General features: G+C 48.6%; 5 protein-coding genes across 10 annotated transcripts in view; 1 reads left to right on the top strand and 4 right to left on the bottom strand.

Annotated features, from left to right (window-relative positions):
- Positions 1–23,022, top strand: part of PSKH1 (protein serine kinase H1) — a 27,099-nt gene extending 4,077 nt beyond the window's left edge. Inside the window, exons 2-3 of the mRNA XM_006860236.1 lie at positions 7,172–8,198; positions 22,681–23,022. Of these exons, the coding sequence (XP_006860298.1) occupies positions 7,242–8,198; positions 22,681–22,998 (1,275 nt within the window). The 5' untranslated portion in view covers positions 7,172–7,241 and the 3' untranslated portion in view covers positions 22,999–23,022. The remainder of the gene's footprint in view (positions 1–7,171; positions 8,199–22,680) is intronic.
- Positions 23,023–24,973: 1,951 nt separating this feature from the next.
- Positions 24,974–26,893, bottom strand: CTRL (chymotrypsin-like). The gene is made up of 7 exons (XM_006860235.1): positions 26,842–26,893; positions 26,186–26,289; positions 26,018–26,097; positions 25,856–25,937; positions 25,511–25,691; positions 25,292–25,425; positions 24,974–25,185 (listed from the first exon to the last, which is right to left on the bottom strand). The coding sequence occupies exons 1-7, from the start codon at positions 26,891–26,893 to the stop codon at positions 25,024–25,026; spliced, it is 795 nt and encodes a 264-aa protein (XP_006860297.1). The 3' UTR covers positions 24,974–25,023.
- A 2,188-nt stretch (positions 26,894–29,081) lies between these two features.
- On the bottom strand, positions 29,082–31,422 carry PSMB10 (proteasome (prosome, macropain) subunit, beta type, 10). Its single transcript, XM_006860234.1, has 8 exons — positions 31,367–31,422; positions 31,073–31,160; positions 30,888–30,985; positions 30,619–30,759; positions 30,281–30,396; positions 30,106–30,164; positions 29,304–29,455; positions 29,082–29,193 (listed from the first exon to the last, which is right to left on the bottom strand). The coding sequence occupies exons 1-8, from the start codon at positions 31,420–31,422 to the stop codon at positions 29,082–29,084; spliced, it is 822 nt and encodes a 273-aa protein (XP_006860296.1).
- Positions 31,423–32,825: 1,403 nt separating this feature from the next.
- Positions 32,826–35,978, bottom strand: LCAT (lecithin-cholesterol acyltransferase). The gene is made up of 6 exons (XM_006860227.1): positions 35,566–35,978; positions 34,791–34,947; positions 34,597–34,712; positions 34,425–34,520; positions 34,119–34,343; positions 32,826–33,412 (listed from the first exon to the last, which is right to left on the bottom strand). The coding sequence occupies exons 1-6, from the start codon at positions 35,714–35,716 to the stop codon at positions 32,838–32,840; spliced, it is 1,320 nt and encodes a 439-aa protein (XP_006860289.1). The 5' UTR covers positions 35,717–35,978; the 3' UTR covers positions 32,826–32,837.
- SLC12A4 (solute carrier family 12 (potassium/chloride transporter), member 4) lies at positions 35,512–58,068 on the bottom strand. Of its 6 annotated transcripts, none has more exons than XM_006860229.1 (24): positions 57,842–58,068; positions 51,562–51,656; positions 50,105–50,236; positions 46,608–46,754; positions 46,458–46,512; positions 44,752–44,882; positions 43,314–43,555; positions 43,009–43,223; positions 42,294–42,458; positions 42,116–42,214; positions 41,843–41,900; positions 41,329–41,503; positions 40,856–40,974; positions 39,504–39,602; positions 39,124–39,243; positions 38,867–38,971; positions 38,447–38,615; positions 38,015–38,210; positions 37,732–37,901; positions 37,535–37,648; positions 37,327–37,434; positions 36,957–37,144; positions 36,671–36,804; positions 35,512–36,511 (listed from the first exon to the last, which is right to left on the bottom strand). In XM_006860229.1, exons 1-24 carry the CDS (start codon positions 58,026–58,028, stop codon positions 36,420–36,422), a joined length of 3,315 nt encoding a protein of 1,104 aa, XP_006860291.1. In that variant the 5' UTR covers positions 58,029–58,068; the 3' UTR covers positions 35,512–36,419. The 6 variants fall into 6 exon arrangements, with proteins under 6 accessions (XP_006860291.1, XP_006860292.1, XP_006860294.1 ...); XM_006860230.1 differs by having other exon boundaries at positions 37,517–37,648; positions 57,836–57,956; XM_006860232.1 differs by lacking the exon at positions 57,842–58,068 and adding an exon at positions 56,441–56,470 and having other exon boundaries at positions 37,517–37,648.
- Between the last annotated feature and the right edge of the window lie 10,802 nt (positions 58,069–68,870).

The following is a 68,870-nucleotide window of genomic DNA, read 5'->3' as shown; positions in this document are numbered from 1 at the left end:
CTCTCCTAAAAAGAAGGCATAACAGTGTTGGTTATAAATAATATTCTTAAAAATTAAAGCGTCACATGAGTGAGTGAGTAACGTAAAAGTGCTTTTAGACACAATCACCATAATAGTTTGGTGTACAAGGGGGCTTCAAAAGGTTCATGAAAAAAATGAATTTAAAAGATAGTGAATTTTTCTCAAACTGTTTGAAGGCTCCTCATATTTCTCTAGCTTTTTTTTCTTATGCATATCCAAGTATACACATTTCTAATATATCTATTGCAGTAACTTTCAAAGCCGTAATATATGGTGATGGCTTTAAAAATGTAGCAACAGTTTAGAAAGTGAGACGTATGAGTCTTCATTCCTTCCACTGCCCCCCTCACATTCCTACACCCCATAAGCAATAACTGTTGATAGTTTCTCTTGTACCCTTTCAAGATTTTTTTTTCTTTCATAAGCATTTCTATAGCTTTTTACCTTTTTTATTGTTTTTTCATCCCTCATTGGCATGCTTTTTTTTAAACTTTGTTTTTATTGTGAATTAAGTGAAGGTTTACAGAGCAGATTATCAGTTTTATATCAGCAAACCATACACTTTATTGCATCTCAAATGATTGCATTTCTGTCTATGTAATATTACCTATCTACTTCCTTCCTGTATTTCCCATGTCCATTACTCTTCCTTTCCCAACCCTTCTGAATTTTGTTCTTAGGTAAATGCTGCCCTTCTGATGGTGAGTGGATGACCATCACATGGGTGTCCCCCATATATACCTATTTATTGCTTGGCTGAAAATTGAGCCATGGGGGTTCATTACATATTCTTTTAAACTAGTTAACAGTACATCAGGGTCATAGATTCTGGCACATAGGCATGCAATATAGTTTGCTCAGTGAATGATGTCTTGCTTTCCTTGCCATTATATATGGATTTACTGCATTCAGCAGCTGCAGAGTACTCTGTTATATAAATGCTTGCTTATTTATTTAATTCTCTTATGATGGGCTTTTGGGTTGTTGTCAGTTGTTCATTATTTTTATTGTTGATTCATTTGTTTTGTTTTTGTTTTTCAGCTTTTTATTGTGAATTGAGTGAAGGTTTACAGAGCAGATCATCAGCTTTACATACAGCAAATCATATACTTTGCTTCATTACAATGATTGCAGTCCCTTCCATGTACCAGCAGTGTTTACCTCTATTCACTTTAACGTTACATTCCTCCCTGTGTCTCCTGCTGCCTTCATCTTTCCTCTCCTAACCTCCCTTTTATTGTATATTGCCTGCTCTATCACCCAAGTTGGAGTCCTGGTATGGCGCTGCAGGTTAATGCCCTGGACTGCAAGGTCAGTTTGAACCTCAAGTTCGGTGATTCAAGCTCATCAGCCACTCCTCAAAAACCCTATACAGGGTTGCTATGAGTCAGAACTGACTCGATGGCATTTAATAAAAACAACATCACCCATGTTAACATGTGTCTACCCTCAAATTCAAGGGTCCTAGTGTGGAGCTGTAGGACAAGCACTGGACTGCTAACCACAAGGTTGGTGGCCCAAACCCAACAGCCGCTTCTTGGAAACCCTATGACGGGTCTCATGAGTCATACTGACTCCATGACACTTAACAACAACCTTCTTGTCTGTGTATAATCCCCCGCACCTCCCGTAGCCATCACAGATTGTTTCTTTTGTCAAGGAAATCTTTTCTTAAATTTTTACAACATTGGTCTTATGATTCACTAATCATAAGTGATTCACTAATTTCACTTAACATAATGTCCTCCAGGTTCATCCATGTGTGAGGTGTTTTGCAGATTCATCATTATTCTTTAATATTGCATAGATTACATTGTGTGTATGTACCAAAGTTTGTTTAACCAATGTTCTGTTGATGGGCTGTCTCCATCTTTTTAATGTGTCTCTTGTAGACAGCATATTAAAGGATTCTGTTTTCTTATCCATTCTGCTCTCTCTCTTTTTTTATGATTGGTGCATTCAATCCATTTACATTCAATGTAATTATCAATAGGTATGATAATTATACTGAATATAAGTGGATTTTACAGTGTTTAGTTCTGCTGTGGATAGAGTCGCTATGATTTGGTACCAACTCAATGGCACCTAACTACAATAACATGAGTTGATTGCTGTCTTTTTGCTGTGTGTGGTTTTTTGTTGTTGTTTTTGTGTGTGTGGTATGATGCTGTAAAATAGGCACTGAACTGCAAGGTAGGGGGTTCAAACTCACTAGCTACTCCTTGGAAACCCTAACTGAGTCCACAGCTGGATTCTTTGTTCCATATAATTTTCTGCAGTAAGTTCATTTAGTTTGGGAGTTTTCTTCGCATTTTCAGTTCTTTTGTGTTAATGCTTACTAAGTCGTTCTGATTTTCATCTTTTTACTTTTATGCGCAGGTGTATTCATTTTCTTTGAGGTTACTCTGCAATTTAATAATATTTTTTCCCTGTTTAAAACAATCTGTATTATCTTGAAATCTACTTGACTTTCTTGCCTGTTTGAAATTCTTTATCTACACTATTCTCTCTTTGTGCTTTGTAGTTGACTTCATTAAAAATTGGTGTCTCTGGTTCCCTATTTTCAGTCTTGTAGGTTTGTTTTACTTTTAATACTTGTATATGATAAGCACTGGACTGCGAACTACAAGGTCTGTGGTTCGAGCCTGCCAGTTACTCTGTAGGAGAAAAATGAGACTTTTTGCTCCCTCCAAGATGTAAAGCCTTGGAAAGCCTTTAAAGAGTCACTATGAGTCAAAACCTACTTGGTGATAAGTACCAATAGCAACATATCTGGATGGAGTTCTGGGTGGTGTTGTCATGTATGGTAATCTCAGGTTATTGTCTACTATTGTTTCTCAGTCCAAAGAACACTCTTTAGCATTTTTTGTAAAGTGCATCTTGTTATTACACATTCCTTTCATTTATCTTTATCAGGAAATATCCTAATTTTATCACTGTATTTTAGGAACAGCTTTGCTGGGATATGATTCTTGGTGGGCAATGTCATCCCATTGTCTTCTTTTTCTTTTTTTTTTGATTTTGCAAGATCAGATTTATTTGTATTCAGAAGTTATTTGCCTTTTTAACTTTCATTCTGCCATAGTGTACCATGGAGTTTTTGAAAAGCTACATGTTTGATATGACAACAGGTTGAAAGCAGAAATAGAGAACCCAACTGTCTTTTATTAAGCTAGACTTTAAAAAAGATTTGCTTGAATGTAAAACAGTGCCATTCTTTTCTCTAAAAATTGTGGAAAATACAGTTATTTTTCACGAAAAACTACTATTAATTTTAACATATAATGGATATGTTACTGCTACAAAATGAATAAGTAGTATTTTTAAATGTCAGTTTTAATTTCTAGTATGGTAAATATTAGTATAAATAAGACATAGTTATGGAATGTCCTCAGTGATTTGCTTAGGAGTATGATGGGATCCTAAAACCAAACATCTGTGAACTTCTGAAAAAGATAGTAAAATGATCTTAAGAGGAGGCATCTAACTAACCATCAGTGAAATCGGGCTGAACACCACTGGAGGATGAAACACCCAGGGTGTGGGTGATGACCAGAATTGGTTTAGTGCTCCGTCCTGCCATCTCTTAGTCAGTGATCCAGGACTGGGGTACTAGCACAAACCAAGTATCAGAACAAGTGTTGCTCTGTCCAGTGCATCCATGTGAATGAATACAGTAGGCTTTGAGTGAGAGGCATTGCGCATATCCCTGTAAACTACAGAGCCTCTTTTTTTTTCTAAGATCCTTCATTCAAAGAGCATCATTATTTGACTCTTATTCTTTGTGGAAGATGACTTTAATAGGACATACTGCTTTAGTGAAGTAACTGTTGGTTGGGAAATGAATGAAATAAGTACATTTGAACACCAGTTCTTTCTTTAGTCTCTTTGCAGATGTCCTGCTTTAGCTTACTCTCTGCAGTTACGTAGTACCATGCCAAGAAGCAGTGAAGTCAGTGTTTGTTAAGTGACTGATTGATGGATTCTTATGTAAAGTTCAGGAGAAAGTATTACTTTATTCTTGGTGGGGACAGCCTATTAACCTTGCATAAAATTCCTTTTTTTCTTTTAAAGTTTTTATTGTGAATTGAGTGGTAGTTTACATAGGAGAACATTGCCATTACCTTCTTTGTCTGCATGATTTCTGCTGAAAAATTAGAACTTAGTCTTATTGGTTCTCCTGTGTAGATAGCAGTTTGTTTTTTCCCAAGCTGCTCTCAGAATTCTTGTCATTAGTTTTGGAGAGTTTGATTTTGGTATGTCTTGGTGATTTTCTTTTGGAATCTATTCTGTTGGGAGTTTGTTCAGTTTCTTGAAAGATTATCTTCTTGTCTTTGATGATGATAGGGAAGTTTTCTTCCAACAATTCTCTGACAGTTTTCCCTATGCTTTTTATTGTCTTTCTGTTCTGGAATTCCAGTCATCTGTAAGTTGTTCCTCTCCATGGTGTCCTATACAACTCTTAGACTTCCTTCAGATTTTTTCATTCTTTTTTCTGATTGTTCTTCTAGTATACTAGTATTGAGAGATTTATCTTCAAGCTCACTAATTTGGGCTTCCATTGCTTCGAATCTTCTCTTTTGCTCTTTCAGTGTAATTGAAAAGAGTTCTTAGTATTAATCTTCTGGATTTTTAATTTCAGGTTTTATATTATTTCAGAATTTGCGTTTATTTTGTCTGTTAGTTCTTGTAGTGTTTTCCTGAATTCTTCTAAAGTTTTTACTGTGTTCTTGTTTTCCTCAATCTTTCTATCCATGCTTTGACGGTACCTAATTATTCTTCTTTTGTATTCTTTTTCAGTTAGTTCCATAATCTTTTTTTCCTCAGAAATGTTTTCTGGCGCTGCATCTTGGTCATTTGCTTGAGCCATTCTCTCTTGTTTTTTTCCTGTGAGCTAAAATTGTCTGTTGTTTCTGGGGCATTGCGGTGTTGGCATATTTGTATTTAATTAATTATATGTTGGTGTGTTCTCAGGTTTTCACTGTCTCCTCTGAGTGTAGTTAGAGAATGAAAGCATGTACACCATTCTCGTTAGCTGTTTGTGCATCTCAGTTTAGGCAAGCTTTAGCTGGTGTTGGCTGCTTTCTGTCATTGATTGGGTAGCGTAGGAGCTGGTACTGGCTCTTGCCCCGTGGATGCAGCTACAGAGAGTTAGGTTGTGGCTGGAATTTATGGGTAAGGTTTCTGTGTCCTGCTGGATGGAAATGCAACCCCCTCCCCCCCCACACACAGAATACAAAAAGGAATAAATGAACAAGGAACCAACAATGAAAAGAGAAAATAATAAAGAGAAAAAAAAAAAGTGAAAATAGGTATGAACCGGAGAAAAATAATATAATAACTATAAAGACATAAGCGGGATAGAGAAATGGAGTCAAGATAAAATAAAATTTTAAAAAACATACAACATTTAAAAATAACTAAAAAAGAGAAGAGGGACAAGAAAGTGTAACTACAGAAGAGAAAAATAAGAGAGGAAATAAAAGTAAGAAAAAGAAACACTTCGAAAAACCAGGTAGAAGGCAGATGAAAACAGAAAGACAGTAGAGAATAGGTAAGAAAGGTCAAAATGGGGGAGGAAGTGGGGGAAATGAGAAACAAGAAAAAACAGACAACAGTGGAGATTCCAAAGTTCATAGTTCTAATCGTTGGCTTCCATGGAAAAAGAACCTTGGTTCTAAATAACTTTTTTTGAGCATTATTTACTAAGTCATTATGTAGGGCCATGTGGAAACTCCTAGGAGTGAGAACTGTAGCAACCCTGAAGAGCCTTGTGTTGGAAGAATCCCTCCTGTGAGGAAAGAGAAATTCCCTCATTATATTGAGAGTCATAACGCCAGAGCCCTTCATCTGTCATCTCCAAATTCTTCTCCTTTATCTGTATCTGAAATCAAGGACTTGGATATAGCATTTCAGTGATAAGCTTGTTCCTTCAAAGAGTTGGCCACATTAATCATTGTGCCTCATCACTTCAAACTCAGGCCTTGACTAACTGTAAACTGATGGCTTCTGTAGGTTCTCTATGACCCCAAAGGTGTCACAGCAAAATTTGCCTGAGTTTACCACCACAGCCTTTGGTGGGATCACTTGCTGAGGATAAGGTAGGGTATAGATGTTGTCCCTTTGGCCCTAAGCACCACACTTGGACAGCCATGGAATCGCTGACCTTGACTTCATAAGTCAGATTTTACATCCAGCACCCATAGTAAATGTCTCTTGGATGGTCCACATGCACTGTGACCACATCCTAGACCTGTCTTTCCTACTGTACTGCAGACCCTTTAACCTAGGAACTCAAGCCAGGGACTGGAGTGCCACCCTCAGACCTGGCTTCCAGCCGCTATGAAAGTTCAGAGATGTGAAAATATGGCATGTGTAAGTGGGAGTGCTGGGTTTGAGGGGACTGAGGGGTGAATGAGGGGGCAGTAGGAAGTACTAAAAAGGGAGAAAACCACTAGAACTAGATTGAGAAGTCTTGGCTGTCCCACCAAAGAATTAGAACTTCACCCTGTGCACAGTGAACAGTCTGTGACATACTCAGATTTCTACATTTAACGGCTCTGGGAATTGTCAGGTGGATTGTTAAGGGAGAATAGGAGGGGAAGACTATTTCAGAGATTCCCTGGTGGGAGATGAAGCACCTGAACTGCAGTGTCGCAGTGCGGGCGAGGAGGAAGGGCAGAATGAAAGCTATACTGAGTCCAGGTATTTGGCAGGAGGATGACACCACTGATAGTGGTAAAGTGCCGTTGAGTTAATTCCAACTCATAGTTCCCTGTATAGGGTTTTCAAGGTGTAGCTGGTGGGTTTGAACTGCTGACCTCACGGTTAGCAGTCCAGTGCTTATCCTACAGTGCGCTACACCAGGGCTGATAGATGCATGGTGTGGTCCAGGTGAAGGTGAGGAGAAGACAGGACTGGCCACATTGTTTTAGGAACTAACCATACAGTTCTGACTGAGACCATAAATGCGCCTGGACTAGGGAGGAGGGCTGTGATTAGTCTCTGGGGTCCCTGAGGAAAGCAGGGCTGGTGAAAGGGACCTGGCAGGCACCTGGTGTGCAGAGGTCATGTGGGGAGGGAGATGGATGGCTACTGCCCTTTCGGTGGTATTTGGCCCTGCTGACTTCTCCTCTCTTTTGCTGTGTAGGTTTAGACGGGGCACTGCCTGCACTGCAGGTCTTGCCAGCCTTGCTGGAGAGGATGCTCCCGTGTCCGTGATGGGCTGTGGGACAAGTAAGGTCCTTCCCGAGCCGCCCAAAGATGTCCAGCTGGATTTGGTCAAGAAGGTGGAACCCTTCAGTGGCACCAAGAGTGATGTGTACAAGCACTTCATCACGGAGATGGACAGTGTTGGCCCTCTCAAAGCTGGGTCTCCAGCAGTCAGTCAGCACGCACATCCCTGTCCCAGTGTTCCCACTACTGGTCATACAGAACCTCCCTCAGAACCCCCTCGTAGGACCAGGGTGGCCAAATACAGGGCCAAGTTTGACCCACGTGTAACGGCCAAGTATGACATCAAGGCCCTCATTGGTCGAGGCAGCTTCAGTCGGGTGGTACGCGTGGAGCACCGGGCAACCCGGCAGCCATATGCCATCAAGATGATTGAAACCAAGTATAGGGAGGGGCGGGAGGTGTGTGAGTCAGAGCTTCGTGTGCTTCGGCGAGTGCGTCATGCTAACATCATCCAGCTGGTGGAGGTGTTTGAGACACAGGAGCGTGTGTACATGGTGATGGAGCTGGCCACTGGTGGAGAGCTCTTCGACCGCATTATTGCCAAGGGTTCCTTCACTGAGCGTGATGCCACACGGGTGCTGCAGATGGTGCTGGATGGTGTCCGGTATCTGCATGCACTGGGCATCACACATCGAGACCTCAAGCCTGAGAATCTGCTCTACTACCACCCAGGTACAGACTCCAAGATCATCATTACTGACTTCGGCCTGGCCAGCGCCCGCAAGAAGGGCGATGACTGTCTGATGAAGACAACGTGTGGTACACCTGAGTACATCGCCCCTGAGATCCTGGTTCGTAAGCCCTATACCAACTCAGTAGACATGTGGGCACTGGGTGTCATTGCCTACATCCTGCTCAGTGGCACAATGCCTTTTGAGGATGACAACCGCACCAGGCTGTACCGGCAGATCCTCAAGGGCAAATACAGTTACTCAGGGGAGGTGAGTTTGCCCTGCCCAAGCCCTGGGTATGTCGGGAAGGCCCCTGGGTGGGTGAGGATGGGGAGGAATGTATCCTGCAGCTCTTAGTCCAAGGGACATTGCTCACAGGGGCCAGGCAGGTGATGTCAAAATGTCCTCGCAGAGATTTGGAGGAGTTACCATCTAACTGTGTTTCTGAGGAGGCCTTCTGGCTGTGAAGTGAGTAGGTGGTTGAGTGATGCTAGGTAGGTCCTGTTCTAATCGTATCTGCTCTCACATCTGGGCAGAACAGTGAAAAGACAGCAGGGCTTGATATCACGGTGTAGCAGAGGCCCACATGTCTCAGACTTTAATGTTCATACAGATCTTCTGGGGATGGTGTTAAAATGCAGATTTGGAGTCAGTAGAGCTGGTTGGGGCCTGAGATTCTGTACTACTAATAAGCACCCAGGTGATGATGCTACTGTCCTGCAGACTTCACTTGAAGAAGCAAGGGTTTAGGCAAAGTCAATGGGCTGGGTAGTCTGGGCCTTGAAGAAGGTAAGACTTGGGCTTTAGGGGATCAGACTACAAGAAGGGGAATGGCACAGAACTGAGAAAGCTGGAGGTTGGCTTGGGGTGGTGGCCTGAACAGCAGGTTCACATATAACTGATACCAGACCAAGAATCATAAGGGACACCTGGGAAGTTCACTTTAAAAATAGACTCTGGAAAAAGATACATTTTTGAGTGCCTAAAGTTGAAGGAGTATGGTGACTCTGTAGGATAAACACTGGACTGCAAACCACAAAGTCAGTGGTTTGAGCCCACGAGTCACTCCATAGATGAAAGATAAGACTTTCTACTTCCACAAAGAATTACAGTCTTGGAAACCCTATACAGTATGAATCGACTCAATAGCACTTAACAACAACAACGAAGTTGGAAGATTGGCTCCTGGAGCAAGTAGGAATCATGTATCCATGTGTTTATTTTGAGCAACAAGGTCTGGAATTAAGTCCTGGCTGTAGGATGGGGACAAAAGGCACAAAGGCTTGGCTTGCTTAAAAGAGGCTTGTCAGGTATGTCCGGATGCTTTACTGGATGGAGTGGTTCAAAGGAGCCATCCCCTTTGGGGAATGAGGGATTCCGAGTTTCTCTCCTCCTCCTGCCTGCAGGGTTTGGAAAGATACATGGTTCCCATGTAAGTGACTCTTCCACCAGCTTTTCTTGTGATGCTGCAGGAGGAAAGCTTAGCCAGGGTAGCCAAGTGTCTACTAGGTGGTGTTTCTGTGGAAAGAGTTCTGGTTGTACCTCCCAAACTCTTGGCGGCTTGGTCATGGTAGAGGTGTGGTTGCTGGCCACAGATGTGATAACTGGTCTCACGTGTTTTCCTTATTCCAAACAAAGAACTTCTTGCTGTTGGCACTCTGGCCATGTTTGATTGCAGGCCAGAAGACCCAGACTCCACCTCACAGAGGCAGTGCTGTCAAAGTTGTGCCTGGTTTGCTCTGAGAGCCTGGCCCCTAGAGCTCTGTGTGACAGGGGGCAGAGGGCATGAGTCTTGCTGTGGGGAGAAGGAGATTTCCCTAGAGGTGCTGATGGAAGAAAGACTTTACAAAAGTCTGTAGTTTGCCCAGGAGTTTCTGATTCTGACAGTTGTTGATCAGGCAGTTTGTCTAATTGGAGCTTGTAGAGTCTTGTTAACTGGCTATTGATTATTTGAGGATGGGAGAAAGACTAATGTATGGGGTGAGGCATAGATTTGGACTCCTACTTTAGCCAAAAGACTGAGTCCTAAGAGTCTTCTTCCCACATTGGGGGTGAGGAGTTACTACCTAGCCTTCAGCACCCACTACCCTTCAGCTCGAGCTGAAAACACTAAGTCAAACCACTGGCTAGCTGTGGCAGAACTAGTCTGTTACAGGAATTTGGCGGACTCTGATAACAGATTCCTCCATTGCTATGGAGGGCTCTGAATAGGGTGGGATTTGTCTGGGGTATTTCTTGAGTGTGGAATCCTCGTTACTAAATTAGGTTTTCTTAGCTGAGGACCAAGCATCTTTCTTTCTATTCAGCTGGTGATTCTGCCCATTCCCAAGTGTACCTGGGGAAAATGCAGAGACCTGCCTGTTTCCTATGCCCATGGAGCTAATAATCACCTGAGGAGAAAATAGGAATAGGAAGTGGTCATAGGCTGAACTTCTCCATTGGCAGGAACATGGCACAGAGCCATAGGTCTGGTCAATCTGTAGCCTGAGCTGTAGGACTCAGGCCCTGCCCTGCCCTCCATCTAGCCATCTACCTTATACTGTCTGATGGTTGTGTGTCCTTGTGAAGGCCATCTCTGCTAGCAAGGCCCTGTCAGAACACATGTCTGAGAGTATGTCCTAGTGAGGGAGGGTGTTGCTGCAGATGAGGGACTGACAAGGTTTAGACGAGTGCATTTCCTTACCAGATGGTAAGTCCTATAACAGTAGGTGCCCTTCTAGGGTCACCATGTCTGTCTGCTTTCCCTTACAGTGGTGTCTTGTGTACACAGGCCCTGTGCAGAATACATGTGTGTGTGTTCCCCGAGGACTCCACCCTGGAGCCCTGTCAGACTTAGTGGTGTTTGTGGACTTGAATCTAGGGCTTCCTGTAGCAGGGGGATTCAGAGAAAAGGACTTTGTTGGCTCTGCTCCGAAGTAAACAGGTTGTGTGGTGCTGTAGGGAGTAAAGGGGTTTAAGTGAAGCTAGAGGCAAGCCTGCCGCTCCTGGGTGGGAGGAGCTGGGGACTATTGTGTGTGCTGGAGCCTGTTTGAGGAATTGCCATGTTACATGGGAGGGAGTCCTTTGGGTTCCCCATATTTGAAAGGATGTTACAGAAAGTGCTGTAAGAGATTAGATGAAGGAAGACATGCTGAGGGTGTTAGAAATACCTTAGTATTGGGTGGGGATGCCTGGCCATCTGGGGGTCCTCAGGGAAGAGCAGGATTCAGGTAAATGGACTTGGCATAGTACTGTGGAGCTTACAGTTTAGGAGGAGGAGTGGGGGTCTGCAGCTCTGCCGGAGAAGCAATAAATGTGAGGGCACATTGGGAGAGCGCTGCAGGCTTCCTGTGTGGCTCAGAGTCGCAGGACACGGTTTTGATATCCCCAGGTGGGCCCAGCAGTGGGGAAGCATGTCAGGCTGCTCTTCCTTCAGCACCCTGCCCACAATGCTGGCCCTGTAGCCTACAGTACAGGCCCCAGCGGTCTGCTCTTGTTACTTCTCCCTAGGCTTCCCAGTGTTGGCCTCAGAAACGTCTTGATCAGCTCTAAAGATCTACTTCAAAGGTTACTTCCTCCAGAACTATACTGACCACTGCTATATCCAGTGCTTCTGAGTGCCAGGTTTCTGGGGAACACGCAGCATCTATAGTCTCCACAGTAAGCCTACTAGGTAGGTGTTATCCCTATTTTACAGACAAGCAAACTGAGGCCAGTGAAGTTAAATAACTTGTCCAGGGTCTCACAACTAGAGGATGGCAGGCCTGAGATTTGAATCCAGACTGTCTCTCCTCTCCGACACTCAAGCCTCTGCATGTGTGTTGAAACCTGGTTTCAGCGCTGTCTTATCCTGTGGTCTGTGGATCCATCTTTCCTCTCTAGCCTGTCAGGTCCCTGAGGACAGTGTCTGAATAGCTCTCTGCTGTTGGGTCTCAGGTTTGGTGCACATTAGGTGTTTGTAGGAATATTTGAATTGGAGTATTTACAAGTGATGATTATAGGGAAGGTTTTATCTGGCTTCTCCTGAGGGGAGGCATCAGTGGTTGTTGAAGCTTGTTAGGCAGGGACCAAAGAGTGACTGTGGGAAGACAAGACGGGCATCCCAGGCCGGCTGGTAGTGTTCTCTTCTGGAGGCTGGACCCCAGGCTCTAGGGACACATTTAATAGGCTGCTGGCTTAGGCCTGTCTAGGGGCACAGGCAGGAAAGGAAGGGGTTTGAAGGCCCCAGGGGTTAATGTGCTCTTCAGTTAGAGGCAAATGCAGGAATCTTGGAAGAGGAGATAGTGCTGGGAAGGAGAAGCTGGTGATAGGCTTTCTTAAGGAGAAATCTGAATTTTTGCCCTGTAACAGAAAGAGTGGAGAGGGCCAAGCTGGGGTCACATTGGAAGTGACAGGAGGCAGATATCAGTCAGGTCTGGAGAAGGCCTTTGTGATCTTGAGAACAATTGAAGACAAAAGAGCCACCTGGAGAGAGGAAGCTTTGTGTCCCAGGCCCCCAGGAGTGCTGGAGATGCCATTTCTAGGGGGAAGTGAGTCATCATCTGTGGACTCATACTAGGGGACTGTCATAGCTCCTCTAGCTCAGAGGCTTTGTGATTCATTTAACATGAAATATGGTGTCCCTGACCTGATGTCATTGTTTTTGTCAAGAGTTCTATTCCTGGGTCAGGATGTATGGAGCAGCTCTGAGAGGACTGATGGCAGAGTGATGGATGCACCAGCTGCTTTGCCATCTGCTCCATTGTGCAACCATAATTGTTGTCCTCCATTTGTTCGGTCTCTAGCTGTGGGCACACTCAGGCAACTGCATGGGAACAGGTGGGCCCGGTCCAGGTGTAGGTGAGTGAGTGCTGTCATGGGGCCGGAGCACTGGTGGGAGTGGAAACCCACTCGAAAGGCTAATCTGCTACTCCCTGGAGAGGGGTGTTAGTGAGTGTTGGCTTCCCAAGGGTAGGTCCCTAGGCTGCAAGGTAACCAACTTGGGGTCCACTTGGGGCCATGGGGTGCTCACTAAGAGACAGTGGATTGGGTCACCTTACAGCTCTGATAGCACTGCAGTGGGAGGGTGCCCAGGACCAGCTTTGACATTTACATTCCTGTTTCAACTCTTCCCTTCGCCACTCCCTACCACAGCCATCCCACGTCATGAGGAGCTTGTTAGCTGCCGTTGAGGTCTGTTCCATAGTGTTGTCAAGGCTGTGACCTTTTGGAAGCAATACCCGACAGACCTGCCTTCTGAGGTGCCTCTGGGAAGGTTTGAACCTCCCAGCCTTTTGGCTAGTAGTTGAGTGCTTAACTATTTGTGCTACTCAGAACCTCTCCAAAGTGACTATAAACATTTCCATTCTGCTGTGGGATGCTGAAAATAAATAGATGTGGTGTGTCTCAGTGTTCTCTTGGTGAAGGGGGTCGGTACCTATGGGGCATGGTCATGCAGAAAACTGAAGAAAACTCTTCAGTTTTCTGCCTCATTTGCCACAGGGAGCAGCAGTATGAGCAGTGATGGTTCTAGATCCCATGACCCAGAGCCATGGGGAGGACTACCCCTGGGTACAGGAGAATCAGGGCAGGATGTGTATGCAGACAGCGGAGTGGAATGCTGAAAGGCATGCAGTATGCTTCCTGGTTCATGCTTGTATTCTTCTAGATGGCTTTAATAACCTCAGCTGTCCCACCAAGAGTCTGGATGGGCTGTATCAGACTCAGCTCAGCACTCTTCTTTTGCTCCCCCTGTTCCCAGGGTGAGCAGTAGCTTTCCCATGTCTGTCTTAATAGCTGACAGCAGAAGAAAACACAAATTGACTTAGCCTTTTTCTTTGCTGTGAAGCAGCCTCAAGCCTGTCTTGTCAGGTGGCAGCTGCCTTTCAGGTACTGGATGATGACAGATGCTGCCCCCATACCTGTGTGGACAGGATGCCCACATCACCAGAACTTCTGGTACATAGTTGTTCAGGAGATGATCTCTGTTTCACTGCAGAAACCCTCATACTGAGTCAGACTGGGAGGTAACTCGTTGGTCTGCTGGGTGTGGACAGTGGGCTGTCATTGGTTACTGTGGTTGGAGACCTCTTGGAAGAAGGCAGGGGATTCCCTGGATAGTAGCTCAGGAAACTGGGATAGCCAGACAACAAACACAGTCTGGTGGCTGGTGGCAAGAAAGGAGACAGCAACAATTCCCACACAACCCAGACACAACCATACCTCCTACAGCTCCACCTACTGGTCAAGGGCAACTATCTGTTCCTATACCTCTTGATCAGCGATAGACAAAAGCTAACACCAGTCAAATTTGCCCTCAGCTGTGCTACATGAACAGCAGAGAACTGTATATGCACTCACAGTCTCTATTATATCCACCAGGAGATAGGTGGTGAGTGCCTAAGAACAAATCAACATAAATTGTTATTATATGCAAGTACAACACCATAATGTCTTGGAGGAAACAGAAAATTTCAGTTCATGTGAAGAAACAAGACAGAGTAGCTCAAACAGATGACCAAAACACAGAGCCAAAAGACCTTTCTGAGGAAGAAATGACATTGAAACTACCTGATGAGGAATTAAAAAGAATAGTATTTAGTTATTTCCAGTGTTTTGAGAGAAAGGTAGAGAAAATTGCAGGTTAAATTAGGGAAAGCACGGACAAAATTTTAGAAGAATTCAGGAAAACACAAGAACAAACTGATAAATGAAAAATTAGAAACTACAAAAGCAGCAAAAAGAAATTCAGAAGATTAATAGTTGTTCTTAAGTACCATGGAGTCGGTTCCGACTCATAGTGACCCTGCACAAGGTTTCTGAGGCTGCAGATCTGTACAGGAACAGAAAGCCTCATCTTTCTCCCGCGGAACAGCTGGTCGTTTTGAACTGCCAACCTTGAGGTTAGCAACCCGATTTGTAACCACTACACTGTCATAGCACCTTAGAAAATTAATATTAGGATTTTATAAATAGATAATATACTGAAAGGGCAAAGGAATAGATTTGAATCAATGGACGGTCAAACTAGTGAATCTGAAGACAAATCTCTTGATACTGGTCTGCTACAGAAACAATCAGAAAGGAAGAAGAAGAACAAAAATCTGAAGAAAGCCTAAGAGTTCTGTGGACACCATCAAGAGGAATAATTGTTGTGATGAGAATTCCAAAAAAGAGACAGGAAAAAAAGCATGAGAGTTGTTGGAAGAAAACTTTCCTAGCATCATGAAAGATGAGAAGCTAAGCATTCAAGAAGCTAAACAAACCCCAATCAGGATAGACGCCCCCCCCTTCCAAAAGAAAATCACCTAGACATAATTAAACTTTCCAAAACCACAGACAAGGAGAGAATTCCTGAGAGCATCTTGGGGAAAATGAAAAGTTACCTATAAAGGAGAAGCCATTAAACTAAAGTCTGTTCTCTCCACAGAAACCATGCAAGCAAAAAGGCAATGGGATGTCATATGTAAAACTGAAAGAAAAAAATTGGCAACCAAGAATCATATACCCAGCAAAATTGTCCTTCAAATACGATGGTGAAATTAATACATTTCCAGATAAGCAGAAAGTAAAGGAATTTTTAAAAACAAGACCAACCTTACAAGAAATACTAAAGGAGTTCTTCAGACAGAGAACCAACAACAGACTAGCTGACATTAACACACATTACAACACCAACCAGAAGTAGTCACCCCAGAAACAAGTATCCAAAGTAAAACAAACCTACAAGACTGAACATAGGGACTTTCAGCAAGATGGCAGACTAGGCAGATGTGCTACACTGACCCTCTACAACAAAAGTACAAGAGACCAAATAAAATAAACACAGATGAAAATTCCAGCACCCTGAACTCCAGAAGAAAGGTTAAGAGAGGTGTCTTGAATGCTTGTTAGGAGGAAAGGCTGATAATTATACTGAATATAAATGGATTTAACTGGTAGGTTAGAATGGATAAGCAAACAGGATCCTTCAATATGTTGTCTACAAGAGACACATCAAAAAGATGGAGACAACCTAATGGTTAACAGAAGAATGGTTAAACTTTGGTGGTACATATGCACAATGGGATACTATGAAACGTGGATGAAGAATGAATCTGTGAAACACCTCACAACATGGTTGAACCTGAAGGACATTATGCTGAGTGAAATCAGTCAATCACCAAAGGCCAGACATTGAATGAGACCCATGTTGTAAAAAGTTAAGAAAAGGTTTTCCTGATAAAAGTAACAACTATGATGATTATAGGCGGTGGAGGTGTGCCATGGAGTCGGTTTCGACTCATAGTGACCCTGCATAGAGTTTCTGAGGCTGTAAATCCTTACGGGAGCAGAAAACCTTATCTTTCGCCTGTGGAACTGCTGGTAGTTTTGAACTGCTGACCGTGAGATTAGCAGCCCAATTTGTAACCACTATGCTAACAGAACTCCTTGAGGGTGGTGGGACAGGAGAGAAGATTATTCATGGGCTAGAGGGTAGACACATGTTTACACTGGTGACAGGACAGACAATATACAAGAGGGAGGTTAGCAGAAGAAGGATGAATATAATGAGAGACACAGGAAGGAATGCAATAGTTAAAGGGAACAGAGGTAAATATTGCTAACTGTTGGTACATTGAGGGGATTGCCACCATGTAATGAAGCAAAGTCTAGGATTTGCTGAATATAAAACTGATGATCTGCTCTGTAAACCTTCATTCAATTCACCATAAAAAGTTGCGGGGGAAAAAAGACAGAAAAAAAGAGAACAATTAGTAACATAGACAATTAATAGACTAAAAAGAGGGAATAATGTAGTTGCAGAACTTCCAAAAGTAGATTTCAAGATAGACTGTTTTTAATTTCGGAAGAAATTAATGTGTTACTTGGGTGACGGAAAAGGCAATATACAATTGAGTAGACACACAGAACAGTCGTGGAAGGGAGAATAAGGTATACCCACAAATATATATATAGGTTCGATGGGATATTTGTATGTGGGTTTTTACCTTTGCTGCAAATATATCCATGAATGTGGAGGAGCATACAGGAGGCAAAGTTATGAAAACTTAAACATAACCAAACAGTTTGAGGGAGTCAGTTTCTGGGCTTTGGGGTCTCAGGACCATAGTCTCAGGGAACAACAAGGTTAAATTCACAAAAATCATGTTCTATGTCCTACTGTAGTTAGTAGTGACTGGGGTCCTAAAAGCTGGGGAGCAGTCATCTAGGGTGCAACTATTGGTCTCTCTCTGACCAGCGGAAAGAAGAGTGATGAAAATTGAAGATACATGGCAACAGCTCAGGGGACTAATGGACCATGCTAACTAACATCAGTTTCTACTATCCTAAGACCAAAAGAACTAAATGCTGCCTGGCCTAACACTATCAACTGTTCTAAAAGGGACCACATTAGAAAATCCTGGATAGAGTGCGAGAAACAAAACTTAAAAGTCATAAAAGAGAGCAGGTTTCCATGGCTGGATGGCCCCGTAGTCGTCCTTCAGATCTGGATCTGGATCTGGATCTGAACTCAGCCCTATGACTCAATTTTCAGCCAAATAAACAAGTGTCTAAAGGGAACGATACTAGTATGTACATATTAGAATAATCAGTGGTGCTCAAAAGGGCAGCATTTACACAAGGATGAAGTGTGGCGCTGTGGGTTAGTGTCCTGGACTGCAAGGTTGTGTTTGAACCACAAAGTTGGTTTAAACTCACCAACCGCTCCTCAGAAACCCCATTACAGAGACAGCACTTAACAACAGAGTTTGGGAGGGTTAGGAGAAAGAGGAATGGAAACAGGAAACCTGGAGAAAGTAGAATAAGTGATATATTACATTAAGGGGATTGTAATCAGTGAGATGAAACTAGCTAATGGAGGTGCCTTGCTCGGATCACTTAGAACATCTCAGTAACTAGGGTCAGAGCTGTCTTTCAGCACGGCTGCGTCCCACCCTCATCCCATCTGCAGAGCTGTCTCGAACAAAGGGGGTGCTTCTCAGAATGTGTTCAGAGCAGGCCCTGACCCACCATCCATCGTCTCCCTCTCAAGTGTTTCTCATTGTCTGTCTCCACCTGGATAACACTGCTCTTTCACAGACCCTGTCACTTCCAGGCCCTCTTGTCTCTCTGGGAGCTGTCAGAATTGTGATCTCGCCCACACTGACCTCTTTAGATGTGCTGACAGCCTCCCACATGCGTCCCCTCCTGCCTCCACTAAACTACAAGCAGGCTCTTGTTTCCACAGAGGCGGTGAAAGTGACCTGGCCCACCCATCCCCCACCAGTTGTACCTCGCCAGTTAGTTCTCCCGTCATACTCAGTCCATCTCCCCATGGAAGCATGGGGTCTAGAACAGCCCTCTACACCATTATGACTGCTGACTTGGAACAGGAGGCTAAGTCACCTTCATTCTCCTCTTACTCTGTCATTCATGTCATCTGAGTGTCTGCCCTGAGCTGTCTGCTCAGGATTCCAGGAACACAGACCTCAAGAGACAGAGTACACAGTTATGAGGTGCTAACAGTCTCTGAGGTTACGAACTCCCTCAGAAATTAGAATGGGAGGAAATTGTTGTTTCTTTTAAAAAAGTCAGGTTGGGCACTCACTGCAAACCACCTGGCCTCAGCAGAACCCATGAGAAGAATAGAAGAGAGATCATTCTGTAGCAGGCTCTTAAATCCAGACCTTTCCAGGGCTGCTCCAGGGCATTGTTAAAAGCAGACACTACTTGCAGATACTGTTGTCCTCCTGATTCCAAAGTGAGCTAGCAAGCAGCATCCTCCCTGTCTCCCTCCAGTGCCTCTTCACTTTCTGTGCCCTGAGCAGGAGCAGGTGGGTTGCAAGCTTTCATTATGCTACTTATCTCAAGTTTCAGAATGCAGCTTTACTAACCTTTACATTGTCATACCTTTTCTCATTTTATTTTTATCTTCATTTTCTGCCTCTTTTTAAACTCCATTCTCTTTCTTCTTTTTTCACCTTCCAGGCTCTTTTCCCCCACGTCCTTTTCTTTTCTGCTGCTTGTTCCCCACCCACCCCTCGCTGTGTCCTGGGGTGGTGGATTCTGTCTACTCTGGAAGCCTGGACACCAGGATGGTGAGTGTCTTGATATTTGACGGGATGCTTGCAACATGGGCTAGTTCTTCTGAGGTTTCAAAAACACATTTCCTCATGGACAGTCTTAGAGTGTGGTATTCTTCATGTCATAATTATAGCTGTGCCCTCCTGAGTAAAATTGAAGCTCTGTTTCCCAGAATTTCTCCTGTGCCCTTTTCCCTACTCTCACTGAGGCCCAGAGGCCCATGTAAGTACCAGAAGGAGGCTTTGGAGGGTGGGAATATGGGCCTGAAAATACATCTTGAGACAAAGCTGGGGGCAAAGTGAATCATGGTAGCAAAGCCCAGGTTTCTTTCCTCCCTTCTTTTCCCAGCAGCTCTTTGTTGGGGCCACCTTATCTGCCAGGGCACCTTTCCCAGAGCCATCATGGGCTGAAGAAAGAACCCAGAGAGGTCAAGAGGTAAATTCAGCTTACAGGCCAGATGTATGCTCTGCTATCATACAACCAAATGAAGAAGAAAGATAGACAGGGTTTGTGAAAACTGGAAGGGAACTCATGGCTTTCAGCCCCTTCATGTTCCAAGTGATCCAGAAACAGCACTGATGGAGCTGGGGAAAACCCATAGGGTATTTTTCTGCTGCCCAGAATGCTTCGTGGCTGCCAGCCATAGACACACTCATGTGGCTTCCTTCAGGGGCCTAAGCTGTTTGGGAAGCAGGTGGGTAGGTCTGCAGGTACTGAACTGGTGTTGAGACCAGAAGTGTAGTTGTGGGTGAGGGCTGGAAGCCCTGTTTGAAGCTTCAGCAAGGTTTCCAGAGGTCACAATTCTGGAGGTCAACTTAAGCAGCCCCTGCTCTACTGTCAGTATGCTGAGTTGAGGATTTTTCTGCTGGATGTCCCTCTGCAGTTCACCAGGGTTAAGTTAGGTGTTGCTGGCACAGTCTGATTCCCAGGTCAAGGCATCTTAAATCACAACTAACTTGGGGGGCCCTACCTGGTTCAGCTCCTTGCAGCTCTTCAAGGATGGGGAAAGCTTGGGTTGCTCTTGAGGGGTGGGCTGGCTCTTAGACAAATGAGTCCATTGGCATTCTGCACACAGCTGCACCGCTGTGCTGACTGAAGAGGCGAGAGAGTCTGGGGTAGTGATCGATCTGGCTCACTTTGGCACTAACCATCTGGCTGCTCAATGAGCAGCAGGGGTTGATGCCTGGTGCGAGTCTGTGCCACTCCGAAGATGGAGATGCTTAAGTCCATGAGATGGGTCTGGGGAGAGGCTCATCCAAGACAGCATCTCTGCAGGGGTGCTTCTAGCTTGGCGTTGTGGGTGGCGTTGGTTTGACCAGATGTGGATGTGAATAGGGAAAACTGTGTTCAGGTTCCTGGCTGGTGCACTTTTACTTCACTACCATTTACTCTGTCCTCTGCAGAAAGGTGCTCCTCTAGTGTCTTGATGGGACCAAGAGGTTGTTGTTGTTACGTGCCGTGGAGTCGGTTCCGACTCATAGAGACCCTGCACAGGGTTTTCGAGACTGTAAATCTTTATGGGTGCAGAAAGCCTCATCTTTTTCTTGCGGAACAACTGGTAGTTTCGAACTGCTGACCATGAGATTAGCAGCCCAATTCATAACCACTACACTACCAGAACTCCTTGACTATATAGCCTGGTCCCAGCTATGTTTGGGCTAGCTCAGCCTGCCAACTCTTGGAAGCCAGGCTGAGCTGCAGCTTGTACCCTGGTGATCGGAGAAAGCAAGGCATGGCAGCATGCAGGTTCTCATGACTCAAGCTGTCAGGCTGTAGGTTTCTGTGCCCATTAGGTGTCCTGTGAGACCTACTTATCTCTGTCTCTCAAATAAGTGTCTAAGGTCCGCACTGACCCCTCCCAGTGGCTCCTTTTGTTCTATGGCTGCCTAGAGTGGTGAACTGAAAGTTGCTGTAGCAACTGTCTAGTCCAGTCCCTTTATGCTGGCCTGTGTACTGAGCCCTAAACTACATGGTCCCTCAGGGGAATGCAGACCAGGCTGCTTTGGGGAATAAGGTTGGCTTTTGCTTGTACTCTGACTGATTCTAAATAACACCCTCTCGAACTGCAAGGTGTCCTTGGACTCTTGTAGCTGCCTTCTTAGGGTCAGTGTCTCCCCAAGATCCTTGTGAGTTGGCCCTCATGGGTGTGGGGACTCTTGTCAGGTGGCTGTTTGGGAACATGATTGTACTGTCACTTTTTTCTAGAACAGCTCAAGATTTGCCTCCTAAAGGGCAGATGAGGATATTAAGTCAATTCCAACTCATAGTGATCCTGCATAGGGTTTCCAAGGAGTTGCTGGTGAGTTTGAACCGCCGATCTTGCAGTTCAAACTGACCTCATGGTTGAATGCTTATCCTATGGCACCATACCAGGACTCCAGATGAGGATGATACCTACAAATAAATCCTCCCTTTCCTCAGGATTCCCGTGGGCTCTCCTTACCCTAGCCCAGTACAGAATTGGAGGACAGAGACCCAGCCTGGAGTTAACAGTAGTCATTGTGTAAAGGTGTCTGCTCCATACTGGCTTGTTGGCTTCCCCAAGTGTAAGATTTTCCTGAGCTCCCTGGAGTGTATATTCAGGGGTTCTCCAAGATGAGGGGTCACATGGCAGAGCAGACTGACCCTACCCAACAGGAAGGTGATGGTATCCTTGGCATCCCAGCTGAGCCATTTGCAGCAGGCTCAGGGAAGGTCTGATCCCTCAGCCTCTGGGAACACCAGAGCCCTTGTCAGTTGGGCTTCCCAGAGATACCCAGCTCCGAGCAGGACAGCCCTCCTCCAGCAGAGGGACATGCAGACCCAGGGAGTCAAGGCCTCCTGGCTGAACCCAATGGCCCGGAAACAGCTCTAGGAGAGGTCACCCACCAGGTGACATCCCTGGGCTTGCATGCCTATTGCTATACCAGCTCAGCACAGTCTCATGGGGATAATAAATTTTAAATCACAATCTCAAGGTTCTAGCTGAATTAATCGTTGTAAGCACAAGGCACTTAGAGGGCATCTTAATGTAGTGGAATGAGGCTGGCACAGAACACTGCTAGGGAGCCCCTGCATGGCTTAGAGAAGTTATGTAGAAGTTATGTAGAGAGGGCCCTGGAGAAAGACTTCTTGTCCCTGCCTATCCCCATGAGTCCCCTGTCTCCTCAACTGACTGAGAAATCTCGTGATTTGAATGGTTTCTCTTTTTCTGTGGCTGGTAGGCTGGGCTCATGCAGAGTCTGATAACCCCCCACCACCACCACCATCATTTGAAAGGAGGTCAAATCCTTTCAAGTGTTAGGAGTTTCCCCTCAAAGTGGTCTGGTGTGAGCATTCAGGTATTGAAGCTTAACTCTGACTTGAAACATGGGGGTACCTTTAAGTGACTTTCTTTAAATCCCCTCAAGATATGGTGATCCTGGGGATAGTGTGTCGGGAACCTTGGCAGAGACCACCTTTCTGAGCCAGGCTTTGGGTCCACAGCACCTTAGAAGCTTGCTGCCTGGTAAATGGGACTCTTTTATCAGAGAGTTAGACTTCTCATCACCCAGAGGGCAGCCCCTGCCCTGCAGCTTGGGCCAGTTTTGGGTGGTGGGATGGGGGCCCCAGAATACTCTATATGGAATGAGGCAGTACTGCTCCATCTAGGGGATGCTGGCCAGGCTGGGTACTGTGGTGGCGGCATTGTTGGGATGGGGAGGACAGTGTTAAGTGCCCTTGCTCTGATGCCTGTCCTTGATTCTAGCCCTGGCCCAGCGTGTCCAACCTGGCCAAAGACTTCATTGACCGCCTGCTGACGGTGGACCCCGGCGCTCGCATGACAGCACTACAGGCCCTGAGGCACCCATGGGTGGTGAGCATGGCAGCCTCTTCATCCATGAAGAACCTGCACCGCTCTATCTCCCAGAACCTTTTCAAACGCGCCTCCTCGCGCTGCCAGAGCACCAAATCTGCCCAGTCCACACGTTCTAGCCGCTCTACGCGCTCCAACAAGTCTCGCCGCGTCCGGGAGCGCGAGCTGCGGGAGCTCAACCTGCGCTACCAGCAGCAGTATAATGGCTGAACCTGGCTATGGTGCAGATGTGCATGGTCCTGGCTGTTTGAGCCTTCTCTGGATAGGCCTCTATAGCCAGAGGTAGGTGGAAGGTGGCCCCAGCCCCATCTCTGGGCCTTTAGCCATCTCTGTTATCACCCTTGGCCTGGGCCTGGTACAACAGAATGGAGGTGGCCTAGGGGGGCACTATGTGCCCCTGAATTGGCAAACTGGCCAGGTACTGTTGCCTCTTCTGGTGGGCAAATGTTCTGGTTACAATTTGGGGAGCCTTGACGGAACCTAGGCTTCATTCTCTCATTCTGTGACTTTCTCCAGACCAAAGGGGCATGCAGTGCAGGGTGAAGGGTATCCTGTAGGCCCAGAACTTTTTAGAACAACCTTCTCTGCACAGGTTTCCTTCCTGGTCCCTTTCATTTCATGGCATCTTGATGAAGATGATGCTTGTACCCTGACGGGGTCTAAACAGTACCCTGCCTCCCAGCCAACAACTGCCTGCCTTCATGGTGCCCCAGACACCCTTCCTGACCCCAGGGCTGGCTAGGGCCTATGGTGGTAGGCCATGGCATAAATAGATGTGGGCTCTTTTGGACTGTGTGGCCATCCTGGGACTTGCAGCAGGCTTGCCCCAAGCTCAGCCCTCTTTGATGATAAGAGAATTCCAGTCCATCCCCAGCCCAGCATCCTCATTGCCTTTGCAAAGCCCCCTATCACCTCCTTCTCCCCCTTGGAAACCTGTTCTATTCCCCAGGTGCCTCCTTCCCAACTGTGGAGGATTAAAGCGAGCCCCACTGCTGCTGCCTGGGGATGGGGCACCTGGGCCAAGGCAGAGGGGAACCCCATCAGAATTCCATTGCCAGTCCTTCTGCCGCTCCATCTCAGCAGTTGCATGAAGATGCCATGTAGCGTTTGGAATGGGTGTGAGCAGCCTGGGAGTGACCACCTTGCACACCCATTGGGGAAGCGGAAAGGGAAAGTGGGAAGACAGGAGCTGTTGAATTTGTGAGGGTCGTGGGCTGCTCGGTCCTCCTTTTCTGCTGAACCTCGGTGCAGCTCCCCTGGGAACTTAGCCATACTGTGTGATCTGCCTCTGAACCCTGAGTGCCTCTGGGCACTGGCCTTCTCACAGCTGGCCTTGCCCATCCTGCCCACCCCTGCTTCCTTTCCCAGCATCTCTTTCAGGCTGGGCTCCACTGAGTTTTAACTGGAGGTGGGTGGGGCTAGGTGGCCGCTTTTCCAGAGGTCTGAGCCAAAACCATCCCCAAACCCCCTCCCTCCACAGCTGCTTCTAGGGGTTGGGAAGGGTCAGGGCCCAGCTTTGACCTTAGCTGGACCACAGGGTCCCTGCCAGCAGGGAGGGTTTGGTCCCTACTCAGCTCCTTTTGGTGGGCATCCTTGGGCCAGGCTCTCCTTTTCTGTGCATGCCCCCTTCAGTGGGAAACCAAGTCAGAGACCAACCACTCAATGCCATGTTGACTGTGCCTTACACAACCCCTCCCTCTGTCCACCTGTGCCCCAGGGCAGGAGACTGTGGAGAACCTGAACCCTATAGCCCTTCACAAACCCCCAAGTGCCTCTGGGGCCTGAAGCCCTGGGGATTTATTCCTTCTTGGATCCAGGTTAGGCCTGGTCCTGAGGATATAGGCCAGAGGGATTTAGAAACCTGGACCTTTGCTAGCCAACCCCCGCCCCCCAGACCTTCAAGCCATGGACTGGATGGAGAATGTGCACTTATTTATTTTGTGTACTCATTTTGTAAATGTATCCTCTGTACTCAATAAACAGGCTGCCCACCCTGGGGAAGGCTGCCCATTTGTTCCAGGATCCTGACTTCTTATTGGAAGGACCAGGGGCTGCCTAGTAGGTGGTGGGGTGGACACCCAATCCAGGCATGGCTACTGAGGAACACGCTCACTCATCAGAAGAGATACTCCAAGTGAGGACTGGGACCCCCAGAACAAGTTTGATAGACAAGAATGCACAGAATAGAGCCTGGAGTCTTTATTGGATTGAAATGGAGAGGGGCTTGTGCTAGACTCAGTTGTAGGCTATGACCTGGTTGATCCAAGAGCTGAACTTGCTGACCCGAGTGTACATGGCAGGTGTGCGTACATTGCAATCGGAGGTGCCCCAGGACACGATGCCAATGAGTACCCATGTGCTCCCCTTTTGGCAGACAAGGGGGCCGCCAGAGTCACCCTGAGAGGAAAGGAGAGGGAAAAAAATCAGTGTGGGGGTGTGCCCTGGGACCATTGCTGAGGTTGGGGTGCTGGAAAAGTCTGTGTGAGGGGGTGCTGGTGCTGACCTGGCAGGAGGAAGATCCATAACCACCTGCACAGATCATGGCATCAGTGATTCGTGAGCCCCAATACTGCTGGCACTGATTGACAGTGACCAGAGGCAGAGTCACCTGCTGCAGACGTGCTGGGGAAACATTGCCTGTAGGACAGGAGGGAGTGGTCAGGCTAATCCAGGACGTCCTGTCCCCACCTTGCCCTACCCGCTCCTTGGCCCTCATTCCTACCCACACCACTGATGCGGCCCCAGCCAGTGGTGACACATGTGAGGCCTGCAGGCAGCGCCTCCGTGGGGGTAGCCAGGCAAACTGGTGAGATGCGTGTCGTGTATTGGGCTGGTGAGGCAAGCTTCAGGAGTGTCAGGTCGTTGTTCATGGTCGTGGGATTCCAGCTAGGGTGTGTGATGGCCTGTGGAGCAGGAGGGGGCCATGGAGGGCAGAAGTGGCACAGTTATCCGAGATTGGTGGGTACTGAGGGGCCTAGGACATGCCTAAATTTCTAGTTCCCGAAGCCCACCCACCCCTGCCTGCACTGTCCACCTCCCTTCCCACTTCTGCCACCTCGTAACTCACCCTGGAGATGGACAGAACCTGCACAGGCTCGGCATTGGATGATCGGTCATATTCGCCCAGGACAACAAAGTGACGACCGGGGCTGCAGAGAGAGTATGGTTGGGACAATGGTACAGAGTGTCTGCGAATGTTGGGCAAGGTGGCTGGAGTGAAAGTGCTCACCTGACGTTGCAATGGGCAGCAGTGACCACCCACGACTGGCTGATGAGGGACCCACCGCAGAAGTGGAAGCCGCTGCTGTCCTGAGGTCAAGGGTCAGAGGTGGCAATGGGCTCAGGCTATGCCTAGGTAAATACCTGGGATCCTACCCCACCCTCAGAGCATGTATACCTGCAGGGACACCTGCCAGGGCCAGGAGCCTGGCACTGCGTTCTCCCCGTTGACGATCCGCTGGCTGAAGCTCAGTGCTGGTTTGATGGCAGGAACACCGCAGCCTGGCCATCAGACTGGTTAGGACTTGTCTCCCTGACCTCAACCCTCCTCCATCCCCAGATGCTCCCAGAGGGGTCCAAATCAGGGGAGTCCCTCACTGCCTCTTCTTACCCAGAGGCCTCATAGTTGCCATTATCATTATCCAACCAGCCCCCCAAGTCCGGCCTGTTCTTTCTCCAGCCTACCCCCACCTACCCATCAGTTCCATCCTTCTTTCCAGCCTAGGTCACTGTCCTCCCAGATCCTGGGGATAGGCTCCTCTCCGACCTCCCTGCCTGCTCCAGGCCTCAGCAATGGAGATTCTTCAGGTAGCCTGAGGACACTTTTCTGAACTGCATGTGTACCCTAACCCTTCATGTCCCGACTTCCTAAACCCTCCTTGACCCCCACACCTGGCTCAAGCTCCTATCTAACCCCTTGCCTCCTCTCAGCCCTGCAAGCATATTACCACCACTGTGCCTGGAACACTCCTTCCTACTTTGCCTACCTGCCCCCTCCCAGCCAGCTTGGCTATTCCTGTGGCCCCTATTGGGAGCTGATCCCAACCTACTTACCCCTGGAGGCTCCGAGGAGAACCAGGCTAAGGGTCAGTCTGAGCAGCAGCATTATGGCAGGTGTGAAGTCAAGACCTAGGCTGGGCGATTTATAAGACTCCTTGTCCTTGGGCCAAAGTCCTGGGACTGAAGCCCAGCCAGGTGTATGTGCTTAGCCCCCTCCCATGCTCGTCAGGCGGAAGGGCCTTTTTTAGGTCAAGGTCTGCCAACCCAAGGGCCTGGGGTGCCGGGACTTATCAGACAGAACCCAGGTGTGAAGCTCTCACCTCCACCCCCCAAGCCCTAAGCCTCTGATTGGCCTCTGGAACCACCTCACATGCCAAGTACTGATTACTAGGGACCAAGAACAGTTGGTAAAATTAGGGTATAGTGGCAACCTAGTGGCTGAACTCAAAGAGAGGTTGCATAAGACCATAAGGGGTCCCAGATTCTCAGACAAGTCTGATCAGCACCCAGGTGGGTTCCTGACTGGAGAGAGTGGCCAGCTCTGCTGTGGGATGCTAGGGCCGTGTGGCCAGGAGGGAGTTTATGGCAGGTTGTGAATTCTAACACACCATCAGAGTCATTCCTCACTCATGGCTTTGCTATGATTGTGACTCCTACCAGCACATGGTGGGGTTGGACCCAAATCTTCATCTGTCTGTTCTTAGTGCTGCTTGTGAGGGACCTGATGTATAGAAGGGTAAGGCAAGAGCCCTCAGTAACTAACAGAATCACTGGACTGAAGTGACCAGAAGGGTGACAGCCACCAAATACATCAGCTGACAGGCATTGGGGCTCCTGTGAGCAAGCCCCTGGCTTCTAAAGCTTATCTGCTATTGAGTTCCGGGCTGAGCTTGAGCGGGAAAGGATGCCCCTGTGTGGAAAGTTGCACTGGGTGAGTTGTCTGGTCTCATTCCACGGGTGTGAGTGCTTTGATTCAAGAACACATCAGTCAAAAAAATAAGATGATGATGGATGGTATGGTGCTGATGGTACGGTGCTGTAGGATAAAGTACTGGACTGCAAGGTCAGTGGTTCAGACCCACCAGCCACTCCTTAGAAACCCTATACAGGGTCGCTATGAGTCAGAACTGACTTCACGGTGCTTAACAACAACAAAGCAAATACAGGGTAAGCAAAGAATATTGCTACTAGGGTTCCAGTTCATATATGCACTGGTTTATTCCAAATCAAATGTTTAAACGTCTCTCTGATGGCTCTCTGGATGGCTCTAGACAAGCTTTCTCAGTAGTAACTTATCTTGGTCTTGTTAGGATACTTTAAAAAAAGACCTAATCAAAACAGTATCTTCTGAGGGCATCTGCTGGGCCAGTTAAGTTCATGGCAGAGAAGTCAGCTTAGGTTGTATTGTTGTTGTTAATTGCCATCAAGTTGGTTCTGACCCATGACAACCCTGTGTAGGGTTTCCAATGAGCAGCTGGTGAGCTTGAACCACCGACCTTGCAGTCAAACGGCTTTGCAGTCTGGCAATATTAACCCACAGTGCCACACCTTGTAGTGGTGTATATATTGCTGTGATGCTGGCAACTATGCCACTGGTATTTTAAATACCAGCAGGAGTCCTGGTGTGGCGCTGTACGATAAGCACTTGACCACAAGGTCGGTTTGAACTGCCATTTTAGAGAAGTTGAGTCTATCCTGCTCCTCATGGCCTAGCATGTGCAGATAGCTCAGCTTCATGTAAATAACTCAGGGCCTGAGGATCTGAGTTAAAGGCTGAACTTGGGGTCAACACTTTAAACCCTGGAAGGTCTGGTTGAGGGGTGTGGGTAGGCTCACTTGTCCTGGGACACTGAAGAGATGGGCAAAGACTCTATGTGTGTAGGGGGTTGGGGGGGTACATACATGAGGCCTTTGGGGCATTGTGACAGTCCCAGTAGACTAGAAAGCAAGAGCTAGGCAGGAGAGTGGCAGGCTGAGCATCTGTGATGTGAAGAGTCTGAAGGGAAGTTTGGGAGCAACTAGATGTGAGCTTTCCACTTTGCACCTGCACTGTTTGCAAGGGATAGATGGGTTCCTATAGAGATCAGTATCTGAGGTGATGGAGATGGGTGCCTTTGGGCCAGACGCTGGAGTCATGGAAGGGAGTGGCTGCTGCAGGGTCACCCGGGGGACCACAGGGCCCTGCTGGTTGCCTGCTACCCTCTACCCAAGAAAAACAACACAGCCCTGTGTTGAGGTGCTTGCATTTTGTGGTTTTATTTCTCATTATTTTAAGCTCTCAGCCACAGCTTACTTCACTCCACCTCCATGGCCTGCACAGTTTCCTCCAGCAGCTCCAGAGTAAGCGGCCTCACAGTCTGGGTCAGGATAGGCGTGGTCCCAGGAGCATATTGATATTGGTTTGATCTGGAAGGAAGGGCACCGTCTTCTAAACACAAGCCCCTCATGTCCTCTTCTTGCAGCCCCCTAGCTTCCCTGCTACTCCGCCCCATCCTTCCCCACCCCACTGCTCCCACCTCTTCATGGGCTCTGTGGGTGAGCTCAGTGTTCGCAGCAGTTTGGCACCAGTCTGGGTGATCACACATACATCCACACTGCCTCCGGAGCCCAGGTCACCTAGGATCCCTGCAGTAACAGCTTCCACCAGCAGCCCCTGTGCATCCTCCAGCTGTGATAAAGGAGGGTGTGAGGCCTGATGTGACCTCTTCTGCCACAGTCTGAGGGCTTTGGTAATCCCTTGTTAAGTGCTGTTGAGTCAAATCCCTACACCTTGATTATTGCATCCAATCTCATCTCGTCTCTCCCCTGACACCCCTCTCTTTGGCTTTAGCCTTCCTCTCTCCCAAGACCCCAGATTCCCTCTGCCCACTGCCACAACTTTCCAGTGTTGTCTACATGAGCTACTTTGCTTCCACCAGCCTGTCCCCACTCAATCTGTTCTTGGCCCCATCCCATGAGTCACCGCGTTTCCCTCCTGGACCTTAACAGTTTCTTTCACGATATAAGTCATCTACTAGCCACCCCAAACAAAATCCGGGCTCCACACCTCAAGTTAGGGCCCCACTGGCCGTTCCCATACTACCAAACGGGTCTCTCTGAGCTTCGAATCCTTGGGACTATTCAGCCTTAAACACTGACGGTCGTTTGTCTCGACCACTTTCCCTTCCTCACGCTTCGCTTATACCTCTGTTTCTTCTCAAAGTCTCCTCTGGGAGGCCGCCCTCGACCTTCAGACCGTGCCAGGGTCCCTCTGGGCTCCCCCAGCTCCCAGCTGCACTTCCCAACAGTAACTACGTAGTGAGGTTCAGGGTCGCTCACCGTCATGTTGGGCTGGAACCGGTCCTCCAGCATCGCCATGGCCGCGTCCTGGCCAGAACCTGCAGGCAGGAGAGGCATCTGAGGTCAGTCGCGACCACCCCATGCGGGAAAGGTGCGAACGTGAGGCCAAAGTCGCGGGGGGTGGGGACCGTAGGGAAGGGCTGGAAGCACTCACCCAGGGCCGCGAAAGGCAGACGACTGTAGGAGCCATGGGGATGCACACTATAGAGCTGTGGCCCTTTGACATCTACACCGCCCACGATTAACGATGCGCCCACGTGACCGCGGTACCTGCCGGCGGGGTGGTAGCCGTCATCCACATGCTTCGGAATTCACACCCCGCCCCCCCATCTGAACCCGACCTCTTCCCTGGTCTACAGCCCCATCAATGACACCGCTGCTTCCTGTTGCCGGTCTCTTCTTAGGCCAGTCCCTTCCGGTCTCCCGGCACCCGCCTGCCTAGTCCACGTCCCCTTAACCCCGCCCTCCTGGAGTCGGCCCCGCCCCCAGCACCGGAAGAGCATCTGCTGCAGAACGCGGGTGACGGTAGCCACACGGACTTCGCGGCCTGTGGACAGCTCGTGTAGCTCCATGTTGGACGCCGCCATTCGCGTGGTCATCTCGGTGTCTGCGGCTACTCCAGCCCCACAGCAACTGAGGGCGAAGGGAGGGTCTTGTGGGCGGGGCTAGGATATGCGGAAGCGAGGGTGGTGGACGAGGCGTGGAGACTGGGGGGGGGAGGTGTAGTTCTTGAGGGGGCGGGGGGCCGGGGGTGTCCTCACTAGATTTTGGGGGCGATGTAGTGAATCTTGTCGCAGTTCTTATCTGCTACGACCATGTCGTTAGTGGCCCGCGTGTCCGCGCCCAGAATGACCCCGTCCTAAGAAGATTGAAGGGGACAACAGGCTCTGTCTACCATGTCCCCCAGGCGTCACTCTGGGTTCGCCCAGCCCTCCCAACCTCTCACCTGGAAAACGAGACCCGCAATCGTAGTCCCAGTTTTGCGCGTATGAGGGGCCCGGAGCTCTGGGAGAACGCGTTCCAGGGATGCGTTTCTGGAAAGGGAGTTTGTGACCCAAGTTTCGGTTCTTTCGAATCCCTTAACCTCAATCATCCAACCCCCTCAAAGCCGCCCTCAGCTCTTCTTCCTGGGGTAAGCCTTAGAACCCAAGTGCTCACCACCTTTCGTTCTTGCTTATTAAGCTCTGTTGCTCTGTTGGTGGGCATCAGTGGCTTGGGATCAACCCCTGTCCACACTCACCTCTGGCAATTTTCGAATGAAAAGCCCCCTCGGGGCTCCAGCGCTGGCTTCTGCATCTCAGGTCAGACTGGACAGACCAGGGGCTATATAGATCGATTGGTCAGAAGAGGGGCACGCAGCTGTGGGAGTGAAAATGTCCTTGGCCCAGGACACCAAGTTTGATGCTTTCGCTTTCACCTTTATACAACGGTTACTAGCATTTCCGCCTTTCACTTTCGCCTTCTGGTTCTAGGCAGCTTGGGAATGGGGGTGGGGGATGATGAGGGATGCACCTTCCTTCTGAGTTTTCTAAGCAAACAGGTAAACCCTTGCCGGCTACCATCCACTTCTCTTTTAGACCCCCAGGTTTCCTACCTTAACCCTAACTTTATAACCTTAACTCCTAAAACCCTAAAGCTGCCTGTCATACTATTGACCAAATCAGTTATGTGCCCTGTTGGTGGTGGTTATGTGCCATGGAGTCGCTTCCGACTCATAGCAACCCTGTACAGGGTTTCTGAGGCTGTCAATCTTTAAGGGAGCAGAACGCCTCATCTTTCTCCCGCTGAACAGCTGGTAGTTTCAAACTGCTGACGTGTCCTGTTAGCACCATGCATTTCTGATATCATTAGCCCTTTGTCACCCTTTCCCAACTCCTGCCTCATTGGGACCTCAATCCTGAGGCTCAACTCTGAGGCACATTGGATGCTGGTTCTCCCATGTTCCTATCTCAGAAGGGGCACTGTGGCTTTTCATATAGTGGCCTGGCAGCATTCTGGACCCTACCCACCAACACTTGTAATCTTCTCTTCCAAATACTCCTTATCTGTTCACATCTATCTCCTTACTACTGTCTTCATCTCAGTTGGAATCCTCTCACCTGGCCTTGGATTTCCCACCCAGCCCACTTTTCTCTTGATTAAAACCGTTCAGCAGCTGCACTCTGCTTTTAGGCTCTAGCTCATATCTTCAGTGGCTCATGTTAATTTTCTCATCCCTCTGACTGCAGCATCAGCACCACTTCCTCTGGGAAGCCTACCCTGACCTTCAAGGCTGCCAGCTTCTTGCTGCGGACTCTTGCTCCTCCTATACGACTCTCACAGCACTTAGCTTCACTTAGCAGGCTCATAAGCTTCTTGGGTGACATAGGTCCCAGCAGATTCTAAACATATGTCTCTGTCACTCACATAGGAAGTACTCAAGAAGTCCTGTCTAGGGGTGGGTTCGTTCTTGCGTTTTGGGTGCTGGGAGGGCCAACTCCAATTTCCCCCTGCACCCTGTGTATTTATCATGCCTGAAACAGCGAGAGGCATAGGACTAGCCCCATAGCAACTCTGGAGACTGGTTGGCTGGCTATTTCAGAGTGTCTAGTTCAGTCTCAGATTGAGAACCCAGCTTGCCCTTTGCTGGCCCATGTTGTTTGTGGACCCTAGTGCCCCACCCCACCCCTTAATCCACAATACACCTCTGAGCTTAGAGCAGCAAAGAAGATTTATTCAGAAGACAGGGGTCCTGGGCTGGTCACAGAGGGTGCAGGGGAGCCACTACGGTAGGCACCCTGCAGTATGGCATTGATGTGCTCCAGTGTGTGATTGCTAAAGACCATGTTGAGGTGCTGTGTGCCACGCAGGGGCAGGAGGTGCACAGGTTGGGACTGAAGGCCCTTCCAGCGGGCACAGAGCTCAGTACTGCGTGTGGCCACTGTGTTGTCACCGTCCTCATAAAGCGCAGCCACAGGGTCCGTGTAGGGGAAGCCATGGTCATAAATGTAGGTGTGGGGCGTGGGCAGGCCCATGCCATATAGGCAGTAGACCTCCACCCCAGGGGCTGGGAGCCCTGCCAGCAGATCACGTGACCGTAGCCACATGTACCAGCCTTCTTCAAAGTGCATGTCTGAAAAGAAGCGCTTGAAGTCACGGCCTGTGTAGTTGAAGCTAGGTGTGGAAATGAATATGTGGTCCTCAGGCCATGCCATTTGGGACGGAAACATCCAGGGAGAGGTGGTTGTCATACGCTGCTCCTCTTTCAGCTTGATGCTGGACATGATTGGGATACCCTGGTTGTCACCTGTGGATATTATAGCAAGGTAGACAGGGAGCCAAGCTGGGCTCAGTTGGATGTTGAATCTTGTCATTGCCCAATACAAACATCGGCTCCAAGTTTCAGACTAGAATAGGCCTGGCTTTCAGTAGGTGTTCAGTGTCAAGTCCAGATGGCACCTTAGTGGATGGAGCCTCAGAGGACAGGGACGGGTTTCCTGAGGTTCAGGGTGTGGGACTGGTGGTGTATGTCTGGGGCTTATGCTGTATGGGGCCAGAGTTGTGTCTGGGAAGCAAGAAAGAAACCCTGACTGTTAGGCACTGATCCGTCTCATTATCATCTGATGTCCATCTCTTTCCCCCACCTGAGTTTATGCCTATTCTGGCTGTGCTGGGTCCTTGGTGCCCCTCTTCAGGAAAGGGCAGGAGAGGTTCTCCAAACCTGACCCTGAGGAGGGCAGATCCCTGGGTAAAGGGGCACATGGGAGCAAAAGGCTGTTGAAAGCTGGGTGGGCAGGACTTGGGGCAAACTTTGGGTTCTGAGTCAGGTTGCTAGGGTGTCATGCCTGTCACTCTGGCAGGAGCCATTCTAATGGTCCAGGCCAAGCAAGCTCTTTGCTCTGGGAGATCCATGCTGGAGCCCCTGGGGGAGGCATCATATCCGGAGGCCAGCCAGGGATGGCATGGTGCAGAAGCTGCAGTAAGGGGATAATGGATGAATAGAGGCCTCTCACCTGAAGCCAGGACCAGCATGGGCTTGATGGAGCCACCCCAGGGAGCCCCAAGAGAGATGAAGCCATCGATGAATCGGTCCTTCCAGGACTGGGGCTGTTGCAGCAAGAAGAAGAGCAGGTGCAGGCAGCCAAGGCTGTGGCCAATGAGGAAGACAGGCTTCCCGTAGGTCTCATGCATCTCCTCTACCAGCCTAGCAAGCTTCTGGTAATACTCTCCCTGCTGGCCTGTAGGTGGTGGGTGGAGTCAGGACCTTTAAGGGTCAGGAGCCACTCACCCCTACCCAAGCCTGTCACCTAGTCACTCACTGGGTTCCAGCCGCCAGTCATAGGGGGCGGCCCGCACGGTCTCATCACGCACATAGCCATTGTTGACCAGGTTCTGCACCAGTGTGTGCATGTAACCTGTGGAGGAGGCAGCGGCACTGGGGGCTCAGGTTCTAGCTCCTGGAGGCCCTGCCCTCTCCCCCAATGCACGTACCTGCCAACTTATTTTTGTCCAGGTACTCAACAGAGTAGGTCTTGCCAAAGCCGGGGACACGAATCTGTACACCAGGGGAATTGGACACATGCCCAGAGCTGCGGTTGTAGACAACCCTGGGGACAGTGGGTTGTTTAGCAGACAGGAAGCCAAGGGCAGGGCATAGGGGCTAGAGTGGAGGGCATGGCACATACCTGGTGTTGTCAATCCAGCAGTCCACCCCCAGGGGCAGGAACATATTGAGATCCAGCCAGATGGTGAAGAAGTCCTCAGTCTTGCGGTAGCACATCCAGTTCACTACGTCTGGTTTGTCCAGCTTAGCTTCCAGCTGATTCCCCAAGCAGCCAGGCACTGCGGGCACCAGCCCTCACTCTGGACCCCTTGAAATCCCCACGGCCCCCACCCAGTCCCACCCCCAGACACTGCAGTCATCCACCATAACCTCTCACCTGCCCTCAACCCCCAAACATCCGTACATTGTTGTTCTTTCTGATTCCTGCTTACCCAACACCCCCACTCAGCAGCCCAAAGCCTGGGTTCCCCTTGAGCACAGAAGGTGCAGGGGCCAAGGCCACTGATCTCTGGCTCTGCAAAGCAAACACCCAGCCCAGCTCTCATTGCTGCAAAGTCCAAGGTGAGAACAAATAGTTATGGGGCGGGGGGCTTGATGGGGCTCTCCTGCCCTGGGCTAGGCCCCTTATTCTTGATGGGGTGGGGCCCAAGGAGGGATCAGAGGGCTGGGTCCAGGGTCTAGTATGTCTGCAGCTAACTGCTGCTTATAATAAATGCTCTGGTCACATCCTCAGGTACCCCACAACCCCTGGAACACAGGAAAAGTGTAGTGGGGTAAGGGGACAAGTTTTCTGTAGGACCAGCCTTTGGCCCCTTGGAACACCGAGGCAGGTGTCAGGGCCTGGCTGGGTCCACCACCAGGGGCTGGCCTTTCATCAGGGCCTGTCGGGGGCTTACCGAGGATGACGGGCCGTGTGTGGTTACTGAGCTCAGCCTTGGGCGTGGTGTGCGGGGGGAAGAGCACATTGAGAAGCCAGAAGGGGGTGGCAGGAGGGGACAGCAACCCCAGCAACAGCACCCACTGCCATGGGGAGCAGAGCGGCCCCATTCCAACCCTAGTGCCTATTGCCCACTGAAGCAGACCTGGGCTGGGTCTTATCTGGTAAGCAGTGGGAGGGTCCCAGGACTAGTGGGAGGGGCAGTCTGGCCAATGGGGGTGGCCAGAGATGACCGGAAAGGGCACAGTCTCTGGGGAGCCAGCTCTGAGCCTGGACTCAGTTCTGTCTTCTTCCATTGGCACTGGGGAAACAGCCAGGGTAATAGGAGGCCCAGAAGTAACACAATGTTTTATTGAAAAAAGTCAGGCCTCAGCCTGGCTGGCTCCACTCGGCTTGGCTTGGTAGGGGTCCCTGCACACAGTAGCCTGAGCCAGACCTTCCAGCAGGCAGGCTGGGCAGGATCCCTTCCCCTGCTGCCCTCCCTTCCTCCGGTGATGGCATCCAAACAATAAATAAGCAATAAATAGAGCTCCTGGACTTGGCCTGGCCAACTGCATTCAAAGCCCACATCAACCCCCACCAGTCTCTGCAGTCAGGGTAGGCCTTCTGAGGGCTGGTCAGAAAAGCTCCAAACCACCCTGGGTCTCACAGGACCTCGGATCCATCATCACTGCCAAGCCCAGGCCCGTCTTCAAGGAGATCTAGCAAGCTGGGTCCCAGGCAGGGCCAGATGGAGCAAGGCAGGTGAGTAGGTGTTGGGAGGGGGTTGTTACCCTGGACCCCACGGCTCCAGGCCATGAGGTTGCACTGGGCTCAGGAGTAGATGGTGATGACTTCGCGGCCACCACCACGAACCAGCAATACCCGCTCCAGGCCCTCGGTCAGGACTTCTAGGAACTCCATGTCTGCAGGGTTATCAGTCAAGGAGGCAGGGCCGGGATCAAGGGCAGCCAAGGAAAGCCCACCCATACGTTAACATGAGGGTAACCTGGGCTGCCCCCACCCAGGGCACCCAAGAAGAACGCCTCACCCTCCCCACTGCTGGCCTCTCTACAAAGGGATACAGTTCTCATCACCGTCGCTGTTCTTGGGTGGGCCAGGCATGTTCAGCAGGACCAGACGGGCATCATGGGAGCGTGTAACAATTACTTCATTGAGCTTGACAGCTGTGTGCATGCGCCGCACGTTGGATTGGTCCCTGTAGGCAGTACAGAGCTGATCACAAGTCCTGGTCAACTCTCCCATCAAGAAGGCCTGGTCCCCATCCTGCCCCTAGAACTTGTCTCTCCCTACCCCATCTCCTCCACTCCCAGACCCTGAGGTAGCTGGATTCCTTTTTGCTGCACTCACGGCTTAATGTGCACTAATTCCCGGAAGTTGTCAGGGGCCTGGCCGGGTTCCCAGGGCTCAGCCGCCATGTACTTGTCTCGGGTCCATGTCATTTGGATCTTGTCCACCCCAGCTGCAGACTCGTCCTCCTCATCTGAGTACAGGCTCTCCAGCCGTAGGGCTGAGTGCCGGTCCTTGACCAACTGGGCCTGAAGATGAGAAGACAGAGCCTCAGTGCTATGGAAGAAAGGGAGACTGGTTGACCCAACATGACCCTCCAACCTCAGGAATTGGCACTGGCTTTGGTGATGTCATTCTGATGCCCCACCTCATGGTATGTCCAAACACCCGACCTTGCCACCCACCCCTGGCTGGAACCAAGACCACTGACTTCTCGCTCTCGCTCAGTCTTGGTCAGCCTCATCTGCCGCAGCATCTGGGACCGCTGCTCCATCATCAGAGTCCGCTCGTAGGTGTAGGCAGAAATGTCACTGTTGTGCTAGGAGAGGAGAAACCATGCAGATGAGGAGGGATAGGGGAGACAGATATTAAGAGGGGACAGGTCAGGGAAGGTGGCTTACCATCTCTACCACCTCGACCTCGGCCTCAAGGCGTAAGTGGTATAGGAAGATGGCCAGGTCCTTCTTCATCTGGATACTGTTGTCATCCATCTGGGCCACTGTGAAGATGCGCATCCGACACTTCCTCCAGACCTGCCAAGAGGAGCAGGTGGCTGGTGAGTCACACCCACCCCTCCCAGGGCCCGGTCCTTTGGCAAGCCCACCCACCTGCTGACCTTGTGCTGGCGAAGCAGGAAAGGTAACAGCATGAGCATGCCGCCATCGTGCACAATCCACCACACGTCAATGTGGCCCTCTAGGAAGCGTTCATGGTTGCTGGGGTAGAAGGCGATGTTCTTGGGCACAAGTAAGGCCAAGTGGGCGGCTGTAGTACAGCGCACAGTGTCTGGGGGAAAGGGTTCTGCTCACCACCAGCCCTTGACCTTCCTGCCTCCGCCTCCAGAGTTAGTCCCTGTCCCATCCCAGCAAGTCCAGCCCAGGCCCTGGTCCCTGACGCACCAATAAAGGTCTTCCAGGCACGTGGGTCCTCACTCTGCCGCCAGCCGTAGGGCCAGCCCAGCACCACCGAGTTATGCCGCATGCCGCCCAGGCCACAAGACTGGATGAGGTGGGCCAGCCCCTCACGCACCTTGCTTGCTACCACCACCTGGCAGAAGCCCTTCACTTTTTCAATCTCCATCATGTTCTTGATGGTCTGTGGGAATACACCAGGCTCAGAAGGTAGGGCCACCAACTTCTCTGCTCAGCTCCTTCCCAAAGCCTAGTTTCTAACTATTTAGGGTAAGGAGAAGGGGGCAGGCCATCTTAGAAAGAGGCCTACCTTCCTCCAACTCTAAAGTGGCACCTATGCTGTCCACCTGGACCACTTCCCTCCCTTCTGTACCAGCAGCAGCCCAGACACCTCAGTGCCCTGCCCCCTGCATCAGGCACCTGCTCAGCAGCCTGGGCCTCGCCATAGCTCTCCAAGAAGCTGCCCTGAATGACGGACCCAACGATGGTCAGGCCCTTGCCAGCCTTAAGTTGGGAGGCGAAGGTGAGGAGCCGCGGGTACTTCACGTGGAGGTCCTCGTCTAGCTTCAGCAGTACCAGCAGCTGAGGCCTGCAATGGCCGGAGGAGAAGGCAGCCTGAGACCAGGACCAAAGTTTCCAGGGAACCCTCCTCCTCTTCAGCCTCCTTGGATGGGAGTCCCAAGGTTTGGGTAGCATGGATCCAAGGGCTCAAAGAAACAAGATGGTGCCCAGGCAACTCCAAGATGGGGAATGTGGACTAGAAAGGGGAGCCAGCACCTCTTGAACCTTCGACCTCTGAGAACCTGGAGGTGGTCCTTGCCAGTCTGGGTGTGAACTCACCGCCAATTCTTGGTGTGAGGAGGTCCTTCCTCTAACCGCAGCAGTGCATAGCGAGCAGCGCTCAGGGACAGGCCTCGGATTCCGTCACCCCACTCCTTCTCGGCCCTGCACATGCCACCACATGGTAAGCACCTGATCTCACCCAGGGTTCCTGCCAAGCCTTAAGTCCCAGTCCTCATGAGGGCTGGTGATCCGATCAGGCATCCTCAGTGGTGTACAAGCTACAGGGAGAGGCCAAGTGGCAGCTCCTCACTCACCCTTGGTACTCGATGTACTTGTAGATCATGCCTGCAATGAGCATGGCGACCAGAGCATAGTACCAGGAGGAGACGAACATCAGGGCCAAGCAGAGGCTCATGCCAAGGAAGGACAGTGCCCTGAGTTGGAGGGTAGAGAAGGGCAAGATCAGGACAAGACCCTAGCCTATCCACCCCCTGTCTTCTTGTTCCTGTTAGATTCAATGTCATAAGCTGGGTGGGAGAAGTGGGCCAAGCCACTCAGTTCCCAATTCCCCCTCACCACAGCATGGCATCAACAGCTACCCACTACCTAGGAAATTCAAACACGGTGTAGAAAAAGGCTCCTACTAGCCCGAGTCTCTCGTGTAAGGGACCTGGCAGGCTCTACTGGCACCCACCAGTGATAGTATTTGAACCGGGGCCGCCAGTTGGGAGTTCTCAAGAGTGTCTGCACGGCACAGGCCAAGTTGACAAACAGGTAACACATCAGGAAGAACCTGCAACACAGGGAGATGGTTGGCAGAGACATCACTGGCCTCCTCAGGCCTCTGAGCCATGATGGCCCAGGTCTGCCTGCATCCCCTGGACAGCATGAATCCAGGTCCAGGGAGATCCATGCCCATCTGGGGCGGATGCAGCTTCCAAAGGGCAGGAGGCCTGGCAGCAGGGGAGTGTCAGCAGAGGCGGTGGGTGGGGGCCGCAGGGGGGCCTGGGGCGAGTATTAGCAGACAGGTGTGGGGGACTATAGAGGGCCCTGGGACTGAGTGTTCGCAGACAGAGGTGTCGTGGTACTGCAGGGGGCCCTGGGGCCAAGTGTTAGCAGACAGTGAGGTGGCTGGGAGATGGAAAGGATGGTCGGCAGTGTGCCTGGGAATGACTGAAGGAGATTCTAGCCTCGGCTGGCAGGAGAGGAGGGGCAGAGGAGGCAGAAGGGCTCACTGGGGAGGGTGTACCAGGGGCTGGGCTCAAGCCTATCAGGTACTCCCAGTAAAAGCTGGAGAGCAAGGCTGAGATGTACCCTCGGCTCGGGCAGAACAGTGTCAGGTGTACACTGTGTGGATGGAGCTGGGCAGCAGTGAGTAGCAGAGGTGTGTTGGGGGCATGAGACAGTGCTGGCTCCTTCAGGCTAGGCTGGGGGTGTCCGCTGTACATGGTGGGGTGGGGGCTGTCAGCTCTGCAGGTTGAGTGGACTGTGAAAGGCAAGCCCTTGGTAACTAAACAAGGAAGAGGAAGCATCTGCAGTGGAGTCAGATGTGCAAGGAGGCATGGGAGTGGGCTCTGCCATGGGTGGAGGTGGACACAGCGATCAAACCAGCAGTGTCTCAGGGCCCTCCAGACACTGCCACTGCCACATGGTGACCACGTTTCCTAGGGTATCGGCAAACTCAAATGCCCAGCTCATTCTCAAACTTTCAATGTAAAGGACTTTGACGATGCGTGGTAAGGGCAGTGGCAGTTCCGCTGAGGCCGCAGGAACAGAGTTCTGCCAGATTGCTCTGGGGTGGGGCTGAGGGTCTCTACTGTTCTCTTTACAATCTCTAAGTCCATACTCCTCCTGACTGAATGGGTAGGCTAAGCCCTGCTAGGCAAACATCTCCATACATATGCCCTCAACAGCAGACCGGACCATGGGAGGAGTGCTGAGGGCTCAGGAAACCCTTCACAAGCCCTTCTCATCCCTTTGATAGAAGGTGGCAATGGGTGTAGCCATCCAGCACCCCACTCCTTCTCTGGCCTGGCCCCAGCTCACATGGATAGAATGGGGGCCACCATGTCGAGGGAGGCGATGAGGATGCCGAGCTCAGCGATGAGTGCCGTCAGGAGGAGCGCCCATGTAGGCTCACCATTTGCCTTGCTGTGGCCAAACACCTGCAGGCAGAGCACCATCAGGGTCAGTGGGGAAGAAGCTGGTCCTGTTAGCCCATACCCACAGCCTGGCCTTCAGCATCCCAAGTCTCTCCTCTGGCTCCCCTCCCACCCCACCCCCGCCGCCAGGAGTCACAAGCTTCCACAGCCCCCATGTATCCAGGTCTCTCTGCTTGGGATGAATCACAGGCCAACACTGGTGCTAAGGCCGCTCTCCGTTCCTCCTTACAGATGGCTGAATGGCTCTGGGGCCACCATGGGTGTCAGCAGGAGGTGCCCCTTCCATATCCCTGACCTCTCACTCAGTCAGTGTCAGGGGCCAGGAGCACCAGGGTTGTGGGGGCATAGAAGGCTCACCCGGAGGAAGGGGATGATGTTGTCCTTGGCAATGGCCTGCAGCAGGCGTGGTGCCCCAGTGAGACTCTGGAGGCCAGCGCCACAAGTTGAGAAGAAGGAGCCAATAACAATGACCCAGGGTGAAGGCCAGGCCAATGTGCCCACCACCAGGTTCTTCCTGACGCCGTCGCCATACCTGCAGGGTCCAGGCTCAGGCTATGCTTATGTAAGAAGCCCCCCAAGCCCCAGAAAGAGGGATATCAGGAGTCGAGAAGGATGGTGATGGTGGCTAGAGCTCTGGACCCTGAGCAGAGAAGGCCTGTCTGCAGGTCCTCAGCCAGTCCTGCCCTGCTGCCTACCCCAACCCAGCTGACGTCACCATCCTCTCAGGAGCTAAAGTCTTGGTGTGGTCTGGTGGGACAGAATGCCACTGCCAACTAGCGGTCTGAAGCCATATGAGCAGTACTGGGGTAGGGATGTGTCTGGGAAGGTAAAACTAAGCCCGCTGCCACCAAGAGGGGCCCATCTCACTCACTTGTCCCGGAGAACTACACCCTCAATGCAGGCGCCAAACAGAACCACACTGCTGAAGTCTGTGGCTATGTCAAGGAAAGCTAGACCCTCCAGTAACTCCCACAAAGTGCCTACGTCCTGCTTGCCCAAGGCTCAGCCAACACTCAGCTGTGACCCCCTATACCCAAGGAAGGCTTTGTGCTTGTGCACGCCCAAATATGTACACTCATGTGCATAGGGAAGAAGTGTGTGTGCGTGACACCTCCCTCCTGTCCCCAGGCCTGGGAAAGGATACACACAAGGGAGGTTGTAACAATAGCTAGAATGGTCCCCACTGGAATGGACTTCTGGGCGTCACGGAGGTCCCCGGAGCGATTTGAGCCCGCCATAATGCCTCCAAAAACAGATGAAACTCCCTCAGCAGTTCCCTGGGACTGTGGCCAGGGCTGGGCAGATGGACAAGAGGGTCTCACCTGTTACAGAGGGAAAGAAGATGCCGACCAACACAGTGAAGGAAGTGGCGATGTCAGCCACCACATACAGGGACAGGTTTTCCTTTAGGCCAGCGTCGTCTGTGGAGGGCAGTCCACGCTTCTCCACGATCTCGCCCTTCTCCAGGTAGGTGCTCCACAGGTTTTCTGCAGGGGCAGACACATCACCACCTCAGCCATGCCTAGGCCCAGGGAAGTTCAGCGCAACCTAATCAAAAGCCTAGGACACAGGCAGGCTCTGGGGCTCAAGGAAGTAACTGGAACTCAGTGGCAACAGGGTCATCCAGAGGGCTAGGGTGGGGTTGTCCAGGCAGAAGTTGGATAGGCAAAAGTGGCTAAACCACCACCAGCCAGAGCCCCACCACTGCCTGCCTTCTAGACAGAGGCCCTTTATGGCTCTTGTGGGAACATCCCCAGGAAGCATCTGGGGGCTTGCAGCCGAGGGGAGAGGAAGCTGCCAGACCTTTTCGGGGATGTTGGCCTGGGACACTGGCCAAATAGGCTCTGCTTACCCAAAACCCAACTACCAGGAGCCAGGCCAAGAGGACACTGCTGGGCCGGGCAGGCAGCCAGACCTATCCCCATTCCCAAGCTGGCTGCACAACGATGGCTCTGTGCTCTGCTCTCCTTTCACAACTAGTCCCTGCCTTCTCCTTGGCTTGGGGGGCTCCGTGGCAGAACGGGAAGGAGAACGCACCTTGGAGAACACTAGCCGCTGCGCTGAGGATGCCGGGGATCTCAGTCACATTGTTGAGCAGGAAGTAGGGGTCACAGGAGTCAGTGGTAAGGTTGGGGCTGTGGCAGAAGAGGCTTGATAGCTGTGTGGCCACTGTCTCATTGTTCACAATAGTCGTTTTGGCACAGACATCAAATTGGTCCCGAGACAGGGTCCTGTTGCCCAGCATGCACACTCTGCAAGGGACAGAGGCACTGGCACCTGTCCAGCCTATTTGGACTCTGCAATCCCTGGCAGAAGGGAGGATGTATTCTTGGTCTACTTACGGAAACTCAGGAGGATCAAAAATAGACTTGATGCCCCCAGCATAGATGGAGACGATGGAGATGATCACACAGGCCAGGAAGAGTGAGGCAAACTTGTTTACATACTTGACACCAACAAACACCACCAGGGTCATAAAGGTCAGAAAGATGGTCCCATATACCCGCATATTGTTCAGAGTGGCACTCGATGTGTCATGAGCGCCTGTTGGGTAAAAAATGGCAGCCGACGGGGCAATGTAGGTCTAGAACAAGAAGATGTTGATAAAGATTTGGTCTTCCTATCTGGAGAGTGAAACCTGTCCATCTCGGCTTCCTTTTTAAAACAGTATCCAAAAGAAGCCAGATATAAAAGACCACATGCTATATGATACCATTTGTATGAAATGTCCAGAATAGGCTAACCCATAGACAGATTGGTGATTGCCAGGGGCTTGTATGGGTAGTCTCTTTTCGAGGCAGTGACAATATTTTAAACTTAACTGTGGTGATGGATGTACCGCTTTGTCAATATACTAAAAACATATACTTTAAATGGGCAATTATATCTCAATAAAGGAATTATACAAAAAAAGAAAGAGGCTCCAGTCAATCATGGGAGCCAACCTGAAAGAGCTCCCAATAGCTAAAGTGGGAAAAATTAGAGCAAAAATTAATAGTATTGGCTCATCACTGAAAGGAGTGAATGAATGGAAAATTGTCCTTACAGAAGAAATATCAAATACAAATTGTAGAAGGAATATGAGTAATAGAAAAAACAAACAAGCCATCTCTCCCCACTGCATGCCCTCTTCCTGTTGGCAGGAGCCATACAGTGGGGAGTGGGAAGCTGAGCCGGCGCGCTGGTGGGGCTCAGGATGAGGACTCTGACCTCCAGATTAGGCCGTGTTGCTGCTCACCCTGATGTAGGAGCAAGAAGAGGCTGAGTCTGAAAGGCCCTGGGACAGAGCCCTAAGGGGACAGGCCTAGAAGGCAGTCTCTGTGTCATTACCAAGACCTGCCAAGGCCTGGTAAGGAGAGGAGGTGGAGAAGGAAGTGGGGAGCACAGTGTGATAGATGTTCACCCTTCGGAGCCAGAGAGGAGACGTTGTAAGGGATCACCTTTGCCTGCACATGGACCCTGCTCCTAGAGTTCCAGTTTGTTTTTCCTGATTCCTGCATTCCTTCTCCAGTTCACAGAGCACCTGGTAACTGACACCAGGCCCAGGTGGGTGTGAAGATCAAGGGCTAAGGGGAAGGTAGCCAGGCTTCTTTTCTGACTGTCCCTAGTTGACAGGGGTGAAGGGGAGACTGGTTTGAGTAAAAAGTCTTCTCCTTGGGACGCTTCCCCCATCCTAACCTTCAGACACTGTCAAGCAGTAAGCAGAACACAATGAGCTGGGTCTCTGGGGAAGGGGCTGTTTGGACATGACCAGGCTGGCTTCAGCTCAGCCTGACTCACCAGCAAGATTTCAATGGCTCCCAGGATATACATAGCTGCTGCGAATGTTGTTCCCAGGTAGAAGCACAATCCCACAGCGCCTCCAAACTCAGGTCCCAGTGAACGGGAAATCATGAAATAGGAGCCCCCAGCTGCAGCAGAGAAAGCATACACAAGTTGAGGCTGGTTCTTCTTCAAAAAGGATTCCCCAAGACAAGCTCTCAAAACTATTCAGGTAGGCAGAAACTGCATTTCCCATTTAGAAATGAGCAAAAGAGCTGGAAGATCTGCCAAGGCTGCATGGTTGGCAAGTGCTGGCTGGGTTGGGTCTCATTGCCGTCTGACTCCAATGCCCAGTATGGGCCAGTGAGCTGATAACTTTGCTGGGGAAGCCTAAGTGGCAACAGTGGCTGAGTAGCCCATGGTCCTCCAATGCCATGCACTTGAGCCCGTCCCCACAGCCTCCTCTGGCTGGATGTGTCCTAGCTCAGCATTCCTCAGCACTACAAGGGCCATGGCTTTGCTAGTCTGAGCCCTCCAGACCAGGATGAAGTTGTGACTTAATGTTTTTGTCCTTAGGGTTTGGCAGAGAGCCTGCTACCAGGTGTATCTACCACCAACCCTCCTGCCCTGAGCTTGGGCTTTTATCAGAGTCTAACACTCCTGGCAAGTGTGACAGTCAGCCCTGGACCCAGGGGACAAAAGTGTCTCCATGTTGCTGGCTGCATCTAATGCTGATACAACCTTCCTGGAGAGATATCAGATCAAGATTTTAAAAGAGATTTTAGGACTCTCTCAAGGGAACTGCCAACAGCTTGAACAGATTCATGTTTAAGACTGTTCATGACAACAATTTTACAAAAATTAAAAAGTAGACCCCAAAAGTTGGAGAATAATTACATAAACTAAGAGAACCTTGCCCCCGCCCAAAAAAACCAACAACAGTATTCAACATTCAGGAAGTATATACACACACAATATGTATGTTTTTTTATAGCTAGCAGATCACTATGGTTCTGTAGGATAAGCACTGGACTGCAAACCACAAGGTTAGCGGTTCAAGCCCACCAGCTGCTCCACAGGAGACAGACAAAGCTTTCCGATTTACAGCCTCGGAAACCCTATACAGGGTCACTATGCATCAGAACCAACTCATTGGCACTTTACAACAATAACAACAGATAATAGCCAATGCTTTTTAAGAACATACAACCATATGCCAGAAGTTGAATATGGTTCAAACTGACTTTGCAGTCTAGCACATTAACCCACAGTGCCACACCAGGGCTCTGGTTAGGATTATGGGTGCTTCCACAACCCCTTTTATGGTAACATACATTGCCTATTAAAAGGAGAGCATTACTTTTATAATAATCTGGAGAAAGCTGAGGTTGTCTGCTCCTGTAGAGACTTATAGTCTCAGAAACCTTATATAAGGTCGATATGAGTCAGAATTGACTCGATGGCAGTTGTTTTGGCTTGGTTTATAATAATTTTAAACAAAACAAAAAGACATAAAACAAAACAAAACAAACACAACAATAGTCTTCAATGTTGTCAAGCAGGGAAGCTCCTAAGCAGTTTGACTCTGTCATAGGAACCAAGGACCAGGACCTACCAGAGACCTGCTTGGGGTGGGGCAGGGTGGGTAAAGGCTCCTGGGGAAGCCCAGGTGGATTCTGGGCCCCATTCTCCAGTCAGTCCTCGCTCAGACAGTGCTCACCTACCTGGTACCACACCGTTGGTGGCAATGGCACTCATGGAGATGGCTGTCAGCAGAGTCTGTGGGGAGGAGGCAAGCAGCTCAGCCAGGTGTTGGGGCTTGGGAGGCTCTGTGGGGTGGTCATGGCCAATCCCGCCCCAGCCAGCAGACTCACGCAGCAGCAGCAGATGAGCACAATGAGGAGCGACTGCAGCACCCCAGCCGTGCCCACCATCCAGGTCAGCCGTAGGAAGAGGATGACCCCAAAGATATTCTGCAGGCAGGGCAGGTACACCCCCATGAGGGTGCCCATGCTGGGTGCCTGTATGGGCAGGAGGGGAGGGGATAGGCTGAGCATCAGTGGGGTCCAGATGCACATGGAGAACTAGCCCCTAGTCACTCAGGAGCCCAAGGACGGGGTGGACAGGGTACCCCAGCTGGGGTCCTGGGGAGCACAAAGGGTGAGTGGTAGCTAGAATGTGTACACTGTGTTTCATATATGAAGACAGTTCACGCCTGGGAAGTTGTAAAAGCTGATTCTTTTTAAAAATCCCCCATGTGAGTTTTTCAGCTTCACCTCTCCTTTCAGGTATTGTCTCCCTGCCCTTCCTCCTCATTTCTCTTTTAAACAATGGGTAAGAGGGGTCTGTCTTGGATCCCCACTTTCTAACCTAGTAGACCCCAAGTTACCCAAGCCCGAGTCCCACAGGTCATCCCTTGTCTGTCTCTTTCAGTCCAGATATACTCTGCATCCTGCCCAGCCTGCCTTCCACGCTGCTCCGACTTCAGCCTGTCTCGCCCTAGCCTAGTCCCTTGCACCTGGGTACTTGGGTGGTGATCTTCATCTTCCTGTCAACCTCTCCAGACCACCCTGCTGCCTGGGCAAGTCTCTGGTGAAGTCTGAACTCATCCTGCCTCTGCAAACTTTCTACCTCATCCTGTAGGTCATAGTGTGTGGTCCAGACTCTTGTGCTAGGGCCAGCAGCCCCATCTCATCATCTTCTTGGTTAGCCCCAGCCCTTGACCACATGGGTTTACCAGACTTCTCAACCTGGGTGTGTCCTGGCTCTACTGGGGATGGTCAACTCTGCCGAGCAAACTCCTCTTCAGTTTTTAATGCTTTGTTGTTGTTGCTGTTGTTGTTATGTGCCATGGAGTCGATTCCAACTCATAGCGACCCTGTATAGGGTTTCCGAGGCTTTAAGGCCAGTTTAACTGTGACCTGATCCAGGAAGGTTCTTGGGGATGCTTTAGAGTCAGTACTTCTGCTTGCATCACCTCAGCATCTAACTTTCCCTTCTCTCAAAATGCTTCCTATAACTCAAAGTAATTGACTGTGTACTTGGCTGTCTTATGGACACACTGGGGCCAACCTGCCTTCTGTACTGTTCTAGCAACAGCAGACCCAAAGGTATGCTTGAATGTGGTGACTGGTACCTCTGAAGGCTCCTGGGATTCCTTGTTGGGGAAATCCTGCAGCAAGTAGACACAAACTGCCAAACAGGTGAGAAAGGGATATTGTGCAGAGTCAGGTGGAATTTCTCAACTATTTAAGGGCCAAGGAATCCAAGATGTGGCAGAATAAAGTCAGCCAGGAGACAGAACAAAGACAGGACTGTGGCTTTGAAGCACTGAGCCCCATGAGAGCAGCCCAGGTAGAGGCACCTGACAGTTTTCACCAGGGACACCCACAAAGCCTCTTGATGCTCTGTGAGAACTATGTGACCACAGGAACTCATTCATGGGGGCCAGGCCTGCAGCAGGATTTGTGGCAGCCTGAAGGACATTGGGAGAATCCAGAAGGCCCTCCAATTGTCCTGCACAGTGCAGGGAGCAGATATATACCTAATCTGGGCTCTTGGATAAGCCCATTTCAGATGCCCAGGACCACCCACTGGACAATGTTTGCAAGGGTTCCCAGCTCCACCCCCAACCCAGGCTGAGTCACTCCTGGAAAGGGCAGTGTGGGAAAGGGCAGGGCCGGAAATGCCTTCTGCATCCTCAAATAACCTCTGGCAGTTTCAGAAGGTCTGCAGGCCAGAGGTGGAGCAACTTCATGGAGTGGCCCCTTTGGGTCTTGGCATGGTCTGCCTGGAGACCCACCCTTCCTGCTTCAAGCCTTCCTTCTCTCTGAGGTCACCCTGCATGGGACCACAACTCTGCAGCCCATACTGACTCCCTTAGGCCTCATTCAGGTCTCTTCTTCCCCCATGGAAAAGTCACCAGAGTGGAAACACTCAGCCACCTCCTCCCAGCCTTACTCTAGGGCCAGGAGAGCTGAGCAACTAAGTCAGGGCTGGATCCCAGTATTCCCATGAGGCCAGGGACCCTGACCCAAGCTAGGCTTCCTTTCATCACTACTAATGAAGTCTACACTAGCCTCCCATGAGAGCTTTTCTACTCACAGCATCAGTTTCTTAGACCTGGTTTGGAGGAACACAGAGAAGACTCTGACCTAAGGGTCCTGCCACCTACTGTGAGCAAGAGTTTTAGAAAATGAGAGGAAAAGCAGCACCCAGGAGTCTTGTAGCGCAGCAGGAGGAAGAGAATCACTTTCATGCAGGGCTGGAAAGGGACCCATGGGGAGGGAGAGGATTCTGTATTACCCATGGCCCAGAATATGCCAGCAAAACCACACCCAACTAGATGGGGGAAGAGTCTGTGAGACATCAGGACCAGGCCATGGCGGCCCTCTCTGAAGTGTAGGCAGGTTTGTGTAGACGAGGACAGGGCTGCACTCTAGTCTCTCGCTTTGGCTTGCCCAATGAGGTCCAAATCTCATGAGCAGATTTGAGGCTGGGGACCTGGTTCATTCCAAAAGAGATCTTTCTGCCTGTGTTAACTTTCAATAAGAACATGTGGGGCCAGGCCCCAGCTTCTTCCTAACACACCTGCTTCCCAAACTCCAGGGAGTCAGTAAGTAAAGAGGGAAGGCCTTCAAACAGAAAACACAGGGACAAAAACTCTAGTCTTCTATTACACTAAGCTCTGCTGCTCAGAGGAGCTGAGTAAAGTCATGTGCAGTCTTTCTGAAGAAAGAGTCAGAGGCTGGGAGGTAACCTGGCAATGGGATCAGTAGGGGACTGGGAGATGAACAGACAGTGTCATGTTCTTATCACACACATGCATGGGCTATTGAAGGAGTCTGCCAGTGGAGCCTTGGGCAAATGTAGCCACATATGCTAGGTCACCTAGCCCCCAATGAACCATCAAGTTCCTGGTTCCAAATGCAATGCCCTTCTCCATCCTGATGTGATGACAGTCAACTGGCACGCTGCCCAGTCCCTTGTCTCATAGTAAATCCATTTCCCAATGTTACTTATCAGTCTTGTCTAGTAGCCCTGACTCTGTTTCCACACCTGTGGAAAGGGGATGACAAGAGTACCTGCCTCACAGTTGTGCTGTAAGGAAGCTGTGAGAATCTAGGCCCACTGCTTAGCACAGTGCCTGGAAAAGAGAGAGGGCTGAGTAAAGTGACAGCTGTCACTCTGTCATTTCTGAGGACCTCCCTTAGTCCATGTTTTGAAGCCTCATTGAGCCTGAGGAGTGCCCCTCCTTCATGCTCACAGTGCACCTGCACCGTCTTCCCCGAAGCCCTTATGATCAGATGGGGAAATTGCCATCCCATGGAGTTGGCTCCATCTTTCCAGGTATGGCCCCTGACCAACTCACCTTGGCTGCTCTCCGGTGCATGCTCTCCCCACTCTCAGCCTCTTCATGCTCCTTGGCACCCTGTGTGAGGTTGGTGTAGCTGACGAGCTTGCCCAGGAGAGATGACACCTTTGGGCGGATGTCCAGCTCTTCCTGTAAACAAAGCCACAGGGCAAATTGGCAATGGGCCTGCCCTGTGCCAGGCTACCTGTGTGTGCCAAGCCCTGAGGCAGGCCTGGACCTGATCCCAGCTCTTGCCTGGGGAAACCCAAGCCAGCCAACTGAACAGGCACGGGCACCACACCCCAGCACGGGGCCCTCAAAGGCCCAGCCCAACGGCTGCTTCCCTCTGCCTCACCTTGGCTGCAATCACTGCCAGCCCATTTGTGAAAACTATCTGCCTCAGGGGAGAGTGGACAGGGCAGGACACAGCTGGCAGGCAAGCGGGTGGCACACTTCATCATTGATACCTGCCTGCTTGCTCTGCCGGCACCCTCCTTACCCCACCAGTTTCACCTCTGCACTCAACACCCCCACAAAATGGCCTGCCCCAGTTATGCCAGGGAACTGAGAAAGTTTAAAGGTGGGTGTCTGGAACAAATGAAGTCACTCCTGTCTGTCCAAGTCCCAATGTTCTCAATAGTCTTCTCCGCAGGCTCCAGTCCTTTCGAGAGATTCAGTCCCATCCCCAGGATGGGATCCTGGTTCCCCAGCCCATCCGGAGGTATGGCCAAGTCAAGGTCTTCACTGCAAAACCTTGCTGTTTTCCCAAGTCAGAAAACCTCCCTAGAGCTATGGCTCTGCAATTCCTAACCGTGACTAGGTTTTCCTTCTCCTGCAGCCTTACCAGCACTTTCTCACCACATTTAACCTTGCCTTTTCTGTTAGCTCCCTCTGTCATGACATGAAAAGCTGATTTGAAGGTAGAATAGAAGATGCAGGCCCTTTAAGGCATACAAAGATTTTCCACGAGGTGGAATTTCCATGGAGTGGCTGTATGTATGGATCAGAATTTAAGGGCTTAACTCAAGTCTTAAGTTTAGAATTCCTTCTGAGCATGAGTTTAAAATGACAAAATTAATGTTCAAAGGCACAAAAGTGGCTGTCTTTCTAGAGAGGTAAGGTGGGGGCGGGGGGGGATGGGGCAGATCCAGTGGGAAGCACAGGCCTCAGTGAATGAGAAGGGAGCAAGGACAAGGAGCCCCGAGAAGACAGAAGGACCTGGACTGAGATGTGCTAGGAATTGAATCATAGGGGTGGTCACTTTGCTGAAGGATGCAGATGACAATGGGGGTGGGACTGTGAGTGGACACAGAGAAAGCAGTTTCAGTACAAAGGGCCAAGAAAACCACAGCCTGATTTGGCCTTGAGGGGAAATTGAAGAAGGAATCAAAAATTAGGTTGCATAACCTCCCGCTTGCCAATCTGCTTGCCTGCCTGCCTATCACACCTGTGACCCAAAATGGTTCCTCAGCTACCTCAAACAGTGCCAGGTTCCTGTCATAGTAGTCACTTCCTCTGGAAGTCTCCAAGGGACAAAGGAAAGGGCTGTTCTCTCTGTGATTGCCATGACCTGTGGAGAGAGACAGAATCCTAGTCAGTGGTTGCTTCCTGAGACAGGAGCCTGCATCCTTCCCCAGAAGTATCCAAAGCTTCATCACTGGGTAGCATTTTAGTGGCTCAAGTGACCACGCTGGGCCTGCTTCCCCATCCTTGAAGATCCAGAGATTAACAGCGGAGTCTCCAGTGACCCAAACCCAGCAGCCAATCCCTCCAGAAGGACACTGCTGTGAAAGCACCAGCGACATCAGCACAGGCACGTGTGAACACCGGGGGCGGAGCCTGCCCAGAGGGGCGGAGCCCAGTCCTGGCCCACCTGGGGGGCTCCCTCCACCCCTACTTTATCAGCAGGTTTGAAATATTCAGTGTCCCAGGCGCCAAGAGCTCTGTCCTCGACGCTCCCCCGTGCACTGCCCTTCAGATAAATGAAGCCGCACAGGGCACCTTCCGCCGCCATGGTTGACAAGTCTCCCGCTAGATATCCCACCATGCACTGCGTGGGGGCTTCCTGGTGCAGGTAACCAGGGGCATGCTGGGAAGCGGGGCGAGCTAGAAAAAGTGCAAATAGTGCAACTGGGTACAAAACCAATCAGGTATTCTATGAAGGCCAGGAAGAGTTGGTACTGGACAGTAGCCAGGGAAAGCTGTCAGGAGCCCACTGCTTAGCCTCCCTACCCCTAGACCCAGGCCACTTGCCCTAGGATACTCCATGTGGCTTATCGAACCAGCCCCCTGACCAGTCCAGTCATCCCCAGTGGCATCAGCCTGGATAGATAGCGTGTAGGCACCAACGAAGCTTTATAGAATGGGGCCAGATGCACCTTTTTATAAACCTCTTTCTTCCCTGTCAGCATTTTTTCCTGTTTTTTTTTCTGGCTGCATAGCATTCACACTGTTGCCTGTTTTCAGAATTTTGTCCTTTATGAGTCTTAGTGGGTAACAGCTTTCCATCACACAGGCAGAAGACACCCAGTATTCCCTTTTTTAAACGCTTTGTATTTACCCCCACATAGTCTGGCAGTGGTGCTGTGGCACTAGCTCAAGGTCTCCCAACAAATGGAAAGCAGACATTTTTCAAAGGAGCCACCTTGATGCTGGATGCCAGCTAGTGTAGCAGCAGTATACACTTTTCAGGGCCTCAGTGATGACAGGATGTATGGTGATGAAAATGTTATCACCAGCCTAGATGGGTCATGTGATCGGCCCATGTGCTGGCCTAGCCTGATTCCATGAGAACCACCAACAACCTTTTTGGTGTAAATAGGTTAGAACTAATTTCTATTGTTTGCAGCTGAGAATGCTGACTGATGCATCCTCCTCCCTTTGATACATTTTGCTAAAGGGATGAGATTTCACTTGTCCCCTCTAAGCCAGTGACCACTCAGCAGGTGCTGCATGGTGGATTTTTTTTACCATTCAAAGGAAATTAATAGACCCATTTGATCTAGCCTAGGTGGCTTCATGACCAGAGCTAAACTAGAGGAAGATAAAGAAATCTGATAAAGGATGCAAGTGTAAATTGCTACAATTTGATGAATGTAACCTGTATTTATCATTATGGTTGTTGGTGGTTATGTGCTGTGAAGTTGGTTCTGAATCATTGCTACCCTGTACAGGGTTTCCGAGGCTGCAAATCTTTATGGGAGCAAAAAGCTCCCACAGAACAGCTGATAGTTTCAAACTGCTGACCCTGAAGTTAACAGCCCAATACGTAACCACTACGCTACCAGAGCTACTTATAGATGTAGTAGCTCAAAATACCAACTGAGAGGGAAGAAGTCATCACATCAAGGACCAACCTATCCCCTCAGTATAAAGGGTTGATAGGAACTGGCAACTTAGACATTGGCTACCTAAAATGAGGGACGCTATAAAGCCATGAGGTGGCTGGCTTATAAGTTTTCAAGAAGAGTTTTAGTTTCAGAGTGGTGGGGGGGCACCCTGGAGGTAAAATTCCCAATGAATAGTTTTCATCTTGTCTAGATGGGTCTGGTGAAAGGAGATGGAGATAGGATTCTTTTGATTCAATGTTGTTGATGTTGTGAAGTGCCGACAAGTCGATTCTGACCCATAGCAACCCTGTATAGGGTTTCCAAGGAGCAGCTGTTGAGCTTGAACTGCCAACCTTGCAGTTCAAACAGCTTTGCGGTCTGGCACATTAGCCCACAGCACCACAATAGTGAGTAATTAATATCATGAATAATTGTGATTGTCACAACTGTAAAGGTAGAAGTTTTGTAACATAAAGGGGGGAGTAGTTAACCTTACATTCCAGGGACAGAGGACCTTAGGACCATCAAGAGAGATGAGCAAGAGCAGAACATGGGTCCCTAACCAGAGAAGCAGCAACAACAGAGATGGAGGCAGAGGTGATTGCATGGAGAGAGAGTGCAACTGAGGACTCCAGACTCATGGAAAGAGAACGGATGTGTGTTGACTGCCAGGAGGCAGGCTTGCAGAATGTGCCCTTTGGTTGTTTAAATGATTATATATTCCTGAGTGTTTCTGTGTACATAAAAACAACAACAAACAGGGAATAGAAGCAAACACTGTTAAATGATGACGCATGGAGATTATAATCATTGCAATGAAACAAAATACAATAGGATGAGTGCAAAACAGATGTCCTCCCATGTAAATCATTACTCCTATTCACAATAAAAGCTGAAAGAGAGAAGGAGAAGAGGGGAGGAGGAGAGGGAGAGAGAGGGAGAGAGAGGGAGAAAGAGGGAGAGGGGGAGACGGAGAGAGAGTGAGAGAGAGAGAAAGAGGGAAGGAAGGAAGGAAGGAAGGAAGGAAGGAAGGAAGGAAGGAAAAGAAAGGAAGAAAGAAAGAAAGAAGACAGGTAAGTGTGCCCATGACAATTTCCAAGGCAAAAATTTCCAGGACAAAATCAGCTCTTCCTTTCCATGGTATGTGAAAGCAGTACATCAATCAGTATCATCCAGTAACCTGGGCTAGCTAACTGTGCCAAGCAACTAAGTCCTATGTTCCCTAACTGCATGTCAATGTCAATGGAACAGTGGATAAAGGTGGCTGGAGATCAAGCCAAAAAGAGGAGAAACCAAACAAGCTTGTTGTCACGTAGTTCACAGACACTCTATGATATCTGCTGTACCCTTGATGTTTGCTCAGGGTCAAAATAAGGAGTCACAAGAAAAATCTGAAAATTTAGCAACATTGCCCATCTCACTGATGACCCCACAGTAAGAGGCCTCTGAAAATTATCCTGAGTTTTTGTGACAAATAAAGTGCCTTTCTTGAAGAAGTCAGAGATTTAATGTCAAAAATGGCAGCTATAGAACTCATCTTATTTCTCTTTCTGCCTTGGCTGCTAGGAATCTCTCAGCTAAATTTATTCTGTTGCCACAATCACCATCTGTCTCATCTCAGAGTCCTTGCTCCCTTCCTGTGCATGGTTTGGATCTTTCTGCTGTAATAGTTCTTGGGGCAGGGGGAGCACTTTTGAGGCAAAATCTGATCTTTTTATGGAAGTAGGTTGGAAACACATTATAAACTATTCTAAATGTATGTCCTGCCGCCTCCCCTACCTGTGTTTTGTTGTGTTTCTGAGAAGATGGTTCTGTCAAGAAAATGCAGAGCTGAGCAGCACAAGAAAAATGCCTGCAGATGGTTGTCTAAGACCTAGTCACTCCTTTGTCCCTTCAGGCTTCTCTCTAGGGCAGCGCTAGTCCTCAAAGTAATTCTCCAGGCTGTTATTGTGAAGTGCTGTCAAGTCCCTTCTGATTCACAGCAACACTGGCAGGTTTAAACCGCCAACCTTGTGGTTAGCAATCCAATGACCCCGCAACACCACAGCAGGACTCCAACTCTTTAGGTAGGATCATTTACTCCCTTTAGTGACAAGGACCTAAGAAGTTCAGAGGCAAAGGTCACTCACAATGGGCCAAACCTGGATCCCAGGATCCACCAGACCTAGATGGGAACTGGGGTCCAAGTTCTCTGTTTCTATTTTGTGCCTTTTAAGGTTCCATCTTAGCATGTACCTCTAAGGTACAGCACCAGCCATAAATATAGAAAGGTGTCTGGGAGATGCAGTTTGACCAGGGATCCATATTCCCAGCCAGGGGTCTGGGTACCCAGATGGCTAGTAACCTGGCTTTGATTCCTTGCCCTCCTCCTGTAGACCTAGAGCAACCTGCCTATCCTCTCTGCCCTGCTTTGGTTTCTTCTATGAAGTAGACAGCAGCAGCCCCTCTTCCAATTGTCTACATGCATTAGAATGCTGACAGCAGATACCCAGAAGCACTCCTTGAAGTTCTCCAAAGCCTAGTCCATGAGATTGTGGGAAGGTAGAGGGGTCTGATCAGTGGCTGGATGTTTGTCCTTAATTTCAGGCTGCCTGCTCAGGCCTTAGCTATTACAAAAATTCCAGGACAGGTCTGGGCATGCCTGCCAGGCTAAAGCTGCTGATACCACCTGAGACACCCCTGCCCCCTCCTACCAGTGAACCTGAGCCTAGGGGATACCTGTGCAGCATACCTGTATGTGTATTCCCTGTCCAGCTTGAATGTATACGCTACAGGTGGTCAGATGACCCTCCCGATCCCTGGGCACAAACACATCTGCCTGGGGTACCCTTCCAGGACCTTCTCCCATTACCCTACAGGTCAGGCTGGAGCTGGATAAGCAGGCCCATGGTGAACCTGGAGCAGAGGTGAACCTGGAGAGATTCAGGTATCAGGTTAGGAGCTCCAAGAGACAGACCTAAAACTCACTGTTTTTGTGTCCCCCGACCCCTTACAGTCCCCACCAAGAAGGATCAAAATCACTCACCAGGGCGTAGGGTGTCCCCCATCCTACAGACAAGGTTAGGCTGAAAAGGAGTAAGAGAAGGCAGGGGGTAGTGGGTGGAGCTGGCCCAGCCTAGAGCGATCAGCCAATGTGGCCCCTGTGAGGGGCCAAGGTTGAGGGTGACCCCAGAGTAGCAGTAGTTCCTGTCGGGAGAGAAGACTCCCAGGACAGGGAGTTCCTGCTCTGACCACATGGACAAAGCTAGGTGGGAGAACAGGGACACAAATGCAGCTGGCAAATGGTCATCACCTACACCAGATACGAATTACTTTAGTCATGTGTATTAATAAGCATGTCAACATCACAGCCAGATCAGAGGCAGGTCAAGATCACTTCACCAACCGTGTTTTCATCATGGGCAGTCCCAGATGTCTCAGCATTTGTCATCATCAGACATATCAACATCCTAATCACTGATAACCCCAGGCAGGAAAGTGGCAATGAGAATGCTCTGACCTGACCCAACCTTGTCCTTGATACCTACAGCTTCATCCCTCCACCAGCACACTAACCCACACAGACTGGGTTCTTACCTGGTGTTCCCACTCCAAGAGGAGGCTGAAGGACAGAGCCCTGGGAGCCTCATGGGGTAGGGATTGGGGAAAGGGACATTTAGAGGTGAAGGGAGAAGCCCAGTCTAGATTAAAGTGCTGGAGTCTCAAATCCTGAGTTTGAATCTCTCTGCAGCAAGTTAATTAACAGCCTCAAACCTCCATTCACTCCTTCCCAAGTGCGAGTATTAATATTCAACTCATGAGGGTAGTTCAAAGAGTTAATTCATATTAAGCATTGGCTCCTTGAATGCTCCACTGACGCGCGCCCTAACAACACAGAGCACCCCTCACCCCCCCCTACCCCCCCCCCCCCCCCGGCAGTTACCCATAGCCACACCCTTTTGGCCAACCCCTGGAGGGGAAAAGGGTGGTATTAGTGACAGAGACGCTGAATCACAAGTAGAGAGACAAGACGAGATGGGGAAGGGGCTGATTCCCAGAAAGGGAAGGGGCTAGGGTCCGACCCAGCTTAATGCTCCAAGACTGGAGAGGCTGGGGATGGGAACTCAGAGCTGTTCCTGCCTGGAGCGGCCCTGGCCTCCCCCAGCGGCCACGTCTGCAGCCCCCGCCCGCGGCTGGCAGGGAGGAGTTGGGGTGGGGAGAACGGCCCAGTGCCAGGGGGCCGAGAAAAAGCGTGTCTGCGCTCGCAGAGCAGAGGTGGGTGGCGGCGGCGGCGCCAAGGAAGAAAAGTTGGGCCCGCATCGACGTGCGCGCGCGAAATCCAGTGTGTGTGCGTGTGTGTGTGTGTGTGTGTGGCTGTGGGTAGAAGCGCCGGCTCCGCGTGGCTCGCGCCCCTGCCCAGCCATGGCCCCTCAAGGCGCGCCCTCACCGTCCGAGTCGTCCCGCTCGGCGCGCTCCCCGTAGTCCACCCAACTGAGACCCTCGAGGTTGTCGTAATCGCCGCGCCGCTGACCATCCACCGGCACTACGGTAAAGTGAGGCATCGCGCGCGCTCCGCCCCGGCCGCCTGCCGGGCAGTCCCCACCGCCCCAGACCCGCGCCCCGCCCGCGTGCATTCCTCCCCGCTGCGCTCACTTCCTCCGCCCGCCCCCCGGGCCGCCCCTCGGGGGCGGAGAGCCGGGAGGGGCTCGGGTCGGCTCCTCCCCGAGGGGGGGCCCTAGCAGGATGAAGCCCCTGAAGAACCCGTACAAGTATCTCCAAACTCTCGAGGACAGGATAGACTCCTGTGTGATATTGGGGTGGGGTCTGCTCTCTCTGATCCTCTGTTGAGATACTGGTGAATTGGGGAAATGCCTTCTCATTTTGTGGGGCTGTCTGAGCTACAAGTCCTGCGCCTTGCCTAGTTACAGCTCCATGGCATTTGTTGTTACTCAGGGAGGTGCACAGGACCTGTCTAGAATTTCAGAGGCCATCCTAGTCCTGCATAAGACTTCTCTCCATTCCTGAGTACCCTCTCCCCATCTCCACCACCATCTTGATCCCATGCCAGTAGGAAGGTCTGGTCCCTGACCGGCACCCCATCTCTGCAGCCGCTCCAAGTTGAAGGTATCTGGGAGTCCCGCGGCCCACAGAGGACTTTGTACAAACTCCGTGCAGCCTGTGGGGAAGCCCATGCATACAGACGGACCAGGTGCAGGCAGGAATTGGGGCTGTGTGTCCCCAGGGATCCCTTCCCCCAGAGCCTGCTGCCCCCTCAGGAGAAGGAACCCTCCTTCCCCAGGCCTTTGGGACAGTACACTGGGCCCTTTAAGCACATTTCTGCATTTTAACTCTCTTTTATAGTCTCGCCTGCCGGGGGTTCATTTACCCAAGTCCTTGTTACTTGTTAAGTGCCTTCCCTGCCCCTGCCGGAGAGTCGGTTCTGACTCATAGCGACCCTGAGTAGAGTTTCTGAGAAGCAGCTGATGACTTTGAACCGCCATTCTTTTGTTTCAAACCGACCTTAAGGTCCAGTGCTTATCCTACAGCACCATACCAGGATTGCTTGTTGCTTATCTGCTCCTAACTGTTCTCTTTCACTTTCTACTCCACTGATTACATCGGTTTGATCCAGTTGTCTTTTCTTTAGCATCTTGATCTTTCTTGGCTGTTCTTTCAGCTCCCTTTTTCTCTATCAGAAAACCCTTAAGTCCATTTTACTTGTGTATCTCCATTTTTCTCCCTTTCGACTCGACTCAGACTTTAGAATTATCTCAACAGTATCTAGCGGACTGACCTGAGGCACCTGCTCTAATAGTTGCTTCCTCCCAGCCCCTACCTCTGGGCCCAATCAGAGTTGCTGGCACTTTCAGGGAACCCTCAACCAACCACCTTTCTTACCTTTCCCAAACAGTCATTGGGCAGGCAGGGTCCGTAGACTTGACCTCCTGCCTCTCACGCTACTGTCACCATCAGCCACGGGCAGCCCACTTTAGCTGCCTTCTAACTGTACTCCTTGCTCACAGTAGAACCATCTCTTCTGAAGAGAAAGCCTGGCCCTTTGTTTGGCCCTGTTCTATCTAGCCCCGTTGATCTCTCCAACCTAGTCCTTCAAGACCCTACTTCCCATCCACAGACCCACTTGAGGTCACTCTGCTGGAAATGCTTTCCTATTCTCTGCCCCCATCTTCACCAATCTCCTCCTTACATACATAGCACCACCTCATCCTGGAAAATTTCTCTGACAGCTCCCACCCCGACCCAAATATGAGTTCCCCTGGGGCAGTTTACCCAGTTGGGAGAAATGTGTTTGTAGGAATCTTTGATTAATGTTTGTCATTCCTGTTAGACTGTGATTTCACAAAGGTAGAGTATGTGGGTGGGCGTCTTTAAGATATCCAGGTATCCTCTGTATATGACCCCAGAACGTTTTTTTGAATAAAAGAATTAACCTCCCTATTAGCCTTCAAAGTTTTCCCATAGCTCCCAATTCAAATAAAAACATACTCAATTGCAAATTATTTCAAGAAAATTATTAGAACACATAGATCAAGAATTCAAAATTACACATAACTCACAAATAAAAACTTTTTAAAAGAATTAAAAATTAGCTAATAAATATGAAAACAGAAGGGGTTAAAAAAATAAGGGAGAATATTAGCAATATGAAACAACAAAAAGAAAGCATAAAAAAGAACCAGCAGAAATATAAGGTATGAAAAACATCACTGTTCTGTGATCCATTCAGAGATCTATTGCTGCATAACAAATCACCCAAAGCATAGTGGTTTGAAGTAACTACAATCAACAAAAGCATTTGTTTTGCTCACAAATCTGCAATTTGTGTAAAGCTCAGTGGGAACAGCACTTGTCTACATGACATCAGTTAAGGCTGGAGGCTCCACTTCCAGGATGACTCATTCACATGACTAACAATTATTATTGGCTGTAGGCTAGTAGTTCAACTGAGGCTGTAGGGCAGGGGCATTGTGTCCTCTACATGTGGACATTTCCATGATTTGGTTGAACGACTGTTTGACAAAGTGGCTGGATTCCATGTAGTAGACTGAACAAACAAACAAGAAGCATGCTGCCTTTGAGTTAACTTCAACTCAGAGTGACCCTAAAGAACAGAGGAGAACTGCCCTGAAGGATTTCCAAGGCTGTCAAATCTGTCCCTATGGAGTGGCTGGTGGATTCAAACTGCCAATGTTTTGGTTAGCAGCTGAATGCTTTAACTACTGAGCCATCCGGACTCCATTGTTGTTGTTGGTAGGTGCCATCAAGTCAGTACCGACTCATGGTGACCCTATGCACAGCAGAATACAACACTGCCTGATCCTGGGCCAACCTCACAATTGTTGCCACACTTGAGCCCATCTCGCTGGGGGTCTTCCTCTTTTTCTCTGACCCTCCACCTTACCAAATGTGATCTTCTTCTCCAGGGACTCCATTTAGTGAATTGAATCTTGACCCTCAAAACATATGTCCCCTGGAACCCAGAATAGGTATCTTATTTGGAAAAAAAGAGTCATTGTGCTTTAGGATTAGCACTGGACTGAGAACCACAGGTTGGCAGTTCAAACCCACCAACTGCTCCTCAAAAACCCTATACAGGGTTGCTATGAGTCAGAAACAACTTGAAGGCACTTAACAACAACAGATGTCATTAAGGATCATGAGATAAATTCATCCTGAATTCATAGAGGACCCTAAATCCAATGACTGGTGTCCTTATACTAGAAAGGAGAGGAGATTTGAGACAGAGACACAGGGCAGAAGGTCATATGAAGATAAAGTCATATGAAGAGATGACAGTCATCTAACCCCAAGCCAAGGAACGTTGGAACCATCAGGAGGTGGGAGAGGCAAAGAAGGATTATCTCTTAGAAACTTCAGGAGAATATATATATATATATATATTCTGTCTAATGAAGTTAATATCCAATAAAATAGGGATGTAAAGGGTCATTATATAATGAGAAAAGCTTCAGCTCATTAAGAAAATACAGGAATTATAAACATTCATGAACCTAATTAAGCAAACAAACAAAACCATTGCCACTGAGCCAATTCCAACTTTTAGTGACTTTTATATAGAGTTTCTGAGGTTATAAGTCTTTATGGAAGCAGAAATCCTCATCTTTCTATTCTGGGGTGGGTAGTGGGTTCAAACTGCTGACATTGCAGTTGACAGTACAAGGAGTAACCTATTATGCCAATCTAATGGAAGCATTTGGCAAAGCTGAGGGTGGGGTTGGTGTGGAGACAGAATGGTGGCAGAGACAGTCTGTAAAATTTAGCCTGGACTAAGAAAAAGGAGCTCTGGTAGCGTAGTGGTTACTAATCGGGCTGCGAACCGCAAGGTCAGCAGTTCGAAACTACCAGCTGTTGCATGGGAGACAGATGAGGCTTTCTGCTCCCGTAAAGATTTACAGCCTCAGAAACGCTATACAGGGTCGCTATGAGTTGGAACCGACTCCATGGCACACAACAACAAGGAATTGAAAGATTTGTTTGCTGTACTGAAAACTGTGAATTCTGCTTTGGAGACAGATATTGATGACAAACCAGTAAATGGCGTCAAATCAGAATTCATGGAATACAGATATTGATGACAAACCAGTAAATGGCGTCAAATCAGAATTCATGGAATACAGCAGAGATGGTTATGGGGAAGAACAAAGATTGGAGTTGAACCCACATCCCCTTGAAAATGGAACTAGAAATGAAGAAAGCATAGCAGGCATCAAGGTAGAGAAGTGGACACAAAACAAAAAAATCATATTTAAGCAATTAAGTCAAAGCATATTTCAGTGCAAATGTGACTGAAGTTGAAAATTTGAAAAACTCTGAAGATGACAGGAAAAAATCCTACTTCCTGGTGTCCTTGAACCTAAAAATTATTTGCACAAACTGTAAGAAATGGCATAAAAAATACACTGCCAACTGAAACAAATGTTTCATTGATCATTTTTAATGTTAAAGATTTGGGCAAGGCACTTGAATACAATTACTATAAATTCCTGAAAGACACTGCAAACCATCAACAATGCCATGAGCTCCAAATAAATTGTCATCATCTCAAGGGGAGTAAGTAATGCTTTTCTCTTCCAAATCTATTCCAGAATCCACAAACTTTAATTTAAATAGTTATATTGCTATACACAATGAAAGTGATCAGACAAAAACTCCTAAAAGTATACATATTAAAGATCCAAAAGATGGGTTTCTCATCCAACCAAGTCTTTTATCTCTAATAAAAGATAGAAGGCTAAAGACTGAAGATAGAGAATCACCAGAGAGGCCCTGACTCAGCTTTCAGAAGGTCCACCAGAGAAAAAACCAAGAGCTACAAGTTTGCTTCATAGCTGTACAATAGCTTTACAGCTATGAAACAAACTAGCAGTTCACTATGAATCGGAACTAACTCCACGATACTTAACAACAACAACAACAGTCCTGAATTAGTGCAGGAACAAATGATAAAGGTTGAACCCTTGGATTCTTTTTCTTTATCCAAGTTCAAAATGGAATTCATTGGGCAGGCGTTTACATACAAAGCTTACAATTCTCCCATAAAGTCAACAGAGAATGTCAATCACAAAGTTTATCCCTTGCCCCAGCCATCCTCTCCACCTAACCAGTGTGTTAGCCTGATGTCTGGCAGTGACCAAACACAGTTTCAGCAGGGGCAGCAACTTATGTATCAGGACTGCTGGCATTGCCTGGTATCTCTCATGATAGACTCCTATTGGACTGAGCACAAATTCTCAAGAATGTAAATGTAGTATGTTCAGGTGACATTACAGTGGTTTCCATCAAAAGTGAAGAGGACATCTTGGAACCTCCAAATTTTCTCCAGGAGACAGCACACACAAAATGTTAATGATTATGCCATGAACTTCTTTACTAATCCCACAAAAAACCTGGCGTCTGCCAAAACATTCTGAACTGCCAATTTGCAATTGTATAGATTGAGTTATACAAAAAGTCAAAGGCCCATATTATACACACCTTGGGGCTGGACCAAATATTGCTGCTGTCAGGGAAATCATGGAAAATAGGCTTTGACAAAAAAGGAAATGCAATAAGGACAGAAATAGTGTAGAAGGGAAAAAACTCTCATGTCCAATTGCTAAGTGGGGTTTAAAAAGAAGCAGTGATGAAGAAAACGTTCTTTGTGTAGTCCCAGTAACTTACAGGTCACCACTATCCAACATCTGTGATGGTGGCACTTATCATGTTGTGGGATGGCATTTTTCTCCCCATGGTAGACAGATTATACAGTTCACTGAGCATTTAATGTCATATAATGGTCATCCAACAGGCTGAAGATGAACCCTCAATTAAAAGTCATCAAAATTGTTTTGTCCTGTTTCACGTTCAAATCTTTATTATATAATGTTAAAATTGTATGGGAGAACAGGATATTAGAACTGGAACCAACAACACTAAAAATTTTTATAAAGGTAGACTTGGATTCACAGTAAGTTAAAGCCATTTTAGAACATTTTTCATTTTGCTTCATCTTTCATACATATCCTTCACCCTCTCCTCCAATCCCTACAGCACCAGGGAAAGAAAATTTTGCATAAAGTAAACACTTCTCCATAAGAGGTTGTAAAATTTTATTCCCTCTATTAAGACCCCCAATGAGATGGATTGGCCAAGTGGCAACATCGATGGACTCGAGTGTGGCAACAGTAATGAGGTTGGCCTAGGATCGGGCAGGGTTTCGTTGTGCTGTGCATAAGGTCGCTATGAGTTGGTACCAACTTCATGGCACCTAACAACAACAATTAATGTAAAAGGAGCTCTGGTACTGTAGTGGTTATGACCTCAAGGTCAGCAGTTCAAAATTACCAGCTGTTCCATGGGAGAAAGATGAGGGTTTCTGCTCCCATAAAGATTTACAACCTCAGAAACCCTATGCAGGGTTGTTATGAGTCAGAACCAATTCCACAGCAAACCACCACCACCATTAATGTAAGAGAATACTTGTTTTCTTATAGCATAGCTAATTAATATTTTTCTCAAACATCTGAATTTCACCCCAGCAATAAGTGAGACATAGAGTCCAGGTTAATGCTCTGGACTGCAAGGTCAGCAGTTCAAGCTCACCAGCCACCCCTTGGAAACACTCTACAGAGTCACTATGAGTCAGAAGCCACTCGACAGTACTTAACAATAACAATGTAAGACATGATATTAGATTTTTTTTCAGTGTTTGTAGAATTAATTTTATCTCAAAACCTTTCTTCTTAATCTCTTCTTAATCTCTGAGTTCTGTAACATTTGGAAATGATGAATAATGGTGAGGAAAAACAAGAAACCTTTGCCATGGAGTCAATTTCAAATCATGCTAGCCCCATGTATTACAGAGGTTACAGAGGATGCTAGTATAGCTAAGAGGTATTTGTTCCTCTGTGTGTGTGTGTTGAATTATCTGGTAGTTTTACTAGTCAATTTTTCTAAAGGATTGCTATTGTTATTTTTTCTCTATTTTAATACAGTTAAGCCTATGAGATCCAGAACTCAATCTGTCTGCCTAGCTTTACTGGGTCTCACAAATTTTTGCCTTTGATAAGGTGCATTCTTGCCCCTTTTTTAAATCTAGATTAGTGAAAAATATTTGTGTTTTCCTTCTCTGATAGGTTTCATCTACAGGTTTCAGTTTTTGCAGGTTTTACTATATATGAGGCAATTGATGCTTTATCTGTGATATAATTTGCAAATGATTTCCCCATTTTGTTATCTGTCTCTTTTTTTGGCTTTTGATTCTGATATCATTTGCAAACGTTTTATTTTTAAAAATGCAATTGAATATTTATATATCTTTCCCCTAATATGAATCTGGATTTTGAGATATCATTAGGAATTTTTTCTCTCTCAAGTGTAAAGTAATTTGCCCATGTTTTCTATCTTTTTAAAGATTGGGGCAGAACATATATTACAAAAATAATTGTTGCTCAAACTAATCTTAAGTTTTCAATTCATTTACATTAATCACATTCAACATGCTATGCAACCACCACAATCTGTTTCTAAACTATTTTTATCACCCGAAACAGAAACCCATTGCCCCTTGTCTGTGTTTTCTCTTAGTACTTGTTTAATTTAATTTTTTAAATCTTCAATTTCTGATGCCTTCAACATTTATACTGGTAAATGGTAAAAGAGGGGGTCCATTTTTTGTTTTCATTTACCCTAATACTGAAGAATTACTAAAAAAATACCTCTGTTGCCCTTGATTTGAAATGTTGTTGTTACTGTTGATTATAATTATATATAGGAGTGCTGGTGGCACTGAAGGATAAGCACTGGGCTGCCAACCATAAGGCCATCAGTTCAAACTCACCAGCAGGAGAAAGATAAGACTTTCTGTTCCTATAAAGATTTACCGTCTTGGAAACCATATACAAGGTCGCTATGAGTTGGAACAGACTCTACATCACCTAACAACAACAACAACAACAAATATTTGAATAAAAATTTTCATTGTTTTCATGCTGTATAATAAACACTGGACTGCAAGATTGGTTTGAAATGCAAAATTGGCAGTTCAAACCTACCAGCCAATCCTCAGAAACCCTATATAGGGTTTCTGTGAGTTGGAACCAACTCTGTGGCACTTAACAACAGCAACATAGGGAGATATGGGTAAGCATACCATTATAATGAAGATTCCAATACAACTGTCGTTATTACAAATAGGTTAAGGAAAAAACAGCAAGAATGTTAAGATTTTAACAACACAGTTAATGAACTAATCGCCATGTATAGTGCTCTACAGCCAACAATTGGAAAAATAAGTATGTTTGTTAAGCATCCTTGGAACATTTACAAAACTTGGATAGAGAATTGTGGGCAAGGACCTATTCACAGTATTTGATAGTTCAGCATATTACCACAAAGTGAATGGTAATCACCACCCAAGTTAAGTATAGATGCTGCTTCATGCCTTTCTATTGCTGCCCTCTTCCTGTCAACCAAGAAAAAGCACCGTCCTTATATCCTGATTTTTATAATAATCACTGCTTTGCTTTACTATATAAGTTACCCCTTGAATATGTATCCCAGAGCATTGAGTTTAACTTTTACTGTTATTAAAAAAATTATTGAGAAATAGGTCACTGTGCAAATCCATCTAGTTGGGGGATCTTCCTCTTTTTCTCTGACCCTCCACTTTATCAAACATGATATCCTTCTCCAGGGACAATATAGTCCCTCCTGACAATTTATCCAATGTATGAGAAATGAACTCTGGCCATCCCAACTTACAAGGAGAATTCTGACTGTACTTCTAACACAGATTGGCTTAAATGGGGTTCTACATTCCACTTGTGCTCTTCTCCCTTAATGGTCCTAGGGTCCTCTGTTTCTGGACTGTAAGATTAACCGTTGCCCTGTTTTTGTTACAAAACTTCTACCTTTACAGTTGTGACAGTCGCAATTAGTCACGATAACAGTTACTCACTATTGAATCATAAGAATCTTTTTCCCATCTCTTTTCACCAGACCTGTCAAGACAAGATGAGACTCTACCTTCCCTGCACCCTCTTAAACTAAATTCCCTCTTGAAAACTTGTAAGCCAGTCACTTCTGCCTTTATCACCCCCTCATTTTAGGTAGCCAATGTCTAAGTTGCCCATCCCTATCTACCCTGTATACAGAGGGGATAGGATTGTTACTTGATGTGAAGATTCCTTCCCTCTCAGTTGGTATTTTGAGCTACTACTTCCATCAGTATAGGTCAAGTTCATCAAATTGTAGCAATTTACACTTGTTTCCTTTTCCAATCAAAAATTGTTTTTATCTTCCTCTAGTTGAGTTCTGATCATCAAGCCATTAAGGCTAGGTCAAGCAGCCACAAATGAGGTTATAAATTTTGGCAGAAAAATGGTTCCCCCACCCCTGCTCTATAGGATCACTACAAGTCAAAAAAAATTCTACAGCAAGTATAATTGGCTCTTGCTCATATGCTACCTCTTGAAATGGTTGAGTATCAACCATTTCTTTTTGGTACAGTGACTGTGTATTCCTTCCATCTTCTTTTGATGCTTTCTGCATCATTCAATATTTTGCTTGTAGAATCCTTCAATATTTCAAGTCAAGAGTTGAATTTTTGTGGATTGAGTGAAAGTTTACAGGGCATATCATCAGTTTTACATTCAGCAAATCATATACCTGTTTCATTACATTGATTATAATCCCTTCCATGTACCATCAGTTAACAGTATTTCTCTCTATCCACTTTAGCTTTTTAAAAAACACACAAACAAAAAAATCCACTCAGGCATATATACTAATTTACATCTCCAAAGGGCACATTGTGCAAGTCTGCTCCTGGCCACCAGCTCTTAGTCCTTCTCTTCTTAGTCCATGAATCTAGAGTCCTCAGCTGCTCCCCCTCTCCATGCTCCCATCTCTGGCACATTCTGCTTGTGCGTTCCTCTCTTGATGGTCCTAGGGTCCTCTGTTTCTGGACTGTAAGATTAACCACTCCTCTTTTGTTACAAAACTTCTACCTTTACAATTGTGACAGTTGCGATTAGTCATGATAACAATGATTCACTATTGAATCTTACGAATCTTATCCCCATCTCTTTTCACCAGACCCATCTAGACAAGATGAAAACTATTCAGTGGGGACTCTTTCTTTCCCCTGATACTCTTAAACTAAACTCCCTCTTGAAACCTTGTAAGCCAGTCACTTTGTGCCTTTATTGCCCCCTCATTTTAGGTAGCCAATGTCTAAGTTGCCCGTCCCTATCTACCCTGTGCACAGAGCTGATAGCATTGATACTTGATTTGAAGACTCTCTCTCTGTTGGTATTTAGAGTAACTACTGCTCTGAGTATAGGTCAGGTTCATCATGAAGATGGATCTTCTGTCACTGTAGGTGTTCCAGTCTGCTTGTCCTTTCTAGTGGGAATGTCTCACCTGATACGGTTGTGAATGGGACTCAGGATTCCACCTAAGGTCCTATACTCTGTAAAGGCTTTGCATGAAGTCTATTTCTCTGGGCGAGTTGTAGAACCCCTTTTAGGTATTCCAATCAGTTATAGGCTGAAGGCAGGCTTACAAGTTTTCTCTAATCATGTTTCCAAACATTCCTTTCTATCCCACTCAAGTGTCTATTTTACAATAGTAGGCAAGGGAAACCAATATTCATAAGGCAGTCAAGGATTTTAGTATTATTTACGCTCTTCAAGCTATACTTAGATCCCTGTATCCCAGAGCCCTGTTGTTCCAAGGTTGAGAATGCATCACTATTTACCTCTGTCCCACTAGGCCATGAAAACCTGTCTCAGTGTTCCCCTATCTATCTTGTTTTTCTGCCTCCTCCTCCCTTCTTGTATTGCCCTCCCCAACACCCAAGTAAACCCCCTACCCCAATCCCATTGTGGTTACCTTATATTCCATTAGTTCTTCCCTCCATTTAAGACAGTCTATTTTATCCAGTAATCTACCTG

The sequence above is a fragment of the Chrysochloris asiatica genome, unplaced genomic scaffold (assembly GCF_000296735.1).
Source record: "Chrysochloris asiatica unplaced genomic scaffold, ChrAsi1.0 scaffold00037, whole genome shotgun sequence".
NCBI lineage: Eukaryota > Metazoa > Chordata > Mammalia > Afrosoricida > Chrysochloridae > Chrysochloris > Chrysochloris asiatica.
The sequence above is the reverse complement of the archived record's forward strand: the minus strand, read 5'-3'. Positions and strand labels throughout refer to the sequence as shown.

Coding starts and splice junctions, on each gene's coding strand:
- PSMB10 (XM_006860234.1), bottom strand. CDS start 31,422: ATGCAGAAGCCAGCGCTGGAGCCCCGAGGGGGCTTTTCATTCGAAAAT. Junction 30,986..31,072: donor TTGCGGGTCTCGTTTTCCAG/GTGAGAGGTTGG, acceptor CAATCTTCTTAG/GACGGGGTCATTCTGGGCGC. Junction 30,760..30,887: donor TACATCGCCCCCAAAATCTA/GTGAGGACACCC, acceptor CTTCGCCCTCAG/TTGCTGTGGGGCTGGAGTAG.
- LCAT (XM_006860227.1), bottom strand. CDS start 35,716: ATGGGGCCGCTCTGCTCCCCATGGCAGTGGGTGCTGTTGCTGGGGTTG. Junction 34,521..34,596: donor GGACAAAAATAAGTTGGCAG/GTACGTGCATTG, acceptor CCTCCTCCACAG/GTTACATGCACACACTGGTG. Junction 33,413..34,118: donor CATGCTGGTCCTGGCTTCAG/GTGAGAGGCCTC, acceptor TAATATCCACAG/GTGACAACCAGGGTATCCCA.
- SLC12A4 (XM_006860228.1), bottom strand. CDS start 58,028: ATGCACGCGGGCGGGGCGCGGGTCTGGGGCGGTGGGGACTGCCCGGCA. Junction 42,459..43,008: donor AGCGGCTAGTGTTCTCCAAG/GTGCGTTCTCCT, acceptor CTGCCCCTGCAG/AAAACCTGTGGAGCACCTAC. Junction 37,902..38,014: donor TGCCTGGAAGACCTTTATTG/GTGCGTCAGGGA, acceptor CCTTTCCCCCAG/ACACTGTGCGCTGTACTACA.
- CTRL (XM_006860235.1), bottom strand. CDS start 26,893: ATGCTGCTGCTCAGACTGACCCTTAGCCTGGTTCTCCTCGGAGCCTCC. Junction 26,098..26,185: donor CCTGGCAGGTGTCCCTGCAG/GTATACATGCTC, acceptor CCTTGACCTCAG/GACAGCAGCGGCTTCCACTT. Junction 25,938..26,017: donor GCTGCCCATTGCAACGTCAG/GTGAGCACTTTC, acceptor CTCTCTCTGCAG/CCCCGGTCGTCACTTTGTTG.